The 71,130-nt window shown below is 43.4% G+C and overlaps 5 protein-coding genes across 5 annotated transcripts in view; 1 reads left to right on the top strand and 4 right to left on the bottom strand.

Moving 5' to 3' along the window:
* aqp3a (aquaporin 3a) overlaps positions 1 to 5,249 on the bottom strand; it is an 8,095-nt gene extending 2,846 nt beyond the window's left edge. Inside the window, exon 1 of the mRNA XM_039000972.1 lies at positions 5,142 to 5,249. Within this exon, the coding sequence (XP_038856900.1) occupies positions 5,142 to 5,249 (108 nt within the window). The remainder of the gene's footprint in view (positions 1 to 5,141) is intronic.
* Positions 5,250 to 25,049: 19,800 nt separating this feature from the next.
* On the bottom strand, positions 25,050 to 51,059 carry nol6 (nucleolar protein 6 (RNA-associated)). Its single transcript, XM_038993062.1, has 26 exons — positions 50,934 to 51,059; positions 50,308 to 50,502; positions 49,962 to 50,078; positions 49,663 to 49,842; positions 49,405 to 49,573; positions 48,916 to 49,050; positions 48,518 to 48,681; positions 48,301 to 48,421; positions 48,075 to 48,133; positions 47,560 to 47,661; positions 47,354 to 47,469; positions 47,051 to 47,228; positions 46,688 to 46,810; positions 46,431 to 46,579; positions 40,487 to 40,562; positions 40,224 to 40,364; positions 39,866 to 39,983; positions 35,821 to 35,975; positions 35,474 to 35,637; positions 35,214 to 35,366; positions 29,095 to 29,192; positions 28,651 to 28,775; positions 26,595 to 26,684; positions 26,205 to 26,405; positions 25,870 to 25,971; positions 25,050 to 25,767 (listed from the first exon to the last, which is right to left on the bottom strand). Exons 1-26 carry the CDS (start codon positions 50,955 to 50,957, stop codon positions 25,618 to 25,620), a joined length of 3,405 nt encoding a protein of 1,134 aa, XP_038848990.1. The 5' UTR covers positions 50,958 to 51,059; the 3' UTR covers positions 25,050 to 25,617.
* Positions 51,060 to 52,285: 1,226 nt separating this feature from the next.
* Positions 52,286 to 57,379, bottom strand: arsk (arylsulfatase family, member K). The gene is made up of 8 exons (XM_038992863.1): positions 57,141 to 57,379; positions 56,588 to 56,717; positions 56,117 to 56,276; positions 54,900 to 55,182; positions 54,491 to 54,662; positions 53,739 to 53,963; positions 53,408 to 53,623; positions 52,286 to 53,018 (listed from the first exon to the last, which is right to left on the bottom strand). Exons 1-8 carry the CDS (start codon positions 57,264 to 57,266, stop codon positions 52,711 to 52,713), a joined length of 1,620 nt encoding a protein of 539 aa, XP_038848791.1. The 5' UTR covers positions 57,267 to 57,379; the 3' UTR covers positions 52,286 to 52,710.
* Positions 57,380 to 57,485: 106 nt separating this feature from the next.
* Positions 57,486 to 61,315, bottom strand: LOC120047408. Its single transcript, XM_038992964.1, has 3 exons — positions 61,070 to 61,315; positions 58,979 to 59,188; positions 57,486 to 58,710 (listed from the first exon to the last, which is right to left on the bottom strand). The coding sequence occupies exons 1-3, from the start codon at positions 61,307 to 61,309 to the stop codon at positions 57,853 to 57,855; spliced, it is 1,308 nt and encodes a 435-aa protein (XP_038848892.1). The 5' UTR covers positions 61,310 to 61,315; the 3' UTR covers positions 57,486 to 57,852.
* Positions 61,316 to 64,143: 2,828 nt separating this feature from the next.
* On the top strand, positions 64,144 to 67,551 carry wdr54 (WD repeat domain 54). The gene is made up of 9 exons (XM_039000960.1): positions 64,144 to 64,431; positions 64,583 to 64,645; positions 64,906 to 64,972; positions 65,370 to 65,426; positions 65,556 to 65,683; positions 65,882 to 65,982; positions 66,142 to 66,304; positions 66,545 to 66,619; positions 66,716 to 67,551. Exons 1-9 carry the CDS (start codon positions 64,207 to 64,209, stop codon positions 66,845 to 66,847), a joined length of 1,011 nt encoding a protein of 336 aa, XP_038856888.1. The 5' UTR covers positions 64,144 to 64,206; the 3' UTR covers positions 66,848 to 67,551.
* Positions 67,552 to 71,130: the final 3,579 nt, after the last annotated feature.

Here is a 71,130-nt window from a genome sequence, read left to right as displayed (position 1 = left end):
GAGGTTCAACATCACTGAGCCCAGTCTAAACTCCTGATGAGACCAGAGGGCCTCATGCTTCCAACTCGGTGGAAAAATACTTCAGGGGTACCATCTTTAGACATGTAGTCAAATGTCAGAGGCATCTGATAACATGTCAGTATGGTGCCAAAGAGTCGACTGAATTAGCCAGATCAAATTACACCGAAAGGTTATTCTTGGAATCGTTTGAAGTTTCATGACACAGTGAGCAATGATTTAAAAGACATCATCTAACAGAATTAATCATCTAAATCACAGCTGTCTAAATGGCTTGTTGGTGATAGCGACAGCAAGTCATGACAGCATTACGCCATGACATTACATGACTACATTACGCAATCACTCACCAAAATGTCAGGCAGTTTATGCTGTGTCCTCATACAGCAACATTATGTTTAGTGATAGACCTGGTCACCCAGGTATCCCTTTTAGCCAACAGCACTGGAGGGAGGGAGGGAGGGAGGGAGGGAGGGAGGGAGGGAGGGAGGGAGGGAGGGCGGTAGAGTCACATAGACAGGAAACCTCAGATAGCTTTAGATGCCGTCAGTCTTTTCAAACATCACTATACATGAAAAATGTTTATTGGACAAAAGGACAGGTGAAGTGTGAAGAAGTCACCATACTCTTTCCATCATAGAGCCACTCCTACCATAGCCGCAGGAAGTAGGGGTGCTGAGGGTGCTGCAGCAAAACCTGAAAAATCCCCCCCCAAAAATATAGTAATAAAAAACTATATATATTTTTTACAATATTATTTTACAAAAGTAGTGCACTGGGCCTTTACTGGTATTAGGGGACTAATATAGACCTCTGTAGTGCAGGCACAAAACAAATCAGCATCACTGCCTTGCCAAAAAAGGTAGGAACAGTATATCTAGCAGGATTCAATAGTTGGAATTGTGAGAGTTGTTGCCCTGTCCCTTTCTCTGCGATTGTCATTCTAATGGAATCCAGAAAGAACAAAACCCTGTCCTAAACAATTACATCCAAAAGTGCAAAGTCATGGACAAAGACACAAAACATCTGCATCAAATGAAATGTTTTTCTTGATAAAATAACATGGAAAACAACCCCTTTTTGTGCAGCATTAATTTACCATCCTTACAAACCACTTAATGTACATTTACATTAAAGTATTGTACATGGGCTGGTCATCTAGGTTTGTACCTGTAGACTTTCCATCACCATGAAGAAAAACAATGTACAATACAGTAATTGAGTACATTGAGACATGAAGTGGTTTGTGATGATGTGATGATGTGGCTCAGTTGGTAGAACATGGTGCTTGCAACGCTAGGGTTGTGGGTTTGATGATTCCCAAGGGGCGACCCGTATGAAAATGCATGCGGTCACTGCTGTAAGTTGCTATGGATAAGAGCGTCTGCTAAAATGGAAAAATTATGAATTGACCATTTCAGTTTCACATAGAAATTTGCATTTGCAAAGTATTTCAAGAAACTGGAAAACATATATCAAGCAAGTATTTTTATATTCCACTTGTATTATCAGATTAACTGTTTTGTACAGATAATTATCAGATTCAAGTTACAAATGTTTTTTTTTTTTTTTTTAAATCACAAATGTAGTGCACTGGGCCTTTACTAGTCCTGTATTAGAGGACTGACATAGAGGACTGTAACACTGAGCCTTTACTAGTCCTGTATTAGAGGACTGGCATAGAGGACCGTAACACTGGGCCTTTACTAGTCCTGTATTAGAGGACTGGCATAGAGGAACATAACACTGAGCCTTTACTAGTCCTGTATTAGAGGACTGACATAGAGGACTGTAACACTGAGCCTTTACTAGTCCTGTATTAGAGGACTGGCATAGAGGACCGTAACACTGGGCCTTTACTAGTCCTGTATTAGAGGACTGACATAGAGGACTGTAATACTGGGCCTTTACTAGTCCTGTATTAGAGGACTGACATAGAGGACCATAACACTGGGCCTTTACTAGTCCTGTATTAGAGGACTGACATAGAGGATCGTAACACTGGGCCTTTACTAGTCCTGTATTAGAGGACTGACATAGAGGACCATAACACTGGGCCTTTACTAGTCCTGTATTAGAGGACTGACATAGAGGACCGTAACACTGGGCCTTTACTAGTCCTGTATTAGAGGACTGACATAGAGGACCGTAACACTGGGCCTTTACTAGTCATGTATTAGAGGACTGACATAGAGGACCATAACACTGGGCCTTTACTAGTCCTGTATTAGAGGACTGACATAGAGGATCGTAACACTGGGCCTTTACTAGTCCTGTATTAGAGGACTGACATAGAGGACCATAACACTGGGCCTTTACTAGTCCTGTATTAGAGGACTGACATAGAGGACCGTAACACTGGGCCTTTACTAGTCCTGTATTAGAGGACTGACATAGAGGACCGTAACACTGGGCCTTTACTAGTCATGTATTAGAAGACTGACATAGAGGACCAAAACACTGAGCCTTTACTAGTCCTGTATTAGAGGGCCAATATAGTCGTCCTCAGCACATTTCTTCCCAAAACTACTTCCCACGGTTATGCACTCCTATGAACTTTGTTTGAAGATAGTGATTTGGGGGTGGTCAGCCGTGGTTTTGTGTGGCAGTATGTGGTCTCCCGCCACTTGGATTTAAGCAAAGCAGAGCACACAGACTGTTTCACAAATGGAGCTGAAATATAAGGAGAACAATTACTGCTGTTTTTCCCCCTAATTCCTGGGTTTATGTAAGGACTGTATTGTTTCCTGGGTGGTGCACATGCACACCACTGCTGGGGCCTGAAGGACGTGTTCTGTATGTCCAACCACCTGTCACACACAGGTGATCCTGTAAGAGCTCAGGAAAGACCTGTCTGCTGATAGAGTCACTGTCACCCGCTGACCTTCAGAGACAAAGAGTGCCTGTTGGCTCCCCACTGACCACCTGGAAATGGAAGTGGTCCCCTTCACTCCAGAGACACCACATTCATTCAGAGGCTTCTAATTGACGACTTCAGTTTAGTTTCACTCTTTTCCTATTCCTTCAGTGTAAACTGGAGTCAGGTATACAATTGTAAAGAATGCAGAGATCTGTTCTCCATATATAGGGGTGAAGTTGTGCGCATGCCAAATCTAATGCGCACATGCACACACACACTGAAAACCACACATACACACACACTGAAAAACACACACTGAAAAACACACACACACTGAAAAACACACACACACACACTGAAAAACACACACACACACACACATTGAAAAACACACATACACTGAAAAAAACACACACACACACACACTGAAAAACACACATACACTGAAAGCACACCTACACACAGAGATAAACAACCCTGCCCTGCCCTTCGTTCCTCCTCCCTACCTGAGTATCAGTCATTAGAACGCCTACCTGTTCACTCATTACATTACTTAGTCATTAGCACAACTTGAAGACAGATGACGCCTACCTGTGTCCTGGAGAGCATTTGGCGTGTTCACGTTTCACCCATTGTGTTGTCGCTGTCACTCCCAATACTTCCTCCCACAACATACATTAACATTAAGCATTGAAGAAAAACTTTGTTTAAAACGTGTGAGAACGAGCCTGCAACCGTGAGTAAGACTGAATGATCACTCCATCAACTCTCTGAGCCAAATAGTGAAAGTTAACTGCCTAGAGACCCGCAGGTTGTAAACTCGCTAAACTGTCCGCTAGGTGCTCAGTGGCCATTGACTGCTAGAGCCAGATAACAATACAAATAGCAGGGGTTGTTTAATTTGTCTTGTTTCTTTATTTAACATGGCCAATGGCCAAGGGTCTGGGTTCCTTTATGTGAATGACTGAGGGAAGATTTAATATGTCCGTTTTATTAAAGCTGAGTGATGTGGAGGGATGAGTCCTTCTAGGAAAAGACCACTCTAAGAGGGAAACAATCAACAGCGGTCAAAAGTGCAAGCAAGAAGCAATCATCCCTAATATTCTTTTTAAAAACAAATTGTTACAATATCATAGTTTTGTGCTAAATTGAAGCTCTCAAATGTTCTACTGCTTGAAATCCTGCACCTCCTATAAAATATTAGCTCAACAGTATTGTGAAGTTCCTGCATCGGAATATAAACAGTAACGGCACCAAAAAATTAGTACCGACACATATTTCAGTCCAAGTCAAGCACTGCTTAGTCTCCTCAGGGACATACATCTTACACACAACGTACAGTATGTTGAATTCTAGATTACCAATTTCTCTGTGTTCAATATCAACAAGTCTTGTGCCATGTCACCATGATGAAGAATGGAACAAATATGGCAGACACAATATGTGTCAAGTACACAGAGATTTACAAACACACATTTACAAACACACATGTGTGTGAATGTGTGTTTATGGATATGATTCGGAAACACACATATACAAACATGCCCGTGCACACACACACCAAACTCAAATATGACAGCAGAAGGGCATGAGGTTGTCGGGGGTGCTTAGGATCCTGGATCGTTATGCTGGGTAAGTATCATGTGTCCATGTTCTTGCCAACAAGAGCAAGCATATTTTTGTACAGACTCAAGTAGTGTGATTTACAGCTGCCTATATGAGTCTCACATTCCCGACCCCTGTCACTTTGAAGTCAAGTGTAAAGGCTAGCACAACCTGTAAACCCATGCTGAACTTATCCACCAGTATCCATCGCTCTCACATCTTGGCATTACAACAATGGTCCATACTCAAGTTATTGTTCATTCAGAATTAATACAGACTAGAGGAGCCAAGAAAATGTAACCTGCAATGTCGTATTTCAAGGAGATACAGGTATGAATATGCTCAAACTAATATTTATTGTGGCAAAGAGTCATGAAAGTAAAACATGCAGTCTACTCTTCCAAGGAAAGCTTGAGTGAGGATAACCTGACTATAGATGTGGAAAATGAGTGAGGATAACCTGACTATAGATGTGGAAAATGAGTGAGCATAACCTGACTATATATGTGGAAAATGAGTGAGGATAACCTGACTATAGATGTGGAAAATGAGTGAGGATAACCTGACTATAGATGTGGAAAATGAGTGAGGATAACCTTACCATACATATTATGAATGAGAATGTGAGTAAGGTGGTGACAGATAGAGAGTCTCTTACCACCAGGATGAGGGTACCCAGACACTCTGCCAGAGCCTGGCGCAGCAGCAGGTTACGGATCTGGAAGTTCCGTGCCAGCTTGTCCAACCATATCTTCTGTTTTCCCATGGTTCAGTGCTGCTCGGCAAGGTAGGTCCTCCTGAGTGTGTGTGATGGCTGATGCCCTGGCCTCCTGTACTGTGTCTAGTGACAGTAGGTAGGTAGGGCCTCTTGAGTGTGTGTGATGGATGAGGCCCTGGCCTCCTTCTCTTATAGGACCTGGATTTCCTGTGGCTCCTGCCAAAGACAGCCTCCTCGAACACTCCCTTCTCTCTCCCTCCCACAATCTCTCTCTCTCTCTCTCTCTCTCTCTCTCTCTCTCTCTCTCTCTCTCTCTCTCTCTCTCTCTCTCTCTCTCTCTCTCTCTCTCTCTCTCTCTCTCTCTCTCTCTCTCTCTCTCTCTCTCTCTCTCTCTCTCTCTCTCTCTCTCTCTCTCTCTCTCTCTCTCTCTCTCTCTCTCTCTCTCTCTCTCTCTCTCTCTCTCTCTCTCTCTCTCTCTCTCTCTCTCTCTCCCTCCCTCCCTCCCTCCCTCCCTCCCTCCCTTGTAACTCCCAAACACTCTCTCTCTCTCTGCCTCTTCTGATTCGCACTCTCTCTCTTCTCCTTTCCACCTGTCCATTTTCGCTGTTGTTCCTGCTTTGTCTGGTCCTAATAGAGGTACGATTTACTCAAAATCAGTTATAGGGATAGACCTTACACATGCTTTATGAGCTTGCCATACTATCATCTGGTAATACATCAACAGATCTCAGAACTGTCTGACAGCCCTTTGCTTGACATGAGTCAGCCTGCCTCAGGGCCCTGCATGGTGTCTGTAATGAAACTGGCAGTTTGTTGAGTGCACTCAGATCTACCTGACAGAACGTGAAATCCACTATACTGAAAATGTTTAAAGTATTTTAGTTATTTGTGGGAAGAAAGGGACGGCCATAGTTTACTTTTTTACTTTTTTACTTTTTTATAGTTTACTTTGAATTGAAGTAGACTACTTGTACTCTGTATTTTGTGCTTTGCTACTTCACAATGTACTGTGTAGGGCTTCCTATTGTGTTGGAATATCAAATGCAATGTTGGATATAGCAGAGAACAGAAAAACATCAAGGTACATCATATTTGTTCGTGAACTGATTGATCTATAATATACTGTATAATCTATACTTTCACAGTTAAGTTGAACACAATGTACTCTAGTACCTCAACAGGGGGGTCACACTGCTTCTTGGTGTGAGAAGCATACATTTTGAGCGGTTACAGAGATATAATGACAGGCACCTCTATTCAGACCAGACAAAGCAGGAACAGTACATGGTGATGAAGTTTCAGGCAGAACAAAGAAACAGGATGGACTAAAAGGAGAAGAGAGAGTGTGAGAATCAGAAGACACAACTTCAGAAGAGGAAGAGCTAATTCCCTGCAATTCTAAACATATTGCCAGGTGGCAGAAAGAAAATGGTGGTTTTATAGCTAATCTTAAACTATTCTACACATTTTGCAATGAGGCTGAGACAGTTTTTTTCAACCATTCATTTTTTCCCTCATAGGGGATTGTAGAAACACTTAAAGGGCTGTGTTTCGTGTAGGCTTTCCCTGGTGTGATGTTTTGATAACCATGTAAATCTCTCTCGGAAAAGGTGACTTTTATCAATATATTCGGCTCTATGTACTCTCAGATTCTAAAATGCTTATTAGCAACAAAGAAGACATCATGGAAAACTACAAATCCCTGCAAGCTCCTGCACGTCATCTCTAACTGACACCTTTGCTAACAGGTACTGTGTCAATTTAAAACTTGCACAAGACCGTTCACAGAATTGTCAATTTAAAGAAATGTAGCCAAATTATTCATTACTACATTTAGCTAACATTAGATAGTTAATCCAGAGATTATTGTTCTTAGCTGACTTGCCTAGCTAAATAAAGGTTAAAACATTTTTTTTTTTATTGTTCAAGTTTATTTGCCACTAGTCTGTGAATCTGTGCGTGACATATCGAAAATGAGGGTTTAAGGTCATGAAAAGTCATGGAAATTTGTTTAATAATTTATCAATTTAATTAATGGAGGCACACTTAAATATCAATCATTTAAAAATCTACATATTCATGTCGAGTTATATACCTTGATTTGAAGTAGCTCACTTTATCCATTTGATCTCTGAATCATTGAATAAATAATACATTTTTTAAAAGTATTTGGTTGTAATGGTGCAAGATTTTACATCAAGGGTGGCAATCATCCTCCAGGAGAGCTACTGGGTGTGCAGGCTTTTGTTCAAACCCTGGTCTTACCACACTGTAGCCTAAACATCAGCTGCTCAACAGGTCCTTGATAAGCAGACTTGCATGCTTCATGGTTGGATGAAAAGCAGCTGAATACCCAGGAGCTCTCCAGATGGAGGGTTGACCACATGTTGACAACATGTGATTAACAGTGCAGTTCTACTTTGTGGGGTTAGGTTTCGATACACCCACTTGTGTTGATCCTCCCACTTGTTTCGCAACGTCCACTATCAGACACACTCCATATATGCAGTTACCTCTAACTCATGAGAAAAGCATTGCGGTGGTGGTGCACATAATGGTCTCCATTGTGTTTATGTAGTTTGTGTTTATCTTGTTGTGACACGTCAGGTGTCATTCAGACTTTTTGAAAGACAAATATTACTTAACACTAAAACCAGAGAGGAAGAGGCCAAGCGAAATAATTTACTCCTCCCAAAATCTGTCAGCATGAGAAAAGCCCATTTTGAGTATTGATGTCTATGACATTGTTGAATTACGTGAGGCTTATTTGATAAAATAGAAGTTTCATAATGTTTAGGCTGTTACAAATGTACTGATATAAGAGGATACCCTTGGCATTCTGGGAACTTTGAGAAAAACAACTTTGGGCTGTTGCGCACACGCGTATCTGCCCTCTCATTGGCTAGAATGGTCCTGCCTGATCTCACCTGTCAGAAAATCCTGTCCAATATTTTAGATAGCTAACAACATTGGACGGACAGTTGTCTGTCCATAGACTGGTTAGCAGACATCACAAAAACAATGTACACTTCCATGGGGTAGAAGCCAGCATGTTGTTCTGATTCTGGATGGCCAGATTGCTAACAAGACTGACAAGAAACTGCCATGTGGAGAATCTTAAGAGGCTCGTTTGTTCTTCATACCATGTCTTGTTTTAAGTGATTTAATGTTAATACTAATATAGATCGAATTTGCTAGCTAGCTAACCAACAATTGTATCGATGTACAGTATTTGAGAGACAACAAGCCCTCATTGTGCAAATGTATTTATGCTTTCACTAAACATTGGAGATGAAATATAGCTTACATGTTGTCACCAATCTAAGATTGCGCCACCCGGGAGGCCCATGTTGTGTATATTCATGTTGATTGTTGCTTTTTAATGTCTTTGTGTACAGTGTGATGACCAAATGAATTTCCCCCTGTGGGATAATAAAGTTGACTCAACTGAATTTAGCAGGAATCCCAATCACAGGGAAGTCTGCCTCCATAGAACGTTTGAGGATGGGATGGATCAACCCTGTCTGTTTTTCCCCATAGTTGCGCACGCGTCCGGTTTGTTGCTAAAAAAACAACCCGTCTATTGTGACATGATTATATGGAAGATGGACACAATGGGGCTTGATTAGGGATAACATATTGCCTCTCGTTGGAATTTCATCAGTATGTAAACATCTTTTGTGTACATTCATGTTCTGTATATTTTTTTTGACCCCTTTTTTCTCCCCAATTTCATAATATCCAATTGGTAGTAGTTGCAGTCTTGTCTCATCGCTGCAACTCCCGTACAGACTTGGGAGAGGCGAAGGTCAAAAGCCATGCGTCCTCCGAAACACAACCCAACCAAGCCGCACTGCTTCTTGACACAATGCACATCCAACCTGGAAGCCAGCCACACCAATGTGTCGGAGGAAACATCGTACACCTAGCGACCTGGTCAGCGTGCAATGCGCCCGGCCCGCCACAGGAGTCGCTAGTGCGCGATGAGACAAGGACACCCCTGCTGGCCAAACCCTCCCTAACCCGGACGACGCTGGGCAAATTCTGCGCCGCCCCATGGGCCTCTTGGTCGCGGCCGGCTGCGACAGAGCCTGGGCTCGTACCCAGAATCTCTGGTGGCACAGCTAGCACTGCGATGCAGTGCCTTAGACCACTGCGCCACCCGGGAGGCCCATGTTGTGTATATTCATGTTGATTGTTGCTTTTTAATGTCTTTGTGTACAGTGTGATGACCAAATGAATTTCCCCCTGTGGGATAATAAAGTTGACTCAACTGAATTTAGCAGGAATTCCAATCACAGGGAAGTCTGCCTCCATAGAAAGTTTGAGGATGGGATGGATTTCAGAGATATGGCCGCCAACACCAACTGCACAAAATTGAGTGGTATTCCTGAGCATGACAGACTACCCAGCAAACCTAAAATTGGTTCTGTGAAGTTCCCAGAACATTCGTAAGGTCGAGGGAAATGTTCTCAAAACACAATGTAGAGTTTGGGATTCGCCAGGCATAATGGGACCCATGTCATCCAAAAAGATGACTGAAGTTTGCCAAAAAGCACCTGGATGATCATCAAGTCTTGGAAGAATGTTCTATGGACAGATTATTCAAAATTATAACTTTTTGGACAACATGGGTCCCATTATGCCTGGTGAAAACCAAACACTGCATTCCACAGTATGAACCTCATACCAACGGACCTGGACGACTTGCCTTAATAGAAGGAACCATGAATTCTGCTCTGTATCAGATAACTCTACAGGAGAATGTCAGGCCATCCATCTGTGAGCTAAAGCTGAAGCACAGCTGGGTTATGCAGCAAGACAATGATCCAAAACGCACAATCAAGTCTACATGAAAATGATTATAATAAGCAACAAATTTGAAGTTTTGGAATGGCCTAATCAAAGTCCAGACCTAGTCCCAATTTAGATGTTGTGGCAAGACTTGAAACGAGCAGTTCAAGCTTGAAAACCCACAAATGTCACAGCAGTTCTGCATGGAACAAATGTTACAGCAGTTCTGCATGAAAGAGTGGGCCAGAATACCTCCAGACTGATCAACAACTACAGGAAGCCTTTGGATGGAGTGATTGCAGCTAAAAGGTGGCACAACCAGTTATTGAGAGTGGGGGCAATTACGTTTTCACACAAGGGCATTGGGTATTGCATAACTTTGTTTATGAAATAAGTACAGTATGTAATTGTTGTGCTATTTGTTCACTCAGGCTCCCTTTATCTAATATCAGGTTTTGGTTGAACATTCAGTGTCAAAAATATGGAAAAGTAGAGAACATTTTAAAAGGGGCAAATACTTTTTCACGGCACTGTAGGTTACAATGATCATTTCCACAATTTCCAAATATGTCCGTTTTTCTGACGTTCATAGCGTATTTGTTTTAGGTTTAACCTCTATGGGATCTGTGTCCCTAAACCGGGAAGGTTGTTGCTAAGGTGCGCTATTGTGACTAGAATGACGTATTATACAACAGCCAACTTTCCGGGACATAGACATGTCTTATATGGGCAGAAAGCTTAAATTCTTGTTAATCTAACTGCCGTGTCCAATTAACAGTTGCAATTACATTGAAAAAATACCATGCAATTGTTTGAAGAGAGTGCACAACAACAAAAAACTTTTATCACGGCAACTGGTTTGATACATTCACCTCTGAAGGTAAATTATGTAGTTACATTCAGTAATCTTGCTCTGATTTGTCATCCTGAGTGTCCCAGAGATAAAATGTAGCATAGTTTTGTTTGATAAAATCAATTCTTATGTTCAAATGTAGGAACTGGGGTCTACAGTTTGACCCCACTGCTGTCTCTGGCTCCACACCCACCCCGCCCGGCCATCTAGTTGTATGAAAATTAGTGTATAAGCTAATGATCCATCATGTATGACATTCCTGGGAGTGTGTAAACATACATTTTTTATTACCATAGCATTTTAAATAAAATAGTATTTATCACATGCACTGAATACTACTTACAAGAAAAAGAAGTGTTGAGTAAAAAAAATATAAGTAAAAATAACAAATAATTAAAGAGCAGCAGTAAAAAAAAACTTAGCGAAGCTATATACAGGGGGTACCGGTACAGAGTCAATGTGGAGGCTATATACAGGGGGTACCGGTACAGAGTCAATGTGTGGGGGCACCGGTTAGTCAAGGTAATTGAGGTAATATGTACATGTAGGTAAAGTTAAAGTGACTATGCATTGATAATAAACAGAGAGTAGCAGCAGTGTAAAAGAGGGGGGTGGGGGACAATTTTCTCTATAGTTATGTACTTGAAAATGTATCAATTGGCCAATTCAGCACATTTTGGGCAAACTCCTGGCAGACTTGATAAAAAAATATTGTGCAGTAATGTAATTCTTCACTGGATCAGTCTGAAACTTTGCACACACACTGCTGTCATCTGGTGGCCAAAATCTAAATTACACCTAGACTCCTATCTGAAAGTATGGCTTTTCTCTTGCATTTTGGCATCAATACGTCATATATCAGGTAGCCTAGCGGTTAGAGTGTTGGACTTGTAACCAAAAGGTTGCAAGATTGAATCCCTGAGCTGACAAGATCAAAAATCAGTTGTTCTGCTCCTGAACAAGGCAGTTAACCCACTGTTCCTAGGCCGTCATTGAAAATAAGAATTTGTTCTTAACTGCCTTGCCTAGTAAAATAAAGGTAAAAAATTAAATATCAGTTTGCAAACAATGTAAAAAATATATATATATCATTGAGTTAATAAAGCTGCATACAAACACAATATCTTTATTTTTCTTAAGGAAGCTCCAAAATGCAGGTGTTTCAGCCTAGATCGGTGCTTTCAGTGGTGGTGGTGGGGCAAGCCAGCCGAAAATACGGAGCATTTCGCCGTGACTGGCTCAGTGTTCTGTCACTCATGGGGACACTACGTCACCGCCAAGTGTAAAGGTAGACATCGAAAATTCAAGCCCTTTGGGTGCTGCCATAGAGTTACATTAGAAGTGCCCTTCCAAGAAGGCTCAAGGTCATTGGCCACAGATAGAATTGCGTCAAATCACAGTATATGTAAAGTAGCTTTGATTTGACTGATCATGTCAACATCATACTTTCAAAATCTTAGCTAGCAGTCATCATCATGAATCAAGTCGACAATCTACTGGCAAATCCTTTTTAATCCTTGTCATATGAAGAGAAATAATGAAGAGAAATTATAGGTAAAATGAGAATACTGTGCTCATCGGCCATTGCACATAAACATTACACAACAAGTTGGAAATTGAAAATTCCACAATGAGTCGTTTGGAAGGAATCAGTGACTGTGGCTAACTGCAAGCAATGCACCTGGAAAGTCGGGAATAAATTAGTTCCGACAGGGAAAATACATTTTGAATGGTCATCCAACTCGTAATTGTAAATCCGGCCTCTTTCTCTTTCTTTGACGACAAAATTTGCCCACGAAGGACTGCCTGTTCAAGTAAGCACAGCACAACAATGAGACTCCAAAAATGTATTGTATACTGCTGCATAAATTATGTAATATGCCAGGGAGATATGTATACTGTAGCTAAGAAAGTAATACTAAGTTTATGTTGTGGAGTAAGATGTTAGTAGTCCAAGTGCCTCACCCTAATAATTTGGTATTTTTACCACTCTTAATTTCACCTACTGTTCTGACTTGGTGGTGCACATGTAGCCTATAACCTGTTTTAGGGAAATGTAATCATTGAATATTGTCTGCTTATATGCTTCCTTTATTTATCCTACGGTTCTGACTTGGTGTAGAGGGAAATACTGTAAGAACATCCCATGTTGAATTCTGTTGCTGTACATTTCAGAAGGGCTGAACAAATAGTTATATTGACTACGTCCATTCTAGCTCGCTCATCGAAATTACGAATTGCCTCATCCGCTCGTTGTCCTCTTATGTCATAATTCGTACATCTCAATTGTCAGTAGAAACCACATTTGTTTAAGCAAGTCAGCCATATCAGCTATGTTTTTTTTTAAAGGCAGTTAATGAGGCTGAATGACCTGTTTCACTGCCAGACAAGGCTCTGTTGATAGCCAGGTGTAGTAGTGGTAAGATGTTGGGACTAATTTTGGGACAGTTTTATGTAGGCCTAATAGTTTGTGGGAACCGTTTGTCACCGTTATAGTGCAAATCATGTATTGTAGCTTTAATGGCATGCATCCAAAACATTTTTTTTGTTTGCCCCACCAAGATTTACATGCTAAAATTGCCACTGTTCTGTTCCCATGTTTAGAAGGTCTCCAAGACTATGAGCCCTGATCTGATTTCATCTGCGGTGAAAGGTGACGGAGATGGAGCAGTGTTTGTCAGACCATGAGTCATCCCGAAAATCAGGCTTCTCACAAAATCATCTGAAGAGTCCTAATGCCTCTGACCAGGTCGCTAGGTGACACTAACAGTGTCATTGCATTTTGGTACAACCAGAAGAACATTAATTTCCAATGAAACACTGCGTTTGCGTTGCACAGGGAAGAAGTTGAGGGCAGGCAAACCGTGCCAATATCAAATCAAATTTTATTGGTCACATACACATGGTTAGCAGGTGTTATTGTGAGTGTAGTGAAATGCTTGTGCTTCTAGTTCCGACAGTGCAGCAATATCTAACAAGTAATCTAACAATTCCACAACAGATACCTAATACACACAAATCTAAGTAAAGAAATGGAATAAGAATATATAAATATGTGGATGAGCAATGACAGAGCGGCATAGGCTAAGATGCAATAGATTGTATAGAATACAATATATCCTCCAAACACCAGCTTCGAGGGCATTATCACTTCTACACAACGGGTAACCAACATATTCAAATAACGATTGACATATTTTCATAAAAAACGTTATTTTGATTAATTTATTTAAACTATTTCATCCGTCCACAAGATATAGTCCCGACACAAATCTAGGGTTGCTACCCAAGGTCGTTCACTCATTGTCTTTTTGTTCTGTATCTATAGACGCGGCCCAGTCGTTCGTCCTAAATGTTCCACAGCCATACTGGCTGGCCAAGTTCTTATCCCTTGTTTGCTATCTAGCCAACTACGGCTAATATACAGTAAAGACAAACAGGATGGGATGGATTTCAGAGATATGGCCGCCAACACCAAATGGAAGTATACATGACCAGTCAAAAGTTTTAGAACACCTACTCATTCCAGGATTTTTCTTTATTTTTACAATTTTCTACATTGTAGAATAATAGTGAAGACATCAACTATGAAATACCACATATGGAATCATGTAGTAACCAAAAAAGTGTTACACAAATTAAAATACATTTTATATTTGAGATTCTTCAAAGTAGCCAACCTTTGCGTTAATGACAGCTTTGCAGATTCTTGGCATTCTCTCAACCAACTTCACCTGGAATGCTTTTCCAACAGTCTTGAAGGAGTTCCCACATATGCTGAGCACTTGTTGGCTGCTTTTCCTTCACTCTGTGGTCCAACTCTTCCCAAACCATCTCAATTGGGTTGAGGTCGGGGGATTGTGGAGGCCAGGTCATCTGATGCAGCACTCCATCGCTCTCCTTCTTGGTCAAATTGTCCTTACACAGCCTTGAGGTGTGTTGGGTCATTGTCCTGTTGAAAAACACATGATAGTCCCACTAAGCGCAAACCAGATGGGATGTCATATCGCTGCAGAATGCTGTGGTAGCCATGCTGGTTAAGTGTGCCTTGAATTCAAAATAAATCACTGACACCAGCAAAGCACCCCCACACCTTCTCCTCCATGCTTCATGGTGGGAACCACACATGCAGAGATCATCCGTTCACCTTCTCTGCATCTCACAAAGACACAGCAGTTGGAACCAAAAATCTCAAATTTGGACTCATCAGACCAAAGGACAGATTTCCACCCGTCTAATGTCCATTGCTCGTGTTTCTTGGCCCAAGCAAGTCTCTTCTTATTGGTGTCCTTTAGTAGTGGTTTCTTTGCAGCAATTCGACCATGATGGCCTGATTCACGCAGTCTCCTCTGAACAATTGATGTTGAGATGTGTCTGTTAATTGAACTCTGTGAGGCATTTATTTGTAGCGGCAATCTGAGGTGCAGTTAACTGTAATGAATTTAGCCAGCCACACCACAGAAACCACAGCACATCTGAAATTACGGTGGCAGATTCGGTTAATTGTTTGCGGCAAATATTTCAATATAACAGGCAGGAGTGAGTACACAATTGTTTACATTTTTTTTGTATTGAGTGTATCTACCGACAGCCTGTATACAGTTGAAGTCGGAAGTTTACAAACACCTTAGCCAAATTTTTATTTTTAAAATGTTTTATTTAACCTTTATTTAACCAGGAAGGGCTCATTGAGATTTAAAATCTCTTTTTCAAGAGCGTCCTGGCCAAGATAGGCAACACCAAGTCATTACAAAAATTACAGACAAACAACATGAAAAACTACAAGTAATCTAGTAAAAACCATAAAATTCACAAGAGTATAACAAAAATCAAAAACAGCAAATTAAAAACATTGACAGGTCAGGGAATCAGTCTCAAGATCATTGATCAGTAAAAATACCAATCGGGACAAGTTCTTCCAGTTTAAAAGTATTTTGTAAGGCGTTCCAAGACGATGGCGCAGAGTACATAAAAGCCCTTTTACCAAATTCAGTTCGGACATTTGGAACAGTTAGCAGGATAAAGTCCAGCGAACGAAGAGAGTACCCACCACATTTCTGAACAATAAAAATGCCCAAATAAAATGGTAGTAAACCCAAAATGGCTTTATAAATAAAAGTATACCAGTGACTGAGCCTACGGGTGACTAGAGAAGGCCAGCCAACCCTGGTATACAAAGTGCAGTGGTGCGTAAGGGTTTTGCAGTTTAAAATAAATCTCAAAGTGCCATGGTAAAGGGTGTCAATTGATCTCAAACACTGAGCGGAAGCATTCATATATAAAATATCCCCATAGTCTAGTAAAGGCATAAATGTAGCTGATACTAGCCTCCTTCTGGCTTCAAAAGAAAAACAGGCCTTATTCCTCAAATAAAATCCCAATTTCAGCTTCAATTTTTTTGTAAGTTGTTGAATATGCAATTTAAAAGAGAGGCCGTCATCAATTAAAATTCCAAGATATTTATATGAGGTTACATATATCAATCTCCTTGCCCTGACAGGTAGTACTAGTAATAGGTGAAAGGTTCAGAGGTCTATTTCTTGCTTTAGAAAACACCATTAGTTTAGTTTTGTCAGTATTGAGGATAAGCTTCAATTGACACAAGGTATGTTGAACAGTATAAAAAGCAGTTTGCAAGTTCTGGAAAGCTTTTGTAAGAGACGAGGCACAACAGTAAATAACAGTATCATCAGCATAAAAATGAAGTTGTGCATTTTGGACATTTTTGTCTAAATCATTTATATAAATAGTGAATAAGAGAGGACCAAGTACAGAGCCCAAGTACAGAGAGTCCTCTCTTATTCACTATTTATATATATAATATAAATGATTTAGACAAAAATGTAATGAAAATTACAAAGATCTTTTATAGCCAAGATACACCCCTCTCAACCTACATGACGAACCACAGATCTTAGGAACAGTTCACAAAGAAAGACTTTTACTTGAGAGAGGAGTATCCCATAGCCAGATAGCATTCGCTATAAATTATCGTTCAGTTTGGTCCCTAAAACGAGGTTCTAATCTCGTTCCTGGTACTTCATAGCACAGAACCATTACCTTATCCAATGGCATAACTCAAATTGTCAACTCTAGATACTCCCATCTAAAGTAAAACCCCTTCTTGACCCCTCTCCTGGACAAACTCACTGAGGGGAGTGACTTGCGCACAGACATTGTGGAGACAAGTAATTGGTTCCCCCTTAATCACGCCATCCCTTCACATGGTTTAACAGATACATTCACATATGAAGACAATGTACCATCCTGTCCTCTTCCCTTTCTGATATTCTGCATAGCACCAGGGATATGTGAAAGACAAGCCTGACCTCTCCCCTCTCTGGGCCCCAAGTGACTGAGCCCCAGCTGAGGGAAGCAATGCAACTGCCAACACTAGAGTCTATTAGAAATACATTCTAATAAAAAGTATATCACATAAGAATATTATGCAGATATGACATCTTAATTACTTATGTTACCCAACTAATTCTGATTCATCCACCACAGACTCTAGAGTAACTTCCTGGCTATTTTAATCCAATGTTCAAATCTGAGTTTGTGTTGTAGTGTATCATGACAACTATAATGAATACATGCTCTATTGATCTCCACTATAATGGATACATGCTCTATGGATCTCCACTATAATGAATACATGCTCTATGGATCTCCACTATAATGAATACATGCTCTATGGATCTCCACTATAATGAATACATGCTCTATAGATCTCCACTATAATGAATACATGCTCTATTGATCTCCACTATAATGAATACATGCTCTATTGATCTCCACTATAATGGATACATGCTCTATGGATCTCCACTATAATGAATACATGCTCTATAGATCTCCACTATAATGAATACATGCTCTATTGATCTCCACTATAATGGATACATGCTCTATTGATCTCCACTATAATGGATACATGCTCTATTGATCTCCACTATAATGGATACATGCTCTATTGATCTCCACTATAATGAATACATGCTCTATTGATCTCCACTATAATGAATACATGCTCTATTGATCTCCACTATAACGAATACATGCTCTATTGATCTCCACTATAATGGATACATGCTCTATTGATCTCCACTATAATGAATACATGCTCTATTGATCTCCACTATAATGAATACATGCTCTATTGATCTCCACTATAATGAATACATGCGCTATTGATCTCCACTATAATGAATACATGCTCTATTGATCTCCACTATAATTAATACATGCTCTATTGATCTCCACTTGACAAGGAAAGGGTTGCATATAGCTCAGGTTAATGTATGTAGCCTTCCTAACAAAATACATGAGGTTAACTTAGTCAACATCAATAATATTCATATTTTAGCTTTGACCGAAACACATTTGGATGCATCTGTAAATTATGGGAAAATTAACATTCATGGATAGTCTACATCGAAGGGACAGGAATGGGAATTGTGTTTAAAATAAACCATGAGTGTTTGACGGTAGATTTAAGTTGTCTGTGGTTTTTCGTTCTCACTTTTTCACTATTATGATTTGCATGAGTTATGTTACGGGTCTCGTTTCCATCCCCCCCTAGACTGCAGGGCCAAAGGGATTCGTAACAGGGGGTGTAGCTCTGTACATTCAGAATCATATACCTTAAGGAGGGATGACCTTAATGTATGTCAAGTAGAGGCACAATGGGCTCAAGTACATCTGCCTCACCAGGCACCCATATTGGTAGGATGTGTGTATAGACCTCCTAGCTCTAAGGTGTCCTATCTGGATGACTTATGCACTGGGTTTGACAAGGCCACAGATAGTGACAGATGTATTGAACTTGGGTGATTTTAATATAAATTGGAATTCAAATATAACTACATTAATGAGATGCTGAGAGCTGTGGTTAGAAAAAAATGGTTAATGATAGAACTAGATCAACTAATTTAGTTCACCGTTCAGACACGTGCATTGAACTGATCTGTAATATACCATTGCAATGCTTAAAACCCAGATCAATGCCAGTGGGCTGGATAGACCATAATCATGAACACCAAGGTTCCAAAGAAACCCCCAAGGATTGTGGTCAAGAGAAATGTTTACACATTTAAACATGAGCTATTTCGAAATGATTTGGCTGCTGTACCCTGGGAGCTGATTTATCTAGAGGTTGGTTTAAATAACACTACAGAATGTTTTATTGATTTGCTCACTGGGGTAATGGACCATCATGCCACAGTTGGGGCTCGTCCATCTCCATGGATTGATGAACTTGGTGAGGCTTTTTCTCAAAGAAATATTGGCATAGTCTTACCAGCCAAATCTGAACTAGAAATTGATGAACAGAATAATAGAACACTGTAATTTTGCAGTTAAATTAAATCAAAACATTTTACAGAAATGCTTTTGATTGTCAAATTTTTTTTTTTTAAAGCTACGGAATACAGTTCAGGGCTTACTTGGTATATCTATTTCATCATACCCATCTAGTGTGGAGGTTGACGGAGAACAATAAAACCAGCTGATATTGCCAATTATTTTGCAGATTTTTTTTTACAAAGAAAATTGATGTACTGAGCGACGTAATCACCCATTCTTCCAAACAAGCTATTGTCCAATGGATTGATGATCATATTATGAGCAGCAACAAAAACTGCTCTTTTAGTCTACAAATAGTGCCAGTTGAGGTGTTAAACCTGTTGAAGTCACTACCCAATGGTAAATCTACAGGTTATGATCTTATGGACAATTTTTCACTTCGCTATGCTGCCCCCCCAGATTTCAACTCCACTGAAACACATATTTATTTGGTCACTGGAAAAGGGGACATTCCCAAATGTATGGAAGCTAAACTGTGTCAATCTCAAAAGAAAGCAAAGAACCCATTACTCCTGCCAGTAGCGGACCAATTAGTCTACCCCCTTCACTCAGTAAGATATGGAGGGTTTTGTGAGTTGAAAAATATGGGAGTATATGGAAAAGAATGATCTGATCTCAGCCTTCTTACAGCAAAAACCATTCCATTACCACTGCATTGGTTGACATGACTTAGCACAGGCTCAATGCTATGGATAATGGCAGGTTGTGGTGGTACTATTTTTAGGTTTTAGTTTAGTATTTGATTTAGTGGATCATGAAATAATTGACAATTATTGCATTATGGGTTTGAGGCGGCAGCATTGTATTGGGTACAGTCATATTAGCTGACAGGAAACAGTCCAGCTATATCAATGGGTAGTTTTCTTCCCCTCATGCTTTAAACAGTGGAATACCGCAGGTATGGCAGCTGCCTTGGGCCACTTCTTTACTTAATATATACTGTAATGGGAATTCATGTTTGTGCTTTTCTTTTAACTAATTTCTGTCATCAATTATTGTGCTGTTCTAATAAACAATCTGTGTTCATACAAGTGGCTGACTGTACAAATCCTCACTCGCTATCAGTAGCTGCAATTTGGCAGTACGCCCAGACCGCGTTTTGAGATCGAAAGAAAGATCTGTTTCAAGTTCTCAGCTTAAAGAAGCCTCATGAGATATTGGTCTGGCACCTCTCCAGAGTGCTAACAATAAACACGGATTAATGTAAGATTGACTGAGTGTCCCTGTGTAAGAATTTCCACGACAAAAACCAACAGCCTTTTTGCCTTATCTGAAACTCAAGCTACTATATCTGCAGATGAAACTACAAGTTATACAGCAAGACAATCGGTTCAACAGGTTCAACAAGGTTCAACAGGTACAGGTTCAACAAGGTTCAGGTTCAACAAGGTTCAACAAGCTCTACAAATAGATGTAGTGGGTTTGCCGGAACGACCTTGTTTTGAACACTTAGAAAACCAAAGTTATGTTGGTCTGTTCCACCAGGAAAAGGCCAAAAACATGGGATACAATTAAGTGTGGGGGGAGTACAAATTGAGGAAGTGGCAGAAAAAACTACTCGGAGTGCAGCTGGACAACTGCTTATCATGGTCGTTTCAAATAACTGATCTATGTAAAAAATAAAATGCATGATCGGGATAGCTAAATATTTACAAGGAAAGATTAAACAAACAACTCAAGCATTACATTGGGAGTCAGGTGAACGACTGTTCTGTGGTCTGGGGAAATGCGTCAGCAGGCTGCAGATTGAACAGAACAAAGCAGCAAGGAATGGTTTAAGGTGGAGATATGGTTCTTCTGTTAGAGTCATGCACAATCATAATCAAGATAATTGAAAAAAATGCTTATTTTATTTTGCAATGTACACCATTTAAAGAGGCCTAACTCCATTCACAACAGTATTCAGTTGGTAAGAGACAAACATTCAGTAAGTACTAGGAATAGATTGTCCACACAGAAAAGAGAAATAGGCTAAATAAAATTTCAAATTAGAGCAATGGAAAAATGTATCTGAGCAAACCAGAAACCTTTCAATATATAAATATAATAAATTGGAAGGTTGTGCAGGAATATGGTAGATGAATCTATAATTTCAGACTGAAGAGTATTTATCTGTAATAGTGTTAAATGTGATCGTATTATAAATTGTATTTCAATGTTTAAGGACTAAAAGAGATCCTAATCAAATCATCTGCAGAGGTAACTCTGGGTCTTCCTTTCCCGTGGCGGACCTCATGAGAGCCAGTTTCATTATAGCACTCGATAGTTTTTGCGACTGCACTTGAAGAAACTTTCTTGAAATGTTCTGTATTCACTGACCTGGACTGTTGCTTCTCTTTGTTTATTTGAGCTGTTCTTGCCATAATATGGACTTGGTCTTTTACCAAATAGGGTTATCTTCTGTATACCACCCCTACCTTGACACAACAGATTAGCTCAAACGCATTAGTTCCACAAATGAACTTTAAACACGGCACACCTGTTAATTGAAATGCATTCCACGTGACTACCTCATGAAGCTGGTTGAGAGAATGCAAAGCTGTCTTCAAGGCAAAGGGTGGCAACTTTGAAGAAACTCTAAATAAAATATATTTTGATTTGTTTAACACTTTTTTGGTAACTACATGATTCCATGTATGTATTTCACATCTTCACTATTATTCTACAATGTAGAAAATAGTCAAAATAAATGTAAATCCTGGAATGAGTAGGTGTGTCCAAACTGTGGTACTGTATACTGAGACTGTTTAGGGACAAAAATAAGTGGTTAAATACATGAAAAAAGTGTTTCCTGATTTTTCTTCTTCTCTCAGATATAAGACAGACACTTCAGAACAAACTTCCTTTAGTCTCCCCCCCAAAATCTATCTGTTGGTCCATGTAGTGAGACTGTTACTCAATGCATTTGTATGGGCTAATAGCAGTAAGGCCAAATTACATTTCTCAAAATTATTTTGTAAAGAAAAATTGTTATACTTCAAGGGGTCTTAAAATCCAAACAGCAAAATGATCCTTGGTACGACTTTAAAACAACTTCATATAGATTAGTAGACCCCCACCCCACCGCATACACATTTTACAGTTGCGAAAGAACGTGTAAGCGCTCTCAAATTTGATTCAGTGATTATGAAACCAGTGAGAACTTACTTCTACGGTAATCGTTACACCCAAACGGCCACAGTAATGACACTTCATGATACTGATGCGTCCCCAGGTTTCTTCTAAGAGCAGGGGAGGATGTAGCCTAGTCTGTCATGCTCAGGCATGCCTGCCTGTACTCTAAGAGCCAACTTATGCTTGATCTGAAAATGTGGCCGGAGTTGCCTAGATGGTGTGATGCATTTTCCGCCATAGGGGTCATTGAAGAACAGAGCCAGGTCTCCAAATACATCCTGGGAAAGATGGGCAGACACAGGTTTAAAACAGATGGCCATTAACCCAAGAACCACAGTGGCTTGTGAAAGTATTCACCCCTTGGCATTTTTCCTATTTTGTTGCCTTACAACCTGGAATTAAAATGGATTTTTGGGGGATTTGTATCATTTGATTTACTACCACTTCGAAGATGCAAAATATTTATCGTGAAACAAAGAAATAAGACAAAAAAAACAGAACTTGAGTGTGCATAACTATTCACCCCCCCAAAATCAATACTTTGTAGACACCTTTTCCATCAATTAGTTGCAAGCGTCTTTAAGCTCGGCACATCTAGCCACTGGGATTTTTGCCCATTCTTCAAGGCAACACTGCTCCAGCTCCTTCAAGTTGGATGGGTTTTGCTGGTGTTCAGCAATCTTTAAGTCATACTACAGATTCTCAATTGGATTGAGGTCTGGGATTTGACTATGCCATTCCAAGACATTTAAATGTTTCCCCTTAAACCACTCGAGTGTTGCTTTAGCAGTATGCTTAGGGTCATTGTCCTGCTGGAAGGTGAACCTCCGTCCCAGCCTCAAATCTCTGGAAGACTGAAACACGTTTCCCTCAAGAATTTCTCTGTATTTAGCACCATCCATCATTCCTTCAATTCTGACCAGTTTCTCAGTCCATGCCGATGAAAAACATCCCCACAGCATGCTGCCACCACCATGCTTCTCTGTGATGAGGTGTTGGGTTTGCGCCAGACATAGAATTTTCTTTGATGGCCAAAAAGCTCAATTCTAGTCTCATCTGACCAGAGTACCTTCTTCCATATGTTTGGGGAGACTCCCACATGCCTTTTGGCGAACACCAAACGTGTTTGCTTATATTTTTCTTTAAGCAATGGATTTCTTCTGGCCATTCTTCCGTAAAGCCCAGCTCTGTGGAGTGTACGGCTTAAAGTGGTCCTATGGACAGATACACCAATCTCCGCTGTGGAGCTTTGCAGCTCCTTCAGGGTTATCTTTGGTCTCTTTGTTGCCTCTGATTAATGCCCTCCTTGCCTGGTCCGTAAGTTTTTGTGGGCGGCCCTCTCTTGGCAGGTAATTGGTTGCACCAGATCTGATTTAGGAGCTTCAAAGCATTTGGTGGTGAATACATATGCACGTACCACTTTCCTGTTTTTTTTAATTCTTTGAAACAAGTAATTTTTTCCCATTTCACTTCACCAATTTGGATTATTTTGTGTATGTCTATTACATGAAATCCAAATAAAAATCAATTTAAATTACAGGCTGTAATGAAACAAAATAGGAAAAACAAAAAGGGGGATAAATACTTTTTCAAGGCACAGGCAATAGCCCTGGCTGCACGAGGCCACGAGAAATAAATTGCAAACTGCAGGTCAGGAAAAACCCAGACGTTGTCTTTTTGCTTCTATAGCATATTCTTCCGCAACTGTAAAATAGGTAAGAGGTTCATAAAAAGAAGCAAACATTTCTGTTATTTATCCTTTATTTCCACTCACTATGATGTGTAACTAAAGGTAAAGCAAGCAAGGCGTTCAATTTCTCTTTTCTTTTGGAATATATACACATTCAACTATGTAAAGAAAAAAGTATTTAATAACAATATTTCATTCATTCAGATCTAGGATGTGTTATTTTAGTGTAACCTTTATTTTTTTGAGCAGTGTATATATTTTTTAAAACTCTTACCCATTTCGCAGTTGTGAAATAATATGCAAGCTCTTTGGAATTTACCGCCGAGGCGATACTGGCAGCTCTGTGATTATGAAACCAGTGAGAACTTACTTATACGATATTTCAAATGGTAATCGTTACACCCAAACGGCCAGAGTAATGACACTTCATGTTACTTATGCATCCCCAGGTTTCTTCCCAGGAGCAGGGGAGGGTGTAGCCTAGTCCGTCATGCCCAGGCATGCCTGCCTGTACTCTAAGAGACAACTTATGCTTGATACGAAAATGTGACCCGAGGTGCTTGAACGGTGTGAGCATTTGCGGAGCTGCCGTAGGCACACAGAGGCCAAATTGAGCTCCATACCGCACTCCCGCGGAGCCTCTCAATTGTATTGTAACAACTCATAGGGCTCCATAATGCTCTGCATTGACATGACTAGTTGACAGTAGGTCAGGGCAGGAGGTCCTGTATGAGCACAAACTCACTTCCTCCACAACAGCTCTGCAAAGCACAAGTATGAATGCCCTGACCTCTGCAAAGGCCGTATCACCGTAAATGCTGCATGGCTAATGCAGATGTGGATTGACCATGCAGAGCCTTTATGTTCACGTTCTACTTTCATAGATAGGGTGAAGCGCCCCCTGTTGGTCAGGATACATCATCTCAACTAGACTGCTTTTACACTATGTTGGAATACCGTAGGGACAGTTCACTGCTACCGCATCATGCTGTCACTATTTACCCTCCCAGATGAAACAGTAACACAGACGAGCTTGAGAATAGTCGTTTTTTATAAGACTGGGTAAAGCACCAGCGAAAACAAAAACATGGTTAGTTTCTTACAACATTTCTCCTACCCAATAAATCTCCTTGACTTGTTCTGATCACAGAATTAGATATCAAATAAAATGTGTTCAAGCTGTACTCAGGGTGAAACATAACATAGTAAAAGTAAATTCACTCACTCAATTTAGTATGATGCTGCATTTTGTACAGTATTATTAATTTGTTGATGTCCACCCATTTCATGTTACAAATTACGATTTGTACAATATGTTATGAATTTGCAATACGTATGATATGTGACCAATTCGTTACGGCTAACGTTAGCTAGATTGCTAGGTGGCTAGGTTAGGAGTTGGGTTAAGGTTAGCTAACATGCTAAGTAGTTACATAGTTTGCTAAAATGCTAAAGTTGTCCGTGATGAGATCTGAACATACAACCTTTGCACTAAGAAAGTTGCTGGCTATGGGGAATTAATTTAAAGTCGAACTTGATTGTACAAGTTCAAATATGATCACGGTACATGTGTGTGTGGGGGTGTGTGACCTCAGTCTACACTACACCACCCATCTCTCCGTCCTTGGCTCCACCGACTTCACCAGGCCCTGGCCCATGACCCTGAAATCCTCCAGGATGGCCTCCACGTTGGGGACAGTGTGAGCCTCCTCCCCACTCACCTCCACACGACGAGCCACCATCTGGGAGGTCTGTTCCAGAGGGACACACATATGACCAGGGGGATACACAAAGAAATGAATAGGCAAATAGAGAGGGAAATAAAGATATGCTCTGTGACTTCCGGTCTTTACCTTGAACGGCAGTGGGCTGAAGGCTTTGGGTTTCCATAGCACCGCGATCACAGTGCCGCCATAGGGGTCATAGAAGAACAGAGCCAGGTCTCCAAATGCATCCTGGGAAAGATAAGCAGACAGGTTTAAAAAATGGAAGGCCTTTAACCCACTTGAGTCAAAATTACAAGAACTACATGGTCTGAAACCTACATACAAAAGGCAATAGACCTGGCTGCACAAGGCCACTAGAAATAAATGGCAAACTGCATGTCAGGAAAAACCTAGACGTTGTCTTTCTGCTTCTATAGAAAACCAGCAAGCCAGAGCCCATTGCGCACCACACCAGTACTTACCCTGAGCTCTGCCAGGTAGTGGGTGACGGGGTTGAAGTCGATGACGGGTAGTGCCCCTCCCGTGTTGGCCACTCTGCCAGCCAGGATGCCCCTGCTGAAGGTGGCATGAGGCGGGTCCACTGCCTGGCTCAGTAAGGGCACCTGCTTGGGGCTCAGGTGGATCAGGACATCATAGGGATCCAATGGAGGCCGCATGACCACCTGCGTGTGTGTGTGTGTGTGTGTGTGTGTGTGTGTGTGTGTACACAAACACAGAGAGAAGGAATGGTAATGATGGAATGGTATATTACAGTAGGTTTGACAATGCAATCATTTTGGGGAAATGAAGAAAAACATTATACAATTATGCATGCGAGTGGTAGTTTTAAAGAACGTGAGTGAGTGACTGACCCTGACATCCTGTATCTGGCTGGTGTCCATCAGCTGAGGTTCTAGGATCTTCAGGCTCTCTGCAGCCACCATCACCACACGCTGCAACATCTGAGCACACAGAGAGACAAACCCCTCAATAGCCCACACCTGATACTGGCCAGCATAGTGAGAGTGATCCTACCAAGCCCTTGTTGGTTGTCCGTAAAGAGATACGTTTGAAACTCCTCATTCAGAACTATCCTCACCTGTGGTTTAAACAGATGTAGGGTCAATACTGTGAATGAGTCAGCTAAGGGCAGTTTGAGTTCTATCGAAACGCTAGGTTTACTCTGTTGTCTAAACACCAGACTTTATCACAAAGATCTGGTACATTGTGAAGGATGGGCATCTTGGTGAGAACATCGGGCTGTAAAAACATGTGCACTGAGCTCCATTATAAGCTGTTCTATCAAATAGTGCTCAGCTTCTCGATGAATCATTTGATTACGCAAGTGAAAAGTGCAGTGTCCTTGGGCATATTCAAATCATTCTACCTGCTACCACGCAGCCTTCGTACGTTCACAGTTGGAACACTGCAGCCATTCAAAATGAAGTGCACCTTCGCCATCAATGTGAAAGTGACATGACAGATGCCGCAAACACACACGTTTTTCTCAGGCACGTGAAATGTTAGTTGGTCTGCACATCATGCATTAGGCCTATTGAATTCAATGTTATTTGACAGACACAAAAACATGGCAGGTCTAGAGAGCAGCTACTTGGAGCATTGGAATCCAGTGGGTTAGGTGGAACAGGAAAGCAACATGAAAAGGCTGGGAAGCTGCCGGCTCCATCTCCTCCCCATGTTACTGTGTGCTGCCGTATTTCTCAGCGCACTCTGTCAAACAGCGGACATGAAAACAAGATCTTCAACTGATTTCCTTCTGGAAGTGGACAGCGATAAAAAAAACAACTGGTGAGCATTACATGAACTTCCTGATCATGTTGTCCCTGATAATATTGAAGCCATATCCGTTGTATTCGTCTAGATAGAACACCATGAATGAAAAAGGAAGCATTCAGGTAAAATGTTATTTTTGCCATTTTGAATTCATGTAATATAATTATTGTATTAGTGTCATAACATGACAAACTGAATGTGTATGGCATTACAGATGAGTGATTACAAGGTGCTTGAAAAGGTTAAAAAGCAAGACGTCCGTATCAAGGAAAGAAACGGTCAGCTGCCTATGGTGAGATACGACGCTAGTCATTTCAACAGGCATTTAGACTTTATTTTTTTACGAAGCAGTAATAGTAATATTGATAACGGTATGAGTGTATCTGTCACCAGCGTGACATAGGAGAGCAGTATGCTTTGAGGAAGGGTCCAAGGATCGGGAAACTGTGACTGCCGACCAACAAGAATGTGCAATTCATTTCTACTCCGCTGTTTATTATGTCACCTCTACCATTATATTCTGTTAGGTTCTAATTCAGAGTAAAAACTTGATGGACACTATGAAAGCTTAAACCAAGTTTCTTCTTCCCAGAGGGTCAATACGGCTGCATTAGACAACATCACACACCAGCACTGATATTTAACCCTTTCTCCTAGGCTGAGTCTCCTCCTACACTGAACAGCCAATGCATCTCTGTTGCTAGACAGAAATGTAGTGATATCTGTTCTTCCTCACTTCATCTGACCTCTACCCCAAAGTGCTCACTGCTCTCTAACTCAAGGCTGTTATGGTGACTGGTACCAGACTGTGTCTCCTCTCCTCCCATAGGATCCCTGATGGCTAACAATAACATTCTGCCATATTGTAAATATTATACATTACCCTTTCTCTGTCAGTGACGTAAGTATATTTCCTATTCTCAGAAGCCAACAATTGACTATGCTGTTTAATATACAGAGACTGGCAAGAACATGGCCTGTCCTAGACAGTGTGAGAGTCAATTGAAAAGTTAGATTTTTTATACTCAGTTTCTGTGTATGCCTCTTCTGTTACTATGCTGTGTACAATGTGCTGCACAAATAAGATATTGGATGTGACATACTGGTGAATGTACTGCATGTGTGTGTTCTGACCTGCACAGTGGGAGCCTGCTTGGTCCAAATGGAGACTTTCTTGTCGTTGGGTGTGGCCATGAACATAACAGGCAGAGACTCTCTGGAGGCTATGAAGTCATTCTTGATCTCAGTGTAGTCAGCAGCTACAGAAGAGGACAGACGGGAGGAGAGAGGGAAAGAGAGGAGGAGAGAGGGTAAGAGAGGAGGTGGAGAGAGGGAAAGAGGGGGGGGGGGGGGGGGGGAGAGGTAGGAGAGGCAAGGACAGGACAGAGGGAAGGGGAGAGAGTGGACAAGAGAAGGAAGGAGAAAGAGATGGGTAGGATAAGGGAGAACAGGACAGAGTGGACAGGACAGAGGGAAGGAGACAGATGTTATGGGGTCTTTATATACTGCTGCATGAGTATGATTAGATGAACATTGTTGTGTAAGATACAATATAATCCACATTGTGTGTGTGCTCACCAGTGAGCTGGCTGTTGAGGTTGACAACCAGGGGGTTATTTCTCCAATCGAAGGAGGAGAGTAGGTGGAGAAAGCGAAGGAAACCTACCTGAGGAGACCTGAGAGAGGAGAGAGAAAGTGAGACAGGAGAGACAGGAAGAGAGAGAGGAGAGAGCGAGCACAAGAAACAGATGGATAAACTACTTCTCCAATTTTTTTAATCAAAGAACAAACAGCAAAAACATATGACCAATTACAAATGTTAGTATATGCTATTAAAAGTCCTATTCGCATGGGACTAGTATTACTAGAGAAGATTGGTTATGTATTTATTACACCAGAATGTCCATTATTCCAGAGGACGATTCAGACAGGATACGTTTTTCCCCAAAATGTCCCCTGGAAGTGTCTTTTTTTAAATAAAAAAGCCTGGATGTTTTTTTTCTAGGCGTGAAGATATTTCAAGTCCAGGCAGAAACAGGCTACACTGATAAATCGAGCTTGGTTCCAACTTTCTGAACCATACCAAACCATCTTTAAGGTCTTGTGTCGATATATTTGAATTAAGGAAGCGTAATAATTAGGATACTTTAGCGACCTGCAGTAGAAGGCAAACTAAATGCCCCCCGGCCTTCAGATGAGAGCTGAACAGTAAACTTGCACTTGATATGAATTTTTAGGCTATGAATGAGACCGTGAACTTGTCATTTCCAAACGTTTAGCTCAGTATGCTGCTGGTGATTTCTTCTTTTGTTTGACGTTGCAACAACAATCTACAAATCTGTCATTATGGGGTATTGTGTGTAGAACAATTGTTTTTAATTTAATCCATTTTAGAATAAGGACGTAACTGAACGAAAGGTGGAAAAAGTCAAAGGGTCACTGGCCTACACACAATACCCTATAATGTCAAAGTGAAATTGTTTTTAGACATTTTTACAAATTAATAAAAAATGAAAAGCTGAAATGTTGCATCAATAATTATTCAACCCCTTTGTTATGGCAAGCCTAAATAGGTTCAGGAGTAAAAACATAAGTTTCATGGACTGTGTGCAATAAGTGTTTAACATGGTTTCTAAAATGACTACCTCATCTTTGTACCCGACACATACAGATAAATGTAAAATCCCTCAGTCAAGCAGTGAATTTCAAACAGATTCAACCACAAAGACCAGAGGTTTTCCAATGCCTCGCAAAGGGCACCTATTGGTAGATAGGTAAAATAAAAACATTGACATTGAGTATCCCTTTGAGCATGGTGAAATTATTAATTACACTTTGGGTGTTGTATCAACACACCCAGTCACTACAAAGATACTGGCGGAAAACCGTTCAGGGATTTCACAATGAGGCCAACGGCGACTAGAACATTTAAGAGTCTAATGGCTGTGATAGGAGAAAACCGAGGACGGATCAACAACATTGTAGTTACTCCACAATACTAACCTACATGAGTGAAAAGAAGGAAGCCTATACAGAATAAAAAATATTATAAAACATGCATCCTGTTTGCTATAAGGCACTTAAGTAAAACTGTAAAAAATGTGGCAAAGAAAATAACTTCATGTCCTGAATACAAAGCGTTATGTTTGGGGCAAATCCAACACATCACTGAGTACCGATTCATATTTTCAAGCATGGTGGTGGCTGCATCATATTATGGGTATGCTTGTCATCAGCAAGGACTAGGGAGCTTTTTTTAAAAGGATAAACAGAAACGGAATAGAGCTAAGCACAGGCAAAATTCTAGAGAAAAACCTGGTTCAGTCTGCTTTCCAACAGAGACAAATTCCCCTTTCAGCAGGACAATAACCTTAAACAAAGAGCCAAATATACACAAGTTATTTACAAAGAAAATATTGAACGCTCCAGAGTGGCCTAGTTACAGTTTTGACTTTTCTTCTTGAAAATCTATGGTAAGACTTGAAAATGGCTGTCTAGCAATGATCAACTACCAACTTAACAGAGCTTGAAGAATTCTTTAAAAGAATAACATGCAAATATTGTACAATCCAGGAGTGCAAAGCTCTTAGAGACTTACCCAGAAAGACTCACTGCTGTAATCCCTGCCAAAGGTGATTCTAACATGTATTGGCTCAGTGCTGTGAATTAGGGGTGTGCGAAATTGTTAGACAAAACGAGTATCATAACATGGGCAATTTTCTTGACACGATTATGATCAGAGTACTTTTTGTAATTACCCGTGATTTAAAAAAATATATATTTTTGGGTGCCAGCAAAAATCTCATGTAAGTCAGAGTTTCTAAACCATACTGTACGGTCTTTGAGTCAGTCATGTGTCAGTCAGAGTTTCTAAACCATACTGTATTGTCTTTGAGTCAGTCATGTGTCAGTCAGAGTTTCTAAACCATACTGTACGGTCTTTGAGTCAGTCATGTGTCAGTCAGAGTTTCTAAACCATACTGTATTGTCTTTGAGTCAGTCATGTGCGAGGTTCTACGTGGTCTAAATAACTCAACTGGCTAGTTTTCCTGTCTGTAAAGAGAAGGGCGGGTTGTACGTTGATCCTGCCGCTCTGAATGGATAGAGTGAAACTGTATTTTTCCATCCACTAGCTTCAGAATTTCAACCGATCACTGTTCCCCTCGCATGTTTTCGTTCTGATTATTTAGATGGTTGCTGCCTGCTACAATAATAAAATCACAAGGCGAGGACGTTTGCTATCAAGTTCTCAATGTGCATAATATTTAACAAGCGGGGCAAGGATAGGGAAAAAACAGGAGACACTAATGCGCATTCTGACTGCGCGACAGCAAACTTGGCTGCCAACTGCAAAAGCAGGCCATTAGACATTTCTGCAAATGTATAAAAAAAATGTAACACTGAAATTTTACATTTACATAAGTACTAAGACACTTTACTCAGTACCTTTGTTGAAGCACTGTGGCAGTGCTAGTAGAATAGAATGATTTATTTCAGCTTTTATTTCTTTCATCACATTCCCAGTAGGTCAGAAGTTTACATACACTCAATTAGTATTTGCTAGCATTGCCTTTAAATTGTTTAACTTGGGTCAAACATTTGGGTAGCCTTCCATAAGCTTCCCACAATAAGTTGGGTGAATTTTGAGTCAGGTTTGTAGGCCTCCTTGCTCGCACAGGCTTTTTCAGTTCTGCCCACAAATGTTATATAGGATTGAGGTCAGGCCTTTTGATGGCCACTCCAATACTTTGACTTTGTTGTCCTTAAGCCATTTCGCAACAACTTTGGAAGTATGCTTGGGGTCATTGTCCATTTGGAAGACCCATTTTTGACCAAGCTTTAACTTCCTGACTGATGTCTTGAGATGTTGCTTCAATAAATACACTTAATTTTCCTCTCTCATGATGCCATCTATTTTGTGAACTGCACCAGTCCCTCCTGCAGCAAAGCACCCCCACAACATGATGCTGCCACCCCCGTGATTCACGGTTGGGATGGTGTTCTTCGGCTTGCAAACATCCCCCCTTTTCCTCCAAACATAACAATGGTCATCATGGCCAAACAGTTCTATTTTTGTTTCATCAGACCAGAGGACATTTCTCCAAAAAGTACAATCTTTGTACCCATGTGCAGTTGCAAACCGTAGTCTGGCTTTTTTATGGCGGTTTTGGAGAAGTGGCTTCTTCCTTGCTGAGGGGCCTTTCAGGTTTATGTTGATATAGGACTCGTTTTACTGTGGATATAGATACTTTTGTACCCGTTTCCTCCAGCATCTTCACAAGGTCCTTTGCTGTTGTTCTGGGATTGATTTGCACTTTTCTCACCAAAGTACGTTCATCTCTAAGAGACAGAACCCGTCTTCTTCCTGAGCTGTATGACGGCAACGTGGTCCCATGGTGTTTATACTTGCGTACTATTGTTTGTACAGATGAACGTGCTACCTCAGGCATTTGGAAATTGCTCCCAATGATGAACCAGACTTGTGGAGGTCCACAATTTTTTTCTGAGGTCTTGGCTGATTTCTATTGATTTTCCCATGATGTCAAGCAGAGGCACTGAGTTTGAAGGTAGGCCTTGTTATACATCCACACCTCCAATTGACTCAAATGATGTCAATTAACCTATCAGAAGCTTCTAAAGCCATGACATCATTTTCTGGAAATTTCCAAGCTGTTTAAAGGCACAGTCAACTTAGTGTATGTAAACTTCTGACCCACTGGAATTGTGATACAGTGAATTATAAGTGAAATAATCTGTCTGTAAACAATGGTTGTTAAAATGACTTGTGTCATGCACAAAGTAGATGTCCTAATTGACTTGCCAAAACTATAGTTTGTTTTAACAAGAAATTTGTGGAGTGGTTGAAAAACCAGTTTTAATGACTCCAACCTAAATGTATGTAAACTTCCAACTTCAACTTTATCTACAGTACTAAATCCATGTGTATGTTATCGTGTGTATGTATGTATGCATGTGTCTGTACCTATGTTTGTGTTGCCTCACAGTCCCCGCTGTTCCATAAGGGGTTTTAAAAAATCTACATTTTACTGCTTGCGTCAATTACTTGATGTGAGTTCCATGTAGTTAAATACAGATTTCATCTTATAAGAGTTAACAAAGACTCATCGTGGAGGTATTTGACAGCCTAGAAGTTAGCCTAGCATCGTGCAAATTAGGGAGCCAAATGAACAGCGCTCTCACCGACGCAATTTGGTAGACTACACTGAATGACGTGACCAGAGTCACTGACTTTAGCGGCAAGCCCAGGATAGGGAACTTGTCCCGACACCATGGACATACAGTAGAACCACGCTGCATTATTTATGAATGGCAAAGGGATATAGAAGTTCAAATGTATTCAGTCAGTTCGACACCTTCAATAAACTAGTAAACACTTGCTGTTCAGTTGTCAATCAAAACACAGTAAGTGGCCTACAACTCTGCGTGGCTGGCTATAGGAAAGATATGAAGGGGGAAAGAAATGGCTGTGGCAGAGAACAATAATTTGGCTAAGTGGATTTCGACTCATCGTTACCACTTACATTACATGTGACGTGCAAATTCACGAGCATCGTGCACTCCCTTCTCCTTGAAAAACAAATTTGACAGCAACCAACCACAGAGCACAAATTGTACCAGGACAGACAGACCGCGTTTCCCCGTCATCGCTCGCTTTTTGACTGTCAGGCACCTATCCTATCAATAGATCCCTAGAAGATGCATATCAAATTAAAACTTCTAAATGAAAAGTAGCCTAGTTAATATGAAGTAGAAAAAGTAGCCTAGTTAATATGAAGTAGAAAAAGTAGCCTAGTTAATATGAAGTAGAAAAAGTAGCCTAGTTAATATGAAGTAGAAAAAGTAGCCTAGTTAATATGAAGTAGAAAAAGTAGCCGGCTGAAAATTAATCTGTAACCGGATGATTAGCCGACGACTGGAAAACACAGTATGATCTGGCAAAACAATACTGGAATCAGTTATAAAACCCATAGCCCTTTATGGTTGCGAGGTCTGGGGTCCGCTCACCAAACAAGAATTCACAAATTCTGCTAAAATATCCTCCGTGTACAAAAACAAGAATTAGGCCGATACCCGCTAATTATCAAAATCCAGAAAAGAGACATTAAATTCTTCAACCACCTAAAAGGAAGTGATTCCCAAACCTTAACCATAACCTAGAGAGATGAACCTGGAGAAGAGTCCCCTCAGCAAGCTGGTCCTGGGGCTCTGTTCTCAAACACAAACAGAGCCCCAGGACAGCAACACAATTAGACCCAACCAACTCATGAGAAAACAAAAGATAATTACATGACACATTGAAAATCATTAAACGATCTGGCCCTAAAACGAGAGTACACAGTGGCAGAATACCTGACCACTGACTGACCCAAAATTAAAGGAAAGCTTTGACTATGTAAAGACTCAGTGAGCATAGCCTTGCTATTGAGAAAGGCCGCCGTAGACAGATCTGGCTCTCAAGAGAAGACAGGCTATGTGCCCACCCCCTACAAAATAGAGCTGCACTTCCTAACCTCCTGACAAAATGTATGACCATGTTAGAGACACATAGATCCCTCAGATTACACAGACCCACAAAGAATTTGAGAGAAAGAGTTTGTAGTACAGGAAGGTGACGATAGAACGAGCGAGAAAAATTAGCAGAGAGGGATTGATACTGCAAGTAGGTAACTAGTTACCCTGGAGGAGTGAAGGGGGCCGGCTGCAGGAAGAGGGACGCCACCAGCAGGTCAGCAGTGTCCTCTGTGATGTCATCGCTAAAGAGCTGCGCTCCCAGCCAGCGCTTGGCCAGGCGACACACAGCCCCGAAGCATGGGTGAAGCTGCTGGAGCCTAGAACACACAACCACAGAGACATTAGGATATGTGTGTGTTTGAGAAGGTGTAAAGCTATAGTGTTAGCTGACAGAGAGAGCTCCAGTGTAAAGCTGGTGCCTGACCCGTGCAGGGTACTGGTGAGTAGGGGCCGCTGCATGGTGGCCATCTCCAGGGCCTGAGCCTCCGCGTTGTCCCTGACGATGAGCAGCCCCTCTGGACTAACACTCTCCCTCAGGACCTGAGGCTCCCGGTGGTACGCTACCTGGATCCTGAACACCAAGCCATCCTGCACACACACACAGTTAGTCAATGTCTGATAACAGTGCTTCCCTATACCAGTCAAATTAAAATCAAATCTATTTCATAAAGCCCAATTGTGACAACTGTAGATGTCAGTGTGTGTGTCATTAATTAACATAATCACTACCATCCTAACCCCACACACAGAGAGAGAGAGCGGGGCCCATACCTTCCACACATCCAGGTGTGTGGGACTGGGCTGGCAGGTGTATTGGTGGTGTTGGGTTAACAGTTCTCCCAGGCTGATGTGGAAGGCTGCTTTAATGTGGCGGATGGCCACTCTGTCACGAGGCCACTTCCCACTGCCCTCCATGTGGCAGATCACTACAACAGGAGAAGGCAAGCGAGAAGGGTTCATAGTAGAAAAAAACACACACAAAAATAGCATACCGTCTCTGGATCCACAACAAAACACTTCAATTAGGTCTGTACAGTACACACTAGGCTTGGGCAGTATGCCGTTATAGATCATAAACCGGGATATTTGACGGTACCATTGGTCTGATTTTTCAGTTAGTTTGTACTCTAACATTCTAAAAGTTATTTTTTTTGCACTGTTTGCTAAAATCACATCAATGTGAGTGAGGTGAGGGGATCAAATTACACCTCTCTTGACAGAGTGGAAGGGGTCATAGAGCCTACTAACTTTTGGGGTCACGTGACCTCTTCTACCTTTAGTAAGATAAGAGAGAGGAAGGGGTCATAGAGCCTACTAACTTTTGGGGTCATGTGACCTCTTCTACCTTCAGTAAGATAAGAGAGAGGAAGAGTGAAAATGGCAGAACTGGTGTCGTAAAAAAATGCCACTGTCTCTTTTTGGATACATTTCGGCTTTAAAACCAACGAGAAAGGGGAACCCAAGGATTTAACAGAGGTCATTTGCTAGATTTGACCGAAGGCAATAACAGCAAAAGAAGGCAATAACAGCAAAAGGCAATACATAAAATGTGCCCTCCTACCTCAGGGTACACCAGGCTCTGAACTACGCAAGCCTCAGGACCACAGCGCTGGGGCCAACCCAATCTCGATCACAGCTGACAATTATTAGGTATTTTTTGAAAACTATCCAAATACAAAAAGCAAAGCACCCGGTGGTAGAGGTGCACAGGCGGCGGTAGAGGTGCACAAGCGGCGGTAGAGGTGCACAGGCGGCGGTAGAGGTGCACAGGCGGCGGTAGAGGTGCACAGGCGGCGGTAGAGGTGCACAGGCGGCGGTAGAGGTGCACAGACGGCGGTAGAGGTGCACAGACGGCGGTAGAGGTGCACAGACGGCGGTAGAGGTGCACAGACGGCGGTAGAGGTGCACAGACGGCGGTAGAGGTGCACAGACGGCGGTAGAGGTGCACAGGCGGCGGTAGAGGTGCACAGACGGCGGTAGAGGTGCACAGACGGCGGTAGAGGTGCACAGACGGCGGTAGAGGTGCACAGACGGCGGTAGAGGTGCACAGACGGCGGTAGAGGTGCACAGACGGCGGTAGAGGTGCACAGGCGGCGGTAGAGGTGCACAGGCGGCGGTAGAGGTGCACAGGCGGCGGTAGAGGTGCACAGACGGTGGTAGAGGTACATAGCGAAATAAATGGTTTCCTTCCACACGGTGGAAAAGAAGACTTCAGGGACATGATTAACACAGACTCCCAGTAGACTACGAGCTGCCTGGGAGGAAATACTCTTCAAACCTCAGAGTCCGACAAGAGGTATATACAATTAGATGCTAAACAATTCATTGTTGTCATTTAAGTATTTTCATTATTTTGATGGCGTTTAAGCCAGTTGGATGTGCTATTTGCTATTGTTACTGTCCTATTTTGATATGGCAGCTACTGGCCATTTCGAAACGCTACATATATCTTGTTGTTGCTCAATATTCTATGCTGAACAAATCTTGTTGGAATTTACAGTGAGCTACAAAAGTATTGGGCCAGTGACAATTATACACTACCGTTCAAAAGTTTGGTGTCACTTAGAAATGTCCTTGTTTGTAAAAGAAAAGCACATTTAACATCAAATTGGTCAGAAATACAGTGTAGACATTGAGAAACAGACGCCTCCAAGTCCTCAACTGGCAGCTTCATTAAATAGTACCCACAAAACACCAGTCGCAACGTCAACAGTTAAGAGGCGACTCTGGGATGCTGGCCTTCTAGACAGACTTGCAAAGAAAAAGCCATCTCAGACTGGCCAATAAAAAGAAAAGACTAAGATGGGCAAAAGAACACAGACACTGGACAGAGGAACTCTGCCTAGAAGGCCAGCATCCCGGAGTCGCTTCTTCACGGTTGATGTTGAGAATGGTGTTTTGCGGGTACTACTTAATGAAGTTGCCAGTTGTGAGGCGTCTTTCTCAAACTAGACACTAATGTACTGGTCTTCTTGTGCAGTTGTGCACCGGGGCCTCCCACTCCTCTTTCCATTCTGGTTAGAGCCAGTTTGCACTGTTCTGTGAAGGGAGTAGTACAGTGTCGTACGAGATCTTCAGTTTCTTGGCAATTTCTCGCATGGGAATAGCCTTCATTTCTCAGAACAAGAATAGACTGACAAGTTTCAGAAGAAAGGGTTCTTTGTTTCTGGCCGTTTTGAGCCTGTAATTGAACCCACAAATGCTGATGCTCCAGATACTCAACTAGTCTAATGAAGGCCAGTTGAATTGCTTCTTTAATTAGCACAACAGTTTACAACTGTGCTAACATAATTTCAAAAGGGTTTTCTAATGATCAATTAGCCTTTTAAAATGATAAACTTGGATTAGCTAACACCACATGCCATTGGAACACAGGAGTGATGGTTGCTGATAATGGGCCTCTTGTACGCCTATGTAGATATTCCATAAACAATCTGCCGTTTCCAGCTACAATAGTCATTTACAACATTAACAATGTCTACACTGTATTTCTGATCAATTTGATGTTATTTTAACAGACAAAAAATGTGCTTGACTTTCAAAAACAAGGACATTTCTAAGTGACCCCAAACTTTTGAACGGTAGTGTATATTTTTTTCTCTGTACTCCAGCACTTTGGGTTTTAAATGATACAATGACTGAGGTTAAAGTGCAGACCGAGGGTATTTTCATCCATACCATTTAGAAATTACAGCACTTTTTGTACATAAGTCCGCCCCCCCCCCCCATTTTATGGGACCAAAAGGTGTTGGGCCAAATTCACCTGTGTATTGTAGTAGTCAAAAGTTAAGTATTTGGTCCCATATTAACAGCACAATGTCTACATCAAGCTTGTGACCACAAATTTGTTTTGCTGCATTTGCTGTTTGTTTTGGTTGTGTTCCAGATACATTTGTGCCCAATAGAAATGGTAAATAAATGGGTCATTTTGGAGTCACTTATTGTGAATGAAAATAGAATGTTTCTAAACACTTGTACATTAATGTGGATGCTACCATGATTAGAGATAGTCCTCAATGAATTGTGAATAATGCACTGGAGTGCAGAGCCAAAGTAAAGCACTGGAGTACTGAGCCAAAACAACACCATGTCAGTGTCTCAATTCTTTTGAAGCTCACTGTGTGTTCTTACTATAAACTGGATGGTTCGAGCCCGGAACGCTGATTGGCTGAAAGCCAATACTACGGGTATGTCAAAACATTTATTTTTACTGCTCTAATTACGTTGGTAACCAGTTTATAATAGCAATAAGGCACCTCTGGGGTTTGTGGTATATTGCCAATATACCAAGGCGAAGGGCTGTATTTATCATCTTATTGCACTGGGAAGTTGTTTGTATTTTAAGAAATGCAATGCTATATTCTTCGTTCATTTGTTGGCATGAGTTAACGCCTCGAGTCCCATGCCATCATATAGTTTTAGTGCTTCCAACATTTTATAAGAAGGCTGAGATTGTTTTTGACTGCTTACTGTGTTCATTATTGAAGAATGTTGAGCATTAACCTGCATATTGAGTTGGATTATAAGCCTAAATGGTAGGCTACAAGCAGCATGCATGGATGTGGTTGATGGGAAAGTGAACCATAATGGAAGAATTAGTATTCTATCCAAATTGCAAATACAATGCCGCCTCACTGTGGCGAGATTGTTGTTGCACATTGTGTTGAAGAGAATTTCATGAATAACTAGGCCTAGAAAAGTTCAGTCCCGCCACAGTTCTGGCACGTACATGAAGGCAGGCAGCATTGTACGCACAACACATGAACGCAAGACACTGATGAACACATACACACATGCAAGAAATGTTGTGCGGTACCTTTGACAGGGGTGATGTACACAGGGCAAGGTTTGACCTCATGGGGTACCAGTGACCGGGACAACTTCTCTCTGTCAAAGAATGAGTAGTCCAGCTTCAGGGGCACTGGGGGGAACACCTGTGTGGTGGAGGAAGCACAAATCAAACATTGAAATAATGAACCATCTCCAACTCACTAATTCACATCTGCTGCATGGAGCTGGAGTGGATTAGGAACCAAATGGAAACAAACAAGCCTTAACGGGAAGTGACCTACCTGAAACCCTTTTGTTAGGGTTTGCACCGATGAATACACCCCTGTTGAGATGTGTCAATGGGGAGGGGGGTCTAGGTAGGGTACAGTAGCTAGGGGGGTTACCTGGGTGTAGCGGAGGGCTGGGTGGGCCCCCTGCACTGAAGTGATGGACAAGGGAAGCCCCTCCAGCCTCCACAGCTTCCTGCTTAGATCATCATATGACTGAACCACCTTCAGACTCTCCTCCTCACCAGTACTGCACACCTGGCGAACACACACACACACACACACACAGAGCTTTAACAGGTTTCAGATGTCAACGTTTGTATGGAGGGGGTCATCAACCCACACAGTAAGATGCACTACTACAGAAAACTCAGAACTACCTCGTGCCCCACGTTGATGACATCATCCAGCATCCCTCCAATGTATCTCACACAGGATTCTGGTATATCTGCATGACTGAGGAGAAGAGAAAGGAGCCTCTCTTAAACCTGCTTCTAGCAGAACTTCCCATACAACCAACACAACATCATACAAGGAAAAGATGGTGGAGAGTTGTCAGAGGCATTTTGATGAACAGCTCAGCCTACTCCTTCCTTCCAGTCTTGGAGAGGGTTTATTTATTTCACCTTTATTTAACCAGGTAGGCCAGCTGAGAACAAGTTCTCATTTACAACTGCAACCTGGCCAAGATAAAGCAAACCAGTGCTACAAAACACAGAGTTACACATGGGATAAACAAACGTACAGTCAATTACACAATAGAAAAATCTATATACAGTGTGTGCAAATTTAGTAAGATTAAGGAGGTAAGGCAATAAATAGGCCATAGTGGCGAAATCCGTGTTTAATTGCTAAATTGTAATTAAACACTGGAGTGATAGATGTGCAAGTAGAGATACTGGGGTGCAAAGGAGAAGAAAAAAAAATAACTATGGGGATGAGGTAGTTGGGTGGGCTATTTACAGATGGGCTGTGTACAGGGGCAATGATCAGAAAGCTGCTCTGACAGCTGGTGCTTAAAGTTAGTGAGGGAGAAGGAAATCTCCAGCTTCAGTGATTCTTGCAATTCGTTCCAGTCATTGGCAGCAGCGAACTGGAAGGAAAGGCGGCCAAAGGAGATGTTGGCTTTGGGGATGACCAGTGAAATATACCTGCTGGAGTGCTATGGGTGGGTGGTGACCAGTGAGCTGAGACAAGGCGTCGCTTTACCTAGCAAAGACTTATAGATGACCTGGAGCCAGTGGATTTGGCGACGAATATGAAGCAAGGGCCAGCCAACGAGAGCATACAGGTCGCAGTGGTCGGTAGTATATGGGGCTTTGGTGACAAAACGGATGGCACTGTGATAGACTGCATCCAATTTGTTGAGTAGAGTGTTGCAGGCTATTTTGTAAATGACATCGCCCGAAGTCAAGGATCGGTAGAATAGTCAGTTTTACGAAGATATGTTTGGCAGCATGAGTGAAGGAGGCATTGTTGCGAAATAGGAAGCTGATTCTGGATTTAACTTTGGATTGGAGATGCTTAATGTGAGTCTGGAAGGAGAATTTACAGTCTAACCAGGCACCTAGGTATTTGTAGTTGTCCACATATTCTAAGTCAGAACCGTCCAGGGTAGTGATGCTAGATGGGCGGGGGCAGCGATCGGTTGAAGAGCATGCATTTAGTTTTACTTGTATTTAAGAGCAGTTGGAGGCTACGGAAGGAGAGTTGTATGGCATTGAAGCTCGTCGAGGTTTGTTAACAGTCTCCAAAGAAGGGCCAGAAGAATACAGAATGGTGTCGTCTGCGTAGAGGTGGATCAGAAAAGCACCAGCAGCAAGAGCGACATCATTGAAGTATACAGAGAAAAGAGCCGGCCCGAGAACTGAACCCTGTGGCACCCCCATAGAGACTGCTAAAGGTCCGGACAACAGGCCCTCCGATTTGACACACTGAACTCTATCAGAGAAGTAGTTGGTGAACCAGGCGAGGCAGTCATTTGAGAAACCAAGGATGTTGAGTCTACCGATCAGAATGCGGTGATTGACAGAGTCGAAAGCCTTGGCCAGGTCGATGAAGACGGCTGCACAGTACTGTCTTTTAACGATGGCGGTTATGATAGACTTTAGGACCTTGAGCGTGGCTGAGGTGCACCCATGAGGTAGGATAGATATAGGTCTGTAACAGTTTGGGTCTAGAGTGTCTCCCCCTTTGGAGAGGGGGATGACCGTAGCAGCTTTCCAATCTTTAGGGATCTCAGACGATACGAAAGAGAGGTTGAACAGACTAGTAATAGGGGTTGCAACAATTGCGGCGGATCATTTTAGAAAGAGGGTCCAGATTGTCTAGCCCAGCTGATTTGTAGGGGTCCAGATTTTGCAACTCTTTCAGAACATCAACTATCTGGATTTGGGTGAAGGAGAAATGGGGGAGGCTTGGGCAAGTTGCTGTGGGGGGTGCAGAGCTGTTTACCGGGGTAGGGGTAGCCAGGTGGAAGTATGGCCAGCCGTAGAAAAATGCTTATTGAAATTCTCGACAGTGTTTCCTAGCTTCAGTGCAATGGGCAGCTGGGAGGAGGTGCTCTTATTCTCCATGGACTTTAGTGTCCCAGAACTTTTGTAGTTTGTGCTACAGGATGCCAATTTCTGCTTGAAAAAGCTAGCCTTTGCTTTCCTAACTGCCTGTGTATATTGGCTCCTGACTTCCCTGAAAAGTTGCATATCGCGGGGGCTATTCAATGCTAATGCAGTACGCCACAGGATGTTTTTAAGCTGGTCAAGGGCAGTCAGGCCTGGAGTGAACCAAGGGCTATATCTGTTCTTAGTTCTACATTTTTTGAAAGGGGCATGCTTATTTACGATGGTGAGGAAAGCACTTTTAAAGAATAACCAGACATCCTCTACTGACGGAATGAGGTCAATATCCTTCCAGGATACCCGGGCCAGGCCGATTAGAAAGGCCTGCTCGCTGAAGTGTTTTAGGGAGCATTTGACAGTGATGAGGGGTGGTTGTTTGACCGCGGACCCATAACGCACGCAGGCAACGATCACTGAGATCCTGGTTGAAGACAGCAGAGGTGTATTTAGAGGGCAGGTTGGTCAGGATGATATCTATGAGGGTGCCCGTGTTTACGGATTTAGGGTTGTACCTGGTAGGTTCCTTGATAATTTGTGTGAGATTGAGGGCATCTAGCTTAGATTGTAGGACATGTTAAGCATATCCCAGTTTAGGTCACCTAACAGTAGGAATTCAATTAATTCACATATCGTGTCCAGGGCACAGCTGGGGGCTGAGGGGGGTCTATAACAAGCGGCAACAGTGAGAGACTTGTTTCTGGAAAGGTGGATTTTTAAAAGTAGAAGCTCGAACTGTTTGGGCACAGACCTGGATAGCATGACAGAACTCTGCAGGCTAACTCCACCCCCTTTGGCAGTTCCAGCTGGACAGAAAATGTTGTAGTTGGGGATGGAAATTTCTGAATTTTTGGTGGTCTTCCTAAGCCAGGATTCAGACACGGCTAGGACATCAGGGTTGGTGGAGTGTGCTAAAGCAGTGAATAAAAGAAACGTAGGGAGGAGGTACAATGTACAGACATTGGTATGGTAGGATGTGAGTACAGTGGAGGTAAACCTAGGCATTGAGTGACGATGAGGTTTCGTCTCTGGAGGCACCAGTTAAGCCAGGTGAGGTATCCGCATGTGTGTAGGGTGGGACGAAAGAGCTACAGTGGGGAGAACAAGTATTTGATACACTGCCGATTTTGCAGGTTTTCCTACTTACAAAGCATGTAGAGGTCTGTAATTTTTATCACAGGTACACAAAAATCCAGAAAATCACATTGTATGATTTTTAAGTTATTCATTTGCATTTTATTGCATGACATAAGTATTTGATACATCATAAAAGCAGAACTTAATATAATGGCACAGAAACCTTTGTTTGCAATTACAGAGATCATATGTTTCCTGTAGTTCTTGACCAGGTTTGCACACACTGCAGCAGGGATTTTGGCCCACTCATCCATACAGACCTTCTCCAGATCCTTCAGGTTTCGGGGCTGTCGCTGGGCAATACGGACTTTCAGCTCCCACCAAAGATAATCTATTGGGTTCAGGTCTGGAGACTGGCTAGGCCACTCCAGGACCTTGAGATGCTTCTTACGGAGCCACTCGTTAGTTGCCCTGGCTGTGTGTTTCGGGTCGTTGTCATGCTGGAAGACCCAGCCACGACCCATGTTCAATGCTCTTACTGAGGGAAGGAGGTTGTTGGCCAAGATCTCGTGATACATGGCCCCATCCATCCTCCCCTCAATACGGTGCAGTCGTCCTGTCCCCTTTGCAGAAAAGCATCCCCAAAGAATGATGTTTCCGCCTCCATGCTTCACGGTTGGGATGGTGTTCTTGGGGTTGTACTCATCCTTCTTCTTCCTCCAAACACGGCGAGTGGAGTTTAGATCAAAAAGCTCTATTTTTGTCTCATCAGACCACATGACCTTCTCCCATTCCTCCTCTGGATCATCCAGAGGGTCATTGGCAAACTTCAGACGGGCCTGGACACGCGCTGGCTTGAGCAGGGGGACCTTGCGTGCGCTGCAGGATTTTAATCCATGACGGCGTAGTGTGTTACTAATGGTTTTCTTTGAGACTGTGGTCCCAGCTCTCTTCAGGTCATTGACCAGGTCCTGCCGTGTAGTTCTGGGCTGATCCCTCACCTTCCTCATGATCATTGATGCCCCACAAGGTGAGATCTTGCATGGAAACCCAGACCGAGGGCGATTGACCGTCATCTTCAACTTCTTCCATTTTCTAATAATTGCGCCAACAGTTGTTGCCTTCTCACCAAGCTGCTTGCCTATTGTCCTGTAGCCCATCCCAGCCTTGTGCAGGTCTACAATTGTATCCCCGATGTCCTTACACAGCTCTCTGGTCTTGGCCATTGTGGAGAGGTTGGAGTCTGTTTGATTGAGTGTGTGGACAGGTGTCTTTTATACAGGTAACGAGTTCAAACAGGTGCAGTTAATACAGGTAATGAGTGGAGAACAGGAGGGCTTCTTAAAGAAAAACTAACAGGTCTGTGAGAGCCGGAATTCTTACTGGTTGGTAGGTGATCAAATACTTATGTCATGCAATAAAATGCAAATGAATTACTTAAAAATCATACAATGTGATTTTCTGGATTTTTGTTTTAGATTCCGTCTCTCACAGTTGAAGTGTACCTATGATAAAAATTACAGACCTCTACATGCTTTGTAAGTAGGAGAACCTGCAAAATCGGCAGTGTATCAAATACTTGTTCTCCCCACTGTATCTAAGGCATTTTGAGTGGGAAATAAAACAATAAGAAATAGCTGAGACAGCAGTAGACAAGGCATATTGACATTGGAGAGGCATAAAGCAATCACAGGTGTTGATCAGGAGAGCTAAGACAACAACGGGTAAATGGAGATTAATGGGCAGAGCGGGTCAGTTAGGTACATACAGGACCTGAGTTCGAGGCTGGGGCCGACAGGTAAACAAAAGGGTTGTGATCCCAAACTGGATGCAGTCTATCACAGTGCCATCCGTTTTGTCACCAAAGCCCCATATACCACTCACACTGCGACCTGTATGCTCTCGTCGGCTGGCCCTCACTACATATTCGTCGCCAGACTCTCTGGCTCCAGGTCATCTATAAGTCTTTGCTAGGTAAAGCGACGTCTCGTCTCAGCTCACTGGTCACCATAACACCCACCCGTAGCATGCGCTCCAGCAGGTATATCTCACTGGTCATCCCCAAAGCCACCACCTACTTTGGCTGCCTTTCCTTCCAGTTCTCTGCTGCCAAAGACTGGAACAAATTGCAAGTTGGAGACTTCTATCTCCCTCAATAACTTTAAGCATCAGCTATCTGAGCAGCTAACCGATCACTGCAGCTGTACACAGCCCATCTGTACTTTCTACTTGCACATCATCATCTGCACATCTATCACTCCAGTGTTAATTTGCTAAGTTGTAAATACTTCACTACTATGGCCTATTTATTGCCTTACCTCCTCACGCCATTTGCGCACACTGTATATAGACTTTCTATTGTGTTATTGACTGTGTGTTTGTTTATTCCATGTGTAACTCTGTTGTTGTTTGTGTCGCACTGCTTTGCTTTATCTTGGCCAGGTTGCAGTTGTAAATGAGAACTTGTTCTCAACTGGCTTACCTGGTTAAATAAAGGTGAAATAAAATGTTTTTAAATTAAACCCACTGATACAGGGTCAGATCTTTATCCATCCCCAAAATGGTTATGGTTAGGATTGGAGGTAGGATGATCTGATTCTAGATCTGTGCTTAGGAGTGGTGAGGAACATACAGCTGCAGCAGGTGTGTGATGAGCTGGCGTGGGACCAGTCTCTTCTGACAGGTGGTCTCTCCATCCCACACCACAGCCTCTGTGATGTCACCGTCCTGGAACCGACGCAGCTCAGAGCGAGACCCCCACAGCTGCCTGAACTCCTCAGCCTGCACAAACACACACAGCAGTGAGAATGACACACAACTGGATGACACATTTGAAAACATGGTATTGAGTGTTAACACAGAAACACAAAGAGAGAAAGAGACACAGACCTTTGGACTATCGGCTGGGGGTCCTCTCTCCAGTACAGAGGCCGCCTGTTCTGGGTTGAGCAGCAGGCCAAAGGACAGGGGTGGCTGGGCGCTGTGCTTCGGAGCATCACTCTCCACCGGCCACTGCCATAGCAAACATACACTGTTACACACACACCAACCAGACTACCCATTGGGAATGTTATCAAGTAAACAGTTCTCTCTAAACGTACTGGACCAGTCCGTCCCAGTCAACAGACCTGAATTACACACACAACCTGTCTCAACCACACACACACACATTTTCCAAAGTGAAACACAGGAACACAAACCATTCAGTACTATTTAACATACGGAAATCAAAGAAAGCAGGAGAATGCTCACCTCAGGGTCAGGGGTCAGTGAGTGGGTGAGGAGGCGGACTCTTTGGCCCAGTCCTCGTTGCAGGAGGGAGAGGATAAAGGGGAGTGCGGTGAGGACGTAGTTTCCACTGTGGTCCATGAGTTCACTGAGGAGGTTGAGTTTCTTACAGCAGGACTGCAGCTTGACCAGCTCACACAGCCTGATGACAGAGACACACAGGAGAGGACAAGAAACAGAATAGGGGGGGGGGGGGGCAAAGTTAATACAAGAGGAGAGAACAATAAATGTGTGTGTGCTAGCGTGTGTGTCTAAACAAGGCCTTACTGGAAGACATGGTCACTGGTCCTGATCATGGGTTTGGGGGTCATGAGTAGGGCATGGAATCCATCCACGGTGGGGTCATCCCAAAACTGCAGCGACAGAGAAGCCTCATGCTGCACCTGAGAGCCAAACAAGCTACAGTCAACCAATCAGAGGGCATGTTACTGCCATCCAGCCAATCTCAAGGCACCTTGCCACAGGGCACTCACCTGTTTGTAGGTGCAGGCTGTCATGTCAGCACACATGTTGAGGTGTCCAGAGGGGTCGACAAAAACAACCTGGAAAGCAGTGTGGAACTCGGCGAGAGAGGGCTGACGGAGGGAACGAAAGAAAACAAGGGGGAGAAGAACATGTGATTATGATCCATAATGGAGAAAATAGAAAAGCACGCCTATCACTAAAGAAAAATGACCCCCCCAAAAACTAGCTTCTTGTATTTGTTTCATTAGTCCATTGTTGATATTGTCTCAATGTTTTGCATGTCAGAAATCGAGTTTAAGAGATACAATTCAAAATACAGAAATACAGCCGGTATGATGAATTTTGCATCATATGATGATCATACCAGCTGTATTACGAAAGTTATACAACTTGAAAACTTGATTGCTGACATGAAAAACATTTTGGGACTATACCAACAAAGGACTAACGGGGGGAAAAATGTCAAAAGATAGTTTTTGGGTGGCATTTTCCTTTAAAGTCATTTGGACTAGTCCTGCCTCACCGCTGTTGAATCTGGGCCTTTGGCTAGCGTAATTCCATTCTCTGTCAGGTCGTTGAAAGCTGTGATTGAGAAGAAAGCGATCACAATGAGACCGTCTCTAAACAGAGTAGTGATGAGACCAACACCAAACACAATAACACCAGGTATGGTATTTATGGTACATGCAATGTTACTCCAACAGTAGGAGTAGACCGACAGGTAGGAGATGAGACCTCATGCATCTTACCCAGGAAATGCAGGCTGTTGCGGAGCAGCTGGTAGGCTGTCATGGTGTTGCTGACTCTGTGGCAGGAGAGGAGGTAGGCCAGCAGCATGGAGCCCAGGAATCCACTGAAACACCCAACACCCTGGGGGAAGAGAGAGAGTAGTTTAAGTGCTGGGTTCATTCAGCCTGGTAAAACTCTTGATAGAGAGGGAGCGGGTGGTGGTGCAGGGGCCCATACCTGGTCCAGCTCCCTCTGTCTGAGCCACACTTTGAGCAGGGCCACTCCCTCTGCAAAGGCGGCACACTGGGAGCTCACAGCGGTCAGGAACTGCAGGTGGGCCCTGGGGAGCATGTCCCCAAGAACAGAGCTGTTGTAGTGGGGAGTGGGCGGCTCACTCGTCGCTGCCCAAAAATACAGACAGAAAAGGAATGGATGAGAACATAGACTTAAGTCCGATTTAAAGGTGAAGAATCTCTCCAATGCACAGCTGTAATTCAGATTAGTGTACCATCTCCCCCAACAAGGAACACTCATCCCGTTTAACAATCGGTTTCCATTTACATCCTAAATCAGAAGAGACCAGTATTTTAGGAAACAATATATCGAAGCTGCTTGGTTTGAGTTGAGGCCCTCACCTGGCTGAGAGCTCCCCAGGCCAGTATACCAGTCGGTGCGGATGTTGTTCCTCTGGGGGTGGAAGCGGCTGGGCTTGAAGAAGCCCGGTGGAGGGCAGGCGTGGAGTCGCAAGGTGAAGCTGGAGGAGTCTTTGCCTGGAAAAGGGGCCATTTCATTTAATCATTATTGACACACACAAAACAATATGTTGTGAATAGGTACATGAACAGGTACTGAATAGGTGCTTGCCGACAACCATATGGGTGGCATGCTAAATCCAACCAAGCTTTGAGTTAAGGAAAACTTTGAAAACAGGTTTAAGCTCTACAAGACTTGGCCTTAGAATGAACCAACCGTTCAATCAATCAAATGTATTCATAAAGCCCTTTTTACATCAGCCGATGTCACAAAGTGCTATACAGAAAACCAGCCTAAAACCCCAAACAGCAAGCAATGCAGATGTAGAAGCACTGTTGCTGTCCCACCCTTCTGTGACAGATGCTAGGTACCTGGAGGGGAGAGCAACAGGATAGGACGGAGGCGATTGCCATGGAGACATGAGTACCGCATGGCCCCGATGGCGGGAGAGGCGGCAAGATGTTGTGCCAGTCCTGCCAGGTAAATCGCCCTCTTCCGTGGGTACCTCTGGTTTAGGGCATCTTTAGGGTGCAGGACATCCTGAAGATAATACATGAATGTCGTTATTTCTGTTGTCTGACCAAATGTTGACTCTTATTGTTCAGAGTGAACAGTGTGGCGTTACGTACAGCAGGAATAGCGACTGACAGATCAACGGAAATGCCTGGTTTGGTGCAGGTGCCCAGTGGGTAGCTGCCCATGATGGTAACAGATATGGGCGGTGCCATGTGAAACTTGCCCTTGGTTGCCTTTGGCACCAAGACAAAGGGGACCTTCACCCCTCCTGACAACCATGACAAGTCACTTAGCTGGGGAAAGAGCAAGAGAGAGATCAATGGCAAACATTTTGGAGATCATTGAGGTCAGACCAAATACAACAAGTTCCCATTATTTCTAATCCCCTGGAACCACAGTATCACTGACATACCTCCATTTCAGAAGTCTGTGGTACAGTCTGGAGCTGCTCAGTGACACTCTGGACAAAAGAGTCAATCAGCTGCTTCCTGCGCTCACTCAGGGAAACCTCCTTTAGCAGCTCCTCCATCTGTTGGCATTGGCAGGGAGACAGAGGGAGATTAACAAATGTATATGCATGCATGGGACCATTGAGACTGCTGTCATGTTGCTAAGTGGCCGTGTGGTCCCCCCTTCATCAGAAATACTGGAATGTAGGCGTGTGTGTGTACACACACAAACACACAATGTCAATGTTCTTAAACGATTGATTTGTGAATTAACCACCGACCTCCACCCATACCTAACCCCCACCTCACCTGCATCTTGAGCAGGCTGCAGTGGAACAGGCTCTCGGCCTCCTTGAGCTGGTTTAGTTCATCTGCGGTGGGAGGTTTGTAGAGGTCACCGCGCGACAGCTTCACGGGACGGGGGAACCCGTCCTGGACCACCTCGGGCTTACCCCTTTTGGCCCTGGTCGGGCCCTCATCGTGTGAAGACTCTGGTTGCTCCATCTTTGAAACGTGAGAAACATGTGTAACGTTAACACACATATCAGAATATGTTGTAGTGCGAGATCTAGCCAGTAAGCTAACTAGCATCAAGTTGCTAGTTAGCTTACTTGATATAAAAGGCATGGGCTAGCTATAGTTGGCTAGATACATTGGACCAGCTACAGAAACTCGTCATAACTCAAATTCCGATAACCTTTCAAATACTATAGCTCGCTAACTACTAACGTTTTATGTAATACTAAGCAAATAGATAGTCTCCGCTAGCTAATGTTAACATTACGTTAGCCACACATGAAGTGGTACACATGTAATTTTTTTTACAGTACACATGTAATTTGCGATGCTAACGTTAGCTGGCAGCTAGTTACTAGTACTAGTCGTCATTGCCTCATGCTAAAATGAAAAAGTACACACTATATAATGTAAGTTACCTGCTCCTCGGCTGTTGCTTTCATCTTTTATTTATTCACTGGTTGTTCAACAGGCAATCGTTTTAATCCCATGCATATGACAACTTTTAGTTGTCGGCACAATTCTCACGTGTGGACAGGATCAGTCAGACCCTAGCGCTTTACGACACACAACTGTGCGTTACGATTGGCTCATTTCCGTGTAACTCCGCCCATCGAACTCAAGATGCGTTGCATGAGCATTTGCGGAAGGATGCAGAGGAAGAGAGGCCCAACTGGGTGGAAAACCTTTCTCCCTCCAGCAGGTGGCGTTTTTCCCCCGTTGTTTCGCCAACCAAGCAGGGAGTTTTTGTATGGTCGATTAGGGTCAAATTTGGTCAACAAAAAATGTATGGCGTATCTGCTACGTGAGGTTTATTTAATCGAAAAGAAGTTTCGTAATGCTTAAGTTATGAGTGTACTGATATAAGTAAGACAAGTGCAACTTTGAGAAAAAAAACACTATATTGGAGTTGTCTCGAGATCAAATTGTATTTGTTACATGCGCCGAATACAACAAGTGTAGACCTTACAGTGAAATGCCTACTTACAAGCCCTTAACCAACAATGCAGTTTTAAGAAAAATACCTAAAAAAATAAGAAATAAAAGTAACAAATAATTAAAGAGCAGCAGTAAAATAACAATAGCGAGGCTATATACAGGTGGTACCGGTACAGAGTCTATGGCTTGGGGTAGAAGCTGTTTAGAAGCCTCTTGGACCCAGACTTGGTGCTCTGGTACCGCTTTCTGTGCGGTAGCAAAGAAAACAGTCTATGACTAGGGTGGCTGAAGTCTTTGACAATTTTTAGGGCTGTCCTCAGACACCGCCTGGTGTAGAGGTCCTGGATGGCAGGAAGCTTGGCCCTCGTGATGTACTGGGCCGTATGCACTACCCTCTGTAATGCCTTGCGGTCAGAGGCCGAGCAGTTACCATACCAGGCAGTGATGCAACCCGTCAGGATGCTCTCGATGGTGCAGCTGTAGAACTTTTTGAAGATCAGATGGCGATGTATATTCATGTCATGAGGCTAGTAGCATAGCATCTCTCCATTGAACACAGGAATTTGATGTCAATAACCCTCATCGAATATTCAAAAAGGGATTACAATAATATGTATCCAATCCAAAGAAAGGATAGGCGGGAGCTAGACAGCCCGCCTTGCCTGTGTGGACAACGACTCCCATTGTTAGGGCGGAGAAACGTATCTTGTCAGTATATCCATAATCTTTGGTTGATGCGACCCAGTATTTACAGGTGCTTTAGTGCTGGGCTGGAACAAAAGCCAACAACTCTCCAGGACCAGAAGTGAATGTAATACAGAACAATAAACTCTACCAGACATACAATCTATTTCTTTTATGTTTCATTGTCACATACACCGGATAGGTGCAGTGAAATGTATTGTTTTACAGGGTCATCCATAGTAGTATAGCGCCACTGGAGCACTGACATAAATTAAGTGTCTTGCTTAAGGGCACATCGACAGATTTGTCACCACGTCACCTCGGGTATTCAAACCAGCGACCTTTCGGTTCCTAGCCCAACACTACTGTACCTGCCGCCCACAATCTTACCAGAGTAAATAAACAAAGAAACAAGTGAATTATAATTACGCTTTAACTATGGGGGTGCGCTTTCTCACATTTTGACCAGAATTATAATTTTAGTTTGCAGCACTGTTGTGGATTGTGCAGTTATTGGTAGTCATGTTTGGCATAACATCTTTATTTTGGTGCTTTTCTAATACAGCAGGCCAGTTAAAACACTGATAATTTGAGCTTTTCAGAAGAGAACCCAGATGTCATGAGCCACTCATTGATGGCTTTCTCATTGTTCTCCACATCCTCTTGCCAGTCCAGATGCCAACGCAGGTTTGCAATGACTTGGGTATAATTGTCACCAAGACTCTTTCGCCATGCAGCAAACTGTTGCTTATTGTAGAGACGGATTGCCTGAGAGACTTGAGGGTAGTCTACTACGCTGCGCAGCAGCTTGTCCAGGTGACGACACACATCAGGGAATTTGGACGCCACATTGTGAAGCTCCTCTTTTTCCACCGTTAGGTCTGTCAGGGGAGAGATATTAAAAGTGTTAAAAGAGGAAAGGGTGGTTGCAGAGATTTGATCTACGTAGGGAACATTCTCTACGTAGGGAAAAGACAAAGGTTTTAGTGGGGAATGACATGACATCTACATTTAAAAATGTATATATTTAACCTTTATTTAACTAGGCAAGTCAGTTGACATCTAAATAATGCCGAAAGTTATGTGGCTATACTTAAAAATCACATACCAAGTACACACAGTCGTGGTACTGTCCCAAATCATCTTTATCCACTAAATAAAAGGATTAGATATTGGACCATGTGTAATTTACATTCTGATAAGTAATGATGAGGGATAAAAACAACCCTCTTTCCTCCAGTAATCTTTCAGTGCGGGGGGGAGGACTCACCGAATAGCTGCGGGGGGACACTCACACCATCTGCGTAGGTAATGTACTTCCACCGGCCCTCCCTCAACATATAGGTGGAGGCGTTAGCATTGCAACCGTGGTATTCACTCAATACCCAGTCTGGGCGAGTCCGTGCGGGCCGGGCAGCAGACTGAGACAGCAAAGGCAGGAGTGAATGACCACTAAGGCCACCTGGCACTGCTACGCCTGCCATCTCTGCAAACACGTATGTGGAATGGAATCAGTTTACTGACCAGGATGTGTAACAACCCTTTGAATCCCTCCATCATCAAGCCCTGTGCTTCTGACCCTGAGATACTCCTGTACTTACCCAGCACAGTGGGATAGATGTCCACCAAGGACACTGGCTGACTCAGCCGCAGGCCAGACTTCACCCCAGGCCCCATGATGAGCAGGGGGACATGGGAGCTGCCCTCAAACATGGACATCTTGTAGAACTGTCGGTGCTCCATGGCCAGGTCGCCGTGGTCAGACGTGAAGAGCAGCACTGTGGTGTCCAGCAAGCCTGTGTCCCGCAGAGCTGAGATCACCTGGCCTAGAAGGACCACAGAGAGTAGCGCAGCCACAGAATGGTTAGTACTCTCCGGGATCCTTCGAACATCCCTACCCTGAACCCTTACCTAACTTTAACTATTTTAAAATATCAACATCAAATGGAGTAGGGACATCCCAAGTAACCCAGATAGCACGGACCGCCACAGAATGAGTGTCTGTTGGGATTACATTCAAGGAGTAGTAGAAGCGGGTAATGTAAGGGACTACTTATTCAACTTCCAAACAAGTTTTTTTTGCAAGAATGTTGTAGACCTAATCAATGTATGAAAACTGATTGAGTTGCACAAGGTTGCAGAACATCCTATGGTTGGCGGCTGCCTGGCTGGCACGTGGCTAGATGTTTTACTACCACCAGCAATACATCTGCAATAAACCAGTATAACACCAGTAACTGCTAAACTGTCCATTGCTGAACACCACATTCTGCAACACTGTAAAACATTGTACGGATGTTCACATTTGGCCAACCATGAAATTCCAGACACAAACAATTAAGTCACCACTAACCCAGCATGGCATCTGTTTCGGCACACATAGCGTAGTAGAAGGCCCGTATCTTTCTGACCTCCTGCTCTGTGAAGTTCCCACTGCAGTTCTTGGTGAAGGTGGAGTAGTAGTCCACAGGGTGCATGTCAGACAACGGCAGCCATTTTGGAACAGAGATTAATTCAGGCATCACCTGTGTGTGGACAGCAGCTCCTTATTACACATGCTGCAAAATGGAACACAAGCGCAGACTGCAGATGGGAATCTAGAGTGCTGCATCTAGAGTAAAGTCGAATGCTTCTGAAGATGTATCAACATTTGGTTAGCACAGTTAAAACAAAGCTAGACTGCTAACATGACACATGACTGCTTTAAAATTGTAAATAGGAACTAGTAGTAATACTTATGGAATGGCCTGAAGAGAACGTGCCTTTTCGAGCCAGTAAGGAGATGTGCGGAAGGTGGACCCCCCAGCGTTGGGCCCCAAGGAGTCTGTGACGTAGGGGTGTGGCAGGTTCAGGCCCAGGTAGAGGGCGAAAGGCTGGGAGAGAGCTGCAGCTTTGTGGCGGATCCACTGGGTGGTAATGTCCGTGGTTCTCCAGTCCTTGGTCATAACTCTCATTGTGGACGCGTCCCCAACCAGGTCTGTCACCGGCCGGCCCTCTTGCCGCAGAAGGAAAGGCACATCTCGCGTCCATGCCTCCACACGATTACTGGAGTGGAAATACACACATCATAAAAATGTGACATCACCAAACAAGACACGAGGAAAAAACATAGGCCTAAATAAAGACATGAGTCAGAAATCAAAGGGACTGTTCACATTTGTGGAAAATGAGACTGAATAGAACATTTCCATGCACAAGCCTATCTATCTACACATAAAGTCTCTGTATCTCTTAGCATTACAAGACTGGCTACTTTAAGTGAGCTCACTGTTTCCTGTAAAATGCTGCTGTCAGTTCTGTTATAATATTTATTTTTATTTATTTATTTATTTTATTTTTTCACCTTTGTTAGGTGAACAAAGTTCTCATTTACAACTGCGACCTGGCCAAGATAAAGCAAAGCAGTGCGACAACAACAACAACACAGAGTTATACATGGGATAAACAAACGTACAGTCAATAACACAATAGAAAAAGCTAAGTACAGTGTGTGCAAATGTAGTAATGTTAGGGAGGTAAGGCAATAAATAGGCCATTGTGGCAAAATAACTACAATTTAGCATTAACACTGGAGTGATAGATGTGCTGATGATGATGTGCAAATAGATACTGGGATGCAAAAGAGCAAAAAAATAAATAACAATATATGGATGAGGTAGTTGGGTGGGCTATTTACAGATGGGCTGTGTACAGGTACAGTAAGCTGCTCTGACAGATAATGCTTAAAGTTAGTGAGAGAGTTGTAAATCTCCAGCTTCAGTGATTTTTGCAATTCGTTCCAGTCATTGGCAGCAGAGAACTGGAAGGAAAGGCTGCCAAAGGGGGTGTTGGCTTTGGGGATGACCAGTGAAATATACCTGCTGGAGTGCTATTTTGGAGGCTATTTTGTAAACGACATCGCCGAAGTCAAGGATCGGTGGGATTGTCAGTTTTACGAGGGTATGTTTGGCATTCATGGCTTACTGCAGTGCCCGCCCACCTGACAGAGTGGCTTCCTGAAGTATAGTCCAGCTTCCCAACACTCAAGGTGTTATAGCCATTCTGTTGGAGCATGTCCATCCACGTTGTGGCATTGGGGTCCAGGCACTTATAATTATTCCAGGACTCAGTTAAATGGGCAAAGCGACCACTCCACATAGCTGAGAAAAATAAACAACATACAACAGACCATGAAATGTTTCAATCCATGGACCTATGGTGGCCATTGGATTGAAATGCAGTTGTAGTATTGTTTGAGTTTGAATACAATTTTAGCTGGTTACATTCTATTCCTTTGTACTGAACAGGTCTGTTACTCACAAACTATTGGAATCAGAGTCATCCACCAGCATTATGCAATTCAACTTCTTGTTATGTATGTTGTGAATGGATCGTAACATAGCCCACATTATTGACCAATGATCTGCTGTTGCCTTGAGGTCTTCCATACAAATGCACACTAACATCTTACCTGCTCTTGAGGGGCAACAGATTGGAGAATTGGTGTAGGCATTGAGGAAGACAGTGCCTAGCTCCCGGAGATAGTTTAAGTATGGTAACTGGACCACCCTACTCCCAGGGTCAAAGGTCAGCCGCCCATCCTTCAGCAAGAGGGAAATAAAGAGTTTGAATACCTTTAAAAAAAACATCCTCCCTAATTCTTTCTCCCTTCTTTGAGGTAGTAACAGAGCTTCTACTATGTCTCTATTAATAATAACTGATCCATGACTGATTAGATACCTGAAAGCATCCCACCCTCCAACCTTATCAGAGCAGTGATAAATTAACTAGGGATATTATAACTCCACGGGACGGTTGAACTAACGTAGGCTAATGTGATTAGCATGAGGTTGTAAGTAACAAAAACAATTCCCAGGATATAAATTCTTGTTAAAACTCACTGGTGGAAACAACTTATCACTCATCAGGAAAGTAACATTTAAATATAATCCACACAATCTCATGAGAATGTTGTGTAAAACGAATCAAAAATATTTACAAAATGTCAAAGTGGCAGTACTTACAAATGCATCGGACATCACCATCACAATGTTGGGTCTGAAGTTTGTGGTACGATTTTGGCACATACAATATCCATGAGTTTGGGAAAGTATAAGGAGAACTAACCATGTTCCATACATCGCGTACATCAATATAAAAAATGATAATTATTACGACATTAACTCCTGCTGCTTGACTTGGTACTGACGAGAGGCATTTATTCAGGGAGAGGCATTTACTCAATTTTCACGTTTGTTGTTGTTCCGCATTAGTCACGTGGTGTCGCCATTGCAGTACTAGGTTTCTAGCAGCAGAGAGCGCACACGAAGATAAACTTCATTTGCAAAAAATACTGTCAATTTATGTCAATCCGAGCAATACAATGTATATTATATATACGACACCGTGCCATCTTGTTAAATTTACTCATACCATTGAAAAAAATGCCTTTCTACCTCAGTCTGAAAGCCCACATATGGCCTACTGCTCCACCATGGAGCATCAAATATCTGATTAGCTGGGAAAAGTGAAGTTAACTCAAATTTCTAGTTTCATTGTATGTAGAAATCGCTGGAAAATTACACATTTTAAAATAAAAACTTTTTTAAACGTTATTTAATCTCAACAATTTGTATATTTCTTTAATTCTTAAAGTTATTGTCATGAAATGGATCCCATTATTTTGTCTAAAGTAATTGACCTTCCCAAAGTTCTTGAGTTATGGCCAAGTTGGTGTCAAATCAGTGTGTTGACCTGAGGGTCTGGTCCGGCCGTCAGCTGCTCCAGGGGAAACAGTGGCACAGGCAGATTGTTCTGTATGGGCCTCAGCTCTGCACTGTGCTCTGGCTGGGCTGGGCATCCTTTGAGGGGGCTGAAACGGGTCCCCTGGGGGCCTTTGAGAGTGACCCCAGGGGCCAGCTCCATGCTATCCAGCATCAGGGTGCCAGAGAAGGGTACAATCCCCTCACTGTTGCCCCCATGCGGAATACTCCTCCTTTTAATGGTCAGACAGACTGCCCCAGTCAGGGCATTTCTCCTCTGGGCCATGGATGGGCCTTTGTAGTTGGTCAAGGGTTTCATTGCCTTTGTCTGTGTGGTGTGTTGTTTCTCAAGATTCTGCCCTGCTGCCAGTGGACCTCCGGTTCTCAATGGATGGCGCTTTGAGGGACTGGCATCCAGCACTTCATATTGGGGCCAGACACGATGGCGTGGAAGACGGGTAAGATCCAGTCTCGGCATGGCTGGGAAGCCTCCACGCTGAGGACGGAGCTTAGCACTTTGGACAGAGATGTTTGGGCATGTCTCTACATACTTTTCTTCCTCAGTCACTGAGCTGTTCAGAGAATGCCTTGGAGACTGCAGGTAGTCCTCTGTGGGAGTGGTGGGTGATGAGTGATGCTGCCTCCAGGTCCCTCCCTCAGTTATGGGTGGGGGGGCAGGGGATAGTTTGAAACCCCTAAAACCTGGTGGCTCTCTGGCTTTTCTGTCTTCTCTGGAATGCTTGGGAGAGGAACTAAGCTGGCTCACAGTGTGAGTCTTGTGATTGGCCCTATGACCTGTCCGTCCAGCCGCCTCACCAACCGGAGTGGACCTCTGGAGGAAAACACCAGAGATGTGTTAGATTACATTATTATGATTAAATGATTAGCTTTACAGTATTAGCTTTACACCGGCCACTCACCGGTAAGCAAGCAACTAGCTTCAAACAATATACTTCATGGAGTTCTTATTTTACTATTTCTACTTCCTTTACTACTACATATTTACTGCTAGATATATCCTGGACATTTTGGGTTATTTCCAGGTAGACTTGTTAGAGTGGAAACACAACGCAGCTCGATGGAGTATTGTTCAGAGTTACCTGTAGGGGAGAAGGGTATTTTGTTGGCTTGGCTTGCAGAACCAGCACACAGCCTTGTGCCCAGGAGTCTGTAGTTGACGGCAGGGGCTCTGAATCTTCTTCCCAGGAGGGGGCACTGTCTGGCCCCTCCCCCTCATCCTGGACCAGGAACTGCCACTCCAGAATCTGCACCAAAGAATCTCGGGCCCAAGACGTTGTGAATAACTCTGGCTAGAGAGGAGACATTTCATTGTCAGTCCCGCAAAAAATTAGCAGCATTATTGGTGAGAGAATAGTAAAGGGAAATTGGTCACCAGCCAGATTGAAACAGTGCATTTGATCCTCTGAGCAAAGGAAGGCAGTTATTGTAAAGGGAATTGATTAAATCAATAGTATATACAGTGCATTCAGAAAGTATTCAGGCCCCTTGACATTTTCCACACTTTGTTACATTACAGCCTATTTTAAAATGGATTAAATTGTGTTTTTCCCTCATCAAACTACACACAATACCCCACAATGACAAAGCAAAAACTGTTTTAAAAAAAAAATTAAAAAAAAATATCACATTTACATAAGTATTCGGACCCTTCACTCAGTACTTTGTTGAAGCACCTTTAGCCGCGATTACAGCCTTCTTGGCTATGACGCTACAAGCTTGGCACACTTTTATTTGGGGAGTTTCTCCCATTCTTCTCTACAGATCCTCTCAAGCTCTGTCAGGTTGGATGGGGAGCATTGCCGCACAGCTATTTTTAGGTCTCTCCAGAGATTTTCGATCAGGTTGAAGTCCGGGTTCTGGCTGGGCTACTCAAGGACATTCAGAGACTTGTCCCGAAGCCACTCCTGCGTTGTCTTAGCCGTGTGCTTAGGGTCGTTGTCCTGTTTGAAGGTGAACCTTCGCACCAGTCAGAGTTCCTGAGTGCTCTGGAGCAGGTTTTCATCAAGGATCTCTCTGTACTTTGCTCTGTTCATCTACCAGTCCCTGCAGCTGAAAAACATCCCCACAGCATGATGCTGCCACCACCATGCTTCACCGTAGGGATGGTGCCAGGTTTCTTCCAGACGTAAAGCTTGGTATTCAGGCCAAAGAGTTCAATCTTGGTTTCAGCAGACCAGATAATCTTGTTACTCATGGTCTGAGAGTCCTTTAGGTGTCTTTTGGCAAACTCCAAGTGGGATGTCTTGTGCCTTTTACTGAGGAGTGGCTTCCGTCTGGCCACTACCATAAAAGTCTGATTGGTGGAGTGCTGCAGAGATGGTTGTCCTTCTGGAAGGTTATCCCATCTTCACAGAGGAACTCTGGTCACTCTGAAAGAGCCCCATCGGGTTCTTGGTCACCTCCCTGACCAAGGCCCTTCTCCTCTGATTGCTCAGTTTGGCCGGGCGGCCAGCTCTAGGATGAGCCTTGGTGGTTCAAAACTTCTTCCATTTAAGAATAATGGAGACCACTGTGTTCTTGGGGACCTTAAATGCTGCAGACATTTTTGGTACCCTTCCCCACATCTGTGCCCTCGACACAATCCTGTCTCTGAGCTCTATGGACTATTCCTTCGACCTCATGGCTTGGTTTTTGCTCTGACATGCACTGTCAACTGTGGGACCTTATATAGACAGGTGTGTGCCTTTCCAAATCATATTCAAACAATTTAATTTACCACAAGTCGACTCCAGTCAAGTTGTAGAAACATCTCAATGGAAACAGGATGCACCCGAGCTCAATTTCGAGTCGCATAGCAAAAGGTCTGAATACTTATGTAAATGAGGTATTTCAGTTTTGATAAATTTGTAAACATTTCTAAAAACCTGTTTTTGCTTTGTCATTATGGGGTAGGGTGTGTAGATTGATGAACATGTATTTTTATTTAATCCATTTTAGAATAAGGCTGTAACATAATGTGGACAAATGGAAGGTGTCTGAATACTTTCCGAATGCACTGTATACTGCCCACATTAAACTGATGAGCCGCATAAACTGAACGATTCTTCATTGGCTACAGTACATTTATTAATATTTGTTTGAAACAAAATCAGAATGTCATCTCTGCACAGTGAATGTATCAGACTATTGTCTGACAAAGGTAGTGTCCAACTGTGAACGTAAGGCCTCACCTGTCTCTGGAGGTACACAGTGTAACACTTCTCCATGATATGGTTCATGAATTCATACAGGACCTCCACCACCACCTCCTCTCCTTCCTCCTGCACTAGCATGGACACCCAGTTAGACTCTGTCAGGCGGCCCGGGACAATGTCCACCACATCTGGACTCTGGGAAGGAGGAGGGGGGGGTGCAGGAGCAGAGTTGGTGCGCCCCTTCTCAGCACGGGACTTTGATGCAGCGCGGGACATCTTTGCCGGGAGCCTGAGTTAACACATAAGCCACAAAAAGAGCAATTAGGACTGTACTAAAGCAAAAAAATAAAAAGTCCTCTCACTGTCAACTGTGTTTATTTTCAGCAAACTTAACATGTGTAAATATTTGTATGAACCTAACAAGATTCAACAACTGAGACATAAACTGAACAAGTTCCACAGACATGTGACTAACAGAAATGGAATAATGTGTCCCTGAACAAAGGGGGGGTCAAAATCAAAAGTAACAGTCAGTATCTGGTGTGGCCACCAGCTGCATTAAGTACTGCAGTGCATCTCCTCCTCGTGGACTGCACCAGATTTGCCAGTTCTTGCTGTGAGATGTTATCCCATTCTTCCACCAAGGCATCTGCAAGTTCTCGATCATTTCTGGGGGGGAATGGCCCTAGCCCTCACCCTCCGATCCAACAGGTCCCAGACGTGCTCAATGGGATTGAGATCCGGGCTCTTCGCTGGCCATGGCAGAACACTGACATTCCTGTCTTGCAGGAAATCACGCACAGAACGAGCAGTATGGCTGGTGGCATTGTCATGCTGGAGGGTCATGTCAGGATGAGCTTGTAGGAAGGGTACCACATGAGGAAGGATGTCTTCCCTGTAACGCACAGCGTTGAGATTGCCTGCAATGACAACAAGCTCAGTCCGATGATGCTGTGACACACCGCCCCAGACCATGACGGACCCTCCACCTCCAAATCGATCCCGCTCCAGAGTACAGGCCTCGGTGTAACGCTCATTCCTTCGTCGATAAACGCGAATCCGACCATCACCCCTGGTGAGACAAAACCGAGACTCGTCAGTGAAGAGCACTTTTTGTCAGTCCTGTCTGGTCCAGCGACGGTGGGTTTGTGCCCATAGACGACGTTGTTGCCGGTGATGTCTGGTGAGGACCTGCCTTTACAACAGGCCTACAAGCCCTCAGTCCAGCCTCTCTCAGCCTATTGTGGACAGTCTGAGCACTGATGGAGGGATTGTGCATTCCTGGTGTAACTCGGGCAGTTGTTGTTGCCATCCTGTACCTGTCCCGCAGGTGTGATGTTCAGATGTACCGATCCTGTGCAGGTGTTGTTACACGTGGTCTGCCACTGCGAGAATGATCAGCTGTCTGTCCCGTCTCCCTGTAGCGCTGTCTTAGGCGTCTCACAGTACGGACATTGCAATTTATTGCCCTGGCCACATCTGCAGTTCTCATGCCTCCTTGCAGCATGCCTAAGGCATGTTCACACAGATGAGCAGGGACCCTGGACATCTTTCTTTTTGTGTTTTTCAGAGTCAGTAGAAAGGCCTCTTTAGTGTCCTAAGTTTTCATAAACTGTGATGTTAATTGCCTACCGTCTGTAAGCTGTTAGTGTCTTAACGACCGTTCCACAGGTGCATGTTCATTAATTGTTTATGGTTCATTGAACAAGCATGGGAAACAGTGTTTAAACCCTTTACAATGAAGATCTGTGAAGTTATTTAGATGTTTACGAATTATCTTTGAAAGACAGGGTCCTGAAAAAGGGACGTTTCTTATTTTGCTGAGGTTAGATTAGAATTGCGTGAGTGAAAAAAAGATGTAGGATACTATTAAATGTGCAGTCATTCAAAGCAATAACTTTTAGTTATAACTCTGGTTCAGAATCTTGTCTTTTTCTACTCTCACTCCCTTCAAAAGTACTAGATTAATTTGTACATTTATGTTTGATGGATGGAGTTACAATATGCCTTCTTGGTGGGTTTTTTACTGGAGAGTTGTCACTTTCTTGAAACACACCAGACTGTCTGCTGTGGGCAACAACAACACAGCCCTCACCACCTTGTATTGGACAAGAAGTGAAAAATCTTTGAAGCTGCCTGCAGTGATTGAACAACCTAGCCAAGTGAAGCAATGCATCAACAAACATAACAAGGTTGCTTGCTAATCTAGATAACAATACTTAGGTACCTTAAACAAAGAGCAGGCTGAAAATCTTTGTCTTCAATCTGATGGGAGAAGAACAAGAAGACTTCTCTCGTTGCCCAACTTTTTTCCAACCCGAAAGACAGGATTGCTTGGCAACTGAAAACGCCACTACTTTTTTTGTGTACACAGGACGTATGACGTTTCACGCAAAGGTGGAGCTGTCACTATGGCTGCAAAGGACGCGCAATGGTAATCTCCTCCTTGCTAATGAAATGCAATCTATTTAGGACTTGTTGATGAATGAATAACCTAACATAGAATATTGCTAACTGTATTTATCTAGCGAATAGCAGAATATATGATAGAAGCTAACGTTAGTTCACAATACGGTATTCTGTTCAACAATACTTGCCTCCAAGCTTAGGCTTCCTAGCAGGAGCTAGCCAACGTTAGCTAGCTAGCGTAAGAAAGATGAATAGACTTAAAGGCAACTTTAGCTGACTTTTGTATGTTTGCTGAATTGCATTGAGCTAACTGACTTAGTTCCTAATTGATGTAACGTATCCGTTAGTTAACTTAGCCGGCAATGGCTAGACTGATAACTAGATGGCTTCTAACGTATTCCAATTCATAGGAGTGCATGGCAAGCTGATTAGCTATACAGCTAGCTTGATTCAAGTGCCCAGTGTGGCATGGTCAAAAATAATTTGGATGACTAACGTTAGCTGGCTAGTAGGTCAGCATGTTCGCTGAACTTGCTCATAGTGAGAATGATAATCTTCACGTTGGGCAACATTGTGTTCTTGTGTATGACATATTTTACACTGCCTCTTTTCCCACATCTCACCCAACTCAGAGACACAGCGACATACTGACACACACTGCAATACTAACCAGCCGTATTTCTCATTGTTCCCCAGAATTGTCATCATTAAGTACACTATTTGCACCATCCCTATTTACCCAATTGAATTGATACGATTGAAAGATGTACCACAAAGAGAAGAGCATTCAGATGAAAAGCAGTGCGTCTGCGCTATACAACAACCTGAGCGTGCTGCGCATAGCCCCGCGGAGCCTGACCTATTTCACAGTGGTACACGCCAACATGGTCAATATGGTCAGTGCTTCTTGGGACGGACTCAACTACTCCCACCGCCAGCTGCAGTCCAAAGAGGCCAACGTAGCTACCAGCTCCTCCCTCATCATGCAGGTAGAGTGTTATTAGCGCTGACCAAGAGGGTGTCAGTGGATCATGAATGATATGGGTCTACTTCCTTCTTTAATGTCCATGGTAGATGGACATGAGTTGGTACAGTATTTGATCTTTTGTTGAAGGGGAAACTTGCTGTCTCTCCTTTCAGGCAGCCTGGTGTGTCCTCCCATCTCGTGACATCCTGGTGCTCACCTCTCAGAAAGGCATCCAGGTGAGTGGATTGTGTGCATGTGTCACAGGAGGTTGGTGTTACCTAAATTTGGAAGGATGGCTCGTGTTAATGGCTGGAGTGGAATGGTATCAAATACATCAAACACATGGTTTCTATGTGTTTGATGCCATTCCATTTGCTCCGTTCCAGACATTATTATGAGCCGTCCTCCCCTCAGCATTCTCCTGTGACATGTGTGTGGCCTTATACAATGGTGTCCGCCTGTTGGTCAGGTCTTGACAGGTGTGTCTGTGTTCCAGATATATGAGTCGGATGGATCCATAATGGTATACTGGCATGCACTGGACACGCCTGAGACCCAAACAGGTAACTTCTGCCCCATATACAAATACTGAGTCTCCTCTAACCCTTACCAGTGCCTACAAACCCAAGAGAGACTCTGACTTTGGATATGAATGAGCTGCTCCTTTATCTCTACCCAGTAACAGCTACAGAAGCTCTGCTTCAAGAGTCCTTTTTCTGCTGTGTCCTTCTCTGCTGTGTGATTGTCTGGTGGCCATCTTTACCATGGAAGGGTGTCTTTGTCATGGAGAGGTGTCTTTGTCATGGAGGGGTGTCTTTGCCATGGAGGGGTGTCTTTGCCATGAAGGGGTGTCTTTGCCATGGAGGGGTGTCTACCATGGAGAGGAGTTTGGTGTACTGTAGGTTGAGTGTGTGAGCTCAGAGGACCGTGCTGATGATATATCCTGATCTGTACCCACAGCTCAGGCAGTGTTTGCTCGAGGGATTGCAGCAGTGCGGGAAAAATACATCTGTGTGGGTAAGTACAGAATGAGCACGGCAAGCTAGGCCTCTCCCTCTCTCTCCTGCAATCACTTCACACCTGACAGGATGTTGACAAAAACCCAGCCAATTTCATCTCTCTCTCTCTCTCTCTCTCTCGCTGCAGGCATCTCCTCTGGCTCTATGCTGGTGTTTGATGTCCCCATTAAAGGCAGTAACATCACCCTCTCGGAGATGCTGGAGGAGCACAAGGAGTCCATCACGGATTTGGCCTCAGAATGTTCCGGTAGCCTGGTACTATGCACACACACCATGTGTATGTGTCTGTTGTTAATCTAGGAAAAGCATTATCCATCTGGGGCCAAGTGTTATGTTTGATAATAACCGTAACCATGTAGAACCGACAGACAGATGAAGGTGTAGTTGTCTATCAATATGCATCAATCACAGCTTTAGATATTGACCCTGTCCTTGATGCTCTCCCTCCGCCAGGAGTGCATAGCAGACATGGTGAGTGCTGACGACTCTGGCAATCTCTGTGTGTGGAAGTCAGGAGAGGACTTCCAGCTGCTCAACAAGATCCCTGGTTTCGAGTGAGTGAGTTACTAACAGGATCTTTTAACCACATTTGAACTCCCTTCTTCAGATAGGGCCGTAGAGGCCTTGTAGTTATGAGTTCCTCTTGCCATTGGCCTGGCATCTGTGGAAATGCTATCACTAACCTCAACGCCTCTGCCCTCTTTTTGTACCAGTATGAGCTGCTCCTCGGTGAAGCTGTGGAAGGGAACCGTGGTGGCAGGCTATGGCACAGGGCAGATCCGTCTCTACGAGGCCGTGACAGGGATCGTCCACGCAGAGGTCAACGCCCACGCGCGCTGGATCTACTCCTTGGACATCGCCCCCTTCTCTGGCCTGGTGAGGTCAACACCAGATGCTGTCAGGATGGGGCACTGGGAGGGATTGGCAATTTCCGTATGACTATCTATCTCCAGACAAAGGACTGTGTTTATCACCAGTTGTATGCAAACTGATTTTAAAGCAAGCTACTAGAGAGCCATGTAGAAAAGCGAAACATCTAAATGTAAGGGAGTGAATTCTGATGCTAATTGATCATTTTCCCTGTCTGTCTGTCTGTCTGTGTGTTTGTGCTCCAAGCTTCTGTCTGCTGCTGAGGACTCTCTGGTTAGAGTGTGGCATCTGACCATGACACCAGAGACTAACAGTGTGGAGGTAACCTCTCAAACCATACCAGGGAGGGACCTCACTACACCACGCACACACGGACGGACAGACATTGACTGCCTCCCTCCCTCTCTCTCCCTCCAGATCGTGCACATGTATAACGAGTGTGTGACAGACACCCAGATCTGCGGGGCTAAGTTCTGCGACGGGGACGGCTACGCCTTCGCTGTGACGGGCTATGACCTGAGTGAGATCATCCGCTACACACAGGTCTAACAGCAGTAGCACGCACCATGGGAGATGTGTGTGAGGTGGACATGTGAACGGAGTGTGTCAGCTCAGCAGTATCTCTGTTGGGGAGTGTGTGACAAAAGAGAAGCCTACAGCAGGAAACGTCTGCCTGATAGACCATGCAGCATCTAATTCCACCAGATCAATAGTCTACAGAGAGACGGAAAGCCTATGAAGGTTAACTCAGAAGCAAACTAGGGCTGTGATCCATCTCCATCTACTATGACCTAACTAGAGGACATGATACAGTATGTATGTCTACAGCGTCTCTCCCATGGATATTAACTTTGGTCCAGAGGTCAGATAGAAGAATGTTGTCTCTATCAAGTAGTTTCCTACATATCATGACTGCACTTTGTAGTCAACAATGCGCGAAAGAAAAAGTGAGGCATCTTACGATATAAGAGGAGAAAGATGGTTTGTAGTGCAATGTGACCTTGTATATTTTGACTGATCACATTCTGGCTTATGCTGACACATTTCCTCTGTGTTGAGTATTGGTGTGTGCGCGTGTGTGCGTGTGAGTAATGGACCAGTAACGGACCATGAAACTACAGATGAGTGTGTATAAATCTGGTTTACAGATTTAAAATAAAGGGAGTAGGCTATTCTGTAAAGACGTAGGGTTGCTGACAGCAGCACAATGCCTCAGGTGTCTCAGTATAGCATTGTTGCAAGTATTTACAATGTGTATGGTAATGTGGGTCGTTCAGCATTCAGTTTGGAAATGTAACATTCCTTTGACTTAGTAAGTCTTGAATATTATTATTGTACAGCATCACTGTATAAATGTACTGTAACTATGAATCAACTTGACAATAAATATTTATTGTAGATAACTGTCTTTATCCTCTTTAATTTGTTTGTGCTTTGTGTTTCTTAATTGTAGTGTGCTTGCAGCGAACTGCGCTTGTAGCAAATTGTCGCGAACGGCGGGGCAGGGAAGAGAACCTGGGTCGCTGGCACAATGGCAAACACTACTCATCGCGCCAATAGGGTTAACCCACTTGGTGGGAATTCTTTTATTTATACAATTTTTTTATTATGCCTTTTTCTCCCTAATTTTGTGGTATCCAATTGGTAGTTACAGTCTTGTCCCATTGCTGCAACTCCCGTACGGACTCGGGAGAGGCGAAGGTCGAGAGCCGTGCGTCCAGCCAAGCTGCACTGCTTCTTGACAATGCCCGCTTAACCCGGAAGCCAGCCGCACCAATGTGTCGGAGGAAACACTATACACCTAGCGACCGTGTCAGCGAGCATGCGCCGGCCCGCCACAGGAGTCGCTAGAGTGCGATGGGACAAGGACATCCCTGCCAACGTGATGGGACAAGGACTTCCCGGCTCTCCCCTAACCCGGACGACGCTGGGCCAATTGTGCGCCACCCCATGGGTCTCCCGGTCACGGCCGGCTGCGACAGAGCCTGGACTCTAACCAGGATCTCTAGTGTCTATAGATTGTACTTTTTGGAGAAATGTCCTCTGGTCTGATGAAACAAAAATAGAACTGTTTGGCCTTACTGACCATCATTTTGTTTGGAGGAAAAAAGGGGAGGCTTGCAAGCCGAAGAACACCATCCCAACCGTGAAGCACGGGAGTGGCAGCATCATGTTGTGGGGGTGCTTTTCTGCAAGAGGGACTCCTACACATCACAAAATAGATGGCATCATGAGGGAGGAAAATGATGTGTATATATTGAAGCAACATTTCAAGACATCAGTCAGGAAGTTCAAGCTTGGTCGCAAATGGGTCTTCCAAATGGACAATGACCCCAAGCATACTTCCAAAGTTGTGGCAAAATGGCTTAAGGAAAACAAAGTCAAGGTATTGGAATGGCCATCACAAGCCCTGACCTCAATCCCATAGAACATTTGTGGGCAGAACTGAAAAAGTGTGCTAGCAAGGAGGCCTACAAACCTCACTCAGTTGCACCAGCTCTGTCAGGAGGAATGGGCCAAAATTCACCCAGCTTGTGGAAGGCTACCTGAAACGTTTGACCCAATTACATTTTTTTTAAAGGCAATGCTACCAAATACTAATTGAGTGTATGTAAACTTCTGACCCACTGGGAATGTGATGAAAGAAATAAAAGCTTAAATAAATCATTCTCTCTACTATTATTCTGCCATTTCACATTCTTAAAATAAAGTGATCCTAACTGACCTAAGACAGGGAATTCTTACTAGGATTTAAGGACAGGAATTGTGAAAAACTAAGTTTAAATGTATTTGGCTAAGGTGTATGTAAACTTCCGACTTCAGCTGTAATGTGTGTGTCTTCAAACTAACATGTTAAAGGTACTATCTGTGATATTTCCTCGTCCCTCACCTTTATAACAAAGACTCACTTTATTTCAGCAGCTGAACACACACACACACACACACTTATTTCACTACCATAAATACACATTCCTTCAGAAATAGCTTCTGGAAATTCAGTTTCTAGTTTTGTGACATTTGCCTTCAATAGAACAGCTGAGAGTAGAAACTGCAATGTTGGGATCTATTTCAGAGCACCACAGACTCCTCTGGCCAGTCAAATCACAGACTCTTCTGAACAGTCTAACCACAGACTCCTCTGGCCAGTCTAACCACAGACTCCTCTGGCCAGTCTAACCACAGACTCCTCTGGCCAGTCTAACCACAGACTCTTCTGGCCAGTCAAATCACAGACTCTTCTGAACAGTCTAACCACAGACTCCTCTGGCCAGTCTAACCACAGACTCCTCTGGCCAGTCTAACCACAGACTCTTCTGGCCAGTCTAACCACAGACTCCTCTGGCCAGTCTAACCACAGACTCTTCTGGCCAGTCAAATCACAGACTCTTCTGAACAGTCTAACCACAGACTCCTCTGGCCAGTCTAACCACAGACTCCTCTGGCCAGTCTAACCACAGACTCTTCTGGCCAGTCTAACCACAGACTCCTCTGGCCAGTCTAACCACAGACTCTTCTGGCCAGTCAAATCACAGACTCTTCTGAACAGTCTAACCACAGACTCCTCTGGCCAGTCTAACCACAGACTCCTCTGGCCAGTCTAACCACAGACTCCTCTGGCCAGTCTAACCACAGACTCTTCTGGCCAGTCTAACCACAGACTCTTCTGGCCAGTCTAACCACAGACTCCTCTGGCCAGTCTAACCACAGACTCTTCTGGCCAGTCAAATCACAGACTCTTCTGAACAGTCTAACCACAGACTCCTCTGGCCAGTCTAACCACAGACTCCTCTGGCCAGTCTAACCACAGACTCCTCTGGCCAGTCTAACCACAGACTCCTCTGGCCAGTCTAACCACAGACTCTTCTGGCCAGTCTAACCACAGACTCCTCTGGCCAGTCTAACCACCGACTCCTCTGGACAGTCTAATCACAGACTCCTCTGGACAGTCTAACCACAGACTCCTCTGGCCAGTCTAACCACAGACTCCTCTGGCCAGTCTAACCACAGACTCCTCTGGCCAGTCTAACCACAGACTCTTCTGGCCAGTCTAACCACCGACTCCTCTGGCCAGTCTAACCACAGACTCCTCTGGCCAGTCTAACCACAGACTCTTCTGAACAGTCTAACCACAGACTCCTCTGGCCAGTCTAACCACCGACTCCTCTGGCCAGTCTAACCACAGACTCCTCTGGCCAGTCTAACCACAGACTCTTCTGAACAGTCTAACCACAGACTCCTCTGGCCAGTATAACCACAGACTCCTCTGGCCAGTCTAACCACAGACTCCTCTGGCCAGTCTAACCACAGACTCCTCTGGCCAGTCTAACCACAGACTCCTCTGGCCAGTCTAACCACAGACTCCTCTGGCCAGTCTAACCACAGACTCCTCTGGCCAGTCTAACCACAGACTCCTCTGGCCAGTCTAACCACAGACTCCTCTGGACAGTTTAACCACAGACTCCTCTGGACAGTCTAACCACAGACTCCTCTGGACAGTCTAGCCACAGACTCCTCTGGACAGTCTAACCACATACTCTTCTGGCCAGTCTAACCACAGACTCCTCTGGCCAGTCTAACCACCGACTCCTCTGGCCAGTCTAACCACCGACTCCTCTGGCCAGTCTAACCACAGACTCCTCTGGCCAGTCTAACCACAGACTCTTCTGGCCAGTCTAACCACAGACTCCTCTGGCCAGTCTAACCACCGACTCCTCTGGCCAGTATTTGATTAAACGTTGTTCACGTTTTATATGGTGGATTGCAGTTCACTAATACGCCAGTAGATGGTGCTCTGCATCAGTGTTCTCGGCCAACATCGTGGGAATGAGTTG

The sequence above is a fragment of the Salvelinus namaycush genome, chromosome 1 (genome assembly GCF_016432855.1).
Source record: "Salvelinus namaycush isolate Seneca chromosome 1, SaNama_1.0, whole genome shotgun sequence".
NCBI classification, from domain to species: Eukaryota; Metazoa; Chordata; class Actinopteri; order Salmoniformes; family Salmonidae; genus Salvelinus; species Salvelinus namaycush.
Note: the sequence above shows the minus strand (reverse complement) of the source record. Positions and strands in the feature narration are given on the sequence as shown.

Excerpts from the sequence above, each read along its gene's own strand:
- wdr54 (XM_039000960.1), top strand. The coding sequence starts at position 64,207 with ATGTACCACAAAGAGAAGAGCATTCAGATGAAAAGCAGTGCGTCTGCG. Across the intron at positions 64,432-64,582 it reads GCTCCTCCCTCATCATGCAG|GCAGCCTGGTGTGTCCTCCC; the intron begins GTAGAGTGTTAT and ends CTCTCCTTTCAG. Across the intron at positions 65,983-66,141 it reads AACAAGATCCCTGGTTTCGA|TATGAGCTGCTCCTCGGTGA; the intron begins GTGAGTGAGTTA and ends TTTTTGTACCAG.
- nol6 (XM_038993062.1), bottom strand. The coding sequence starts at position 50,957 with ATGAAAGCAACAGCCGAGGAGCAG. Across the intron at positions 47,470-47,559 it reads CAGCCTGCACCTACAAACAG|GTGCAGCATGAGGCTTCTCT; the intron begins GTGAGTGCCCTG and ends TTTGGCTCTCAG. Across the intron at positions 29,193-35,213 it reads GCCCCCTTCACTCCTCCAGG|GTCTCCTCAGGTAGGTTTCC; the intron begins GTAACTAGTTAC and ends CTCCTCTCTCAG.
- arsk (XM_038992863.1), bottom strand. The coding sequence starts at position 57,266 with ATGTACGCGATGTATGGAACATGGTTAGTTCTCCTTATACTTTCCCAA. Across the intron at positions 56,277-56,587 it reads CTGTTGCCCCTCAAGAGCAG|CTATGTGGAGTGGTCGCTTT; the intron begins GTAAGATGTTAG and ends TATTTTTCTCAG. Across the intron at positions 54,663-54,899 it reads CTCCTTACTGGCTCGAAAAG|GTGATGCCTGAATTAATCTC; the intron begins GCACGTTCTCTT and ends GTCCACACACAG.
- LOC120047408 (XM_038992964.1), bottom strand. The coding sequence starts at position 61,309 with ATGTCCCGCGCTGCATCAAAGTCCCGTGCTGAGAAGGGGCGCACCAAC. Across the intron at positions 59,189-61,069 it reads CTGTGTACCTCCAGAGACAG|CCAGAGTTATTCACAACGTC; the intron begins GTGAGGCCTTAC and ends TCTCCTCTCTAG. Across the intron at positions 58,711-58,978 it reads AATACCCTTCTCCCCTACAG|AGGTCCACTCCGGTTGGTGA; the intron begins GTAACTCTGAAC and ends GTTTTCCTCCAG.